At 37.2% G+C, this 72,089-nt stretch overlaps 1 protein-coding gene, 1 long non-coding RNA gene and 1 pseudogene across 11 annotated transcripts; 2 read left to right on the forward strand and 1 right to left on the reverse strand.

Annotated features, from left to right (window-relative positions):
- Window positions 1-21,425: 21,425 nt before the first annotated feature.
- On the forward strand, window positions 21,426-27,997 carry LOC121253649 (soluble inorganic pyrophosphatase 3-like). Of its 10 annotated transcripts, XR_005938420.1 has the most exons (5): window positions 21,426-21,467; window positions 21,559-21,672; window positions 22,985-23,225; window positions 26,867-27,004; window positions 27,084-27,257. XR_005938420.1 is itself a non-coding variant. In XM_041153642.1 (4 exons), exons 1-4 carry the CDS (start codon window positions 22,633-22,635, stop codon window positions 27,751-27,753), a joined length of 351 nt encoding a protein of 116 aa, XP_041009576.1. In that variant the 5' UTR covers window positions 22,213-22,632; the 3' UTR covers window positions 27,754-27,997. The 10 variants fall into 10 exon arrangements, 1 of the variants encoding a protein (XP_041009576.1); XR_005938419.1 differs by lacking the exon at window positions 21,426-21,467 and having other exon boundaries at window positions 21,488-21,672; XR_005938422.1 differs by lacking the exon at window positions 21,426-21,467 and having other exon boundaries at window positions 21,488-21,672; window positions 23,107-23,225.
- A 2,425-nt stretch (window positions 27,998-30,422) lies between these two features.
- LOC121252864 lies at window positions 30,423-38,500 on the forward strand. The gene is made up of 3 exons (XR_005938294.1): window positions 30,423-30,467; window positions 30,576-30,645; window positions 38,466-38,500. It is a non-coding gene; the product is annotated as an uncharacterized LOC121252864 (long non-coding RNA).
- Window positions 38,501-46,258: 7,758 nt separating this feature from the next.
- On the reverse strand, window positions 46,259-47,863 carry LOC121251407 (annotated as a pseudogene).
- Window positions 47,864-72,089: the final 24,226 nt, after the last annotated feature.

Raw genomic sequence — 72,089 nt, forward strand, 5'->3', positions numbered from 1 at the left:
ATTGGGTGAAGTCGGAGGTGCTCAAATCTGGAAAATTTCCAAATTTGCTTGCATGAGCTTAGGTCACTTGTGCAGAATGAAATAGCCCCCTAAACCACAATCATTTCCTTTCCATAGTAGCTACAAGGGTCCTGTAGTTGAATCCAAGTTGTGGGGCATCATTTGGATGGCAGAAGATCCCTCAAACCACCCTTGAAAACAGGTGGATGAAGGTGGTTTTGTGGTGGCAGAAAATCAGTTCGGTTTTGGATCTATTTGGGCAGCAAAAATGAGTGAAAATCCTTCATGATGGTCATGGGACTTCTTGATGATTGGGTGGAGAAGGAGGTGGTGTGGGGTGGTGCTGCAAACCATGGTAGGAGGCTGGTTCAAATTTAATCCAAATGGTTCCTACACAAACTAGACCAAGGTGCACCCGGTTTGGGTCTTTGAGTTGGTTGATGCAACCAATTTCGTCCAAAGGTCAAACTAAGTTTGGGAGGGTCTCATGAGATGTTTAAGGACCACATTACCCTTGAGAATAAATCACAAAAATGTTGGGGCCAAAGGCAAAATAGTCCAAGCATTACAATGGGCAATGCACAAAACCGATTGAAGCATGGTTTGGACTTGTTATGTCATTTTTCTTAATGACATATGGATTGGTTTAGCTAGGGTATTAACATAGTATAATCATGTTTTACGGGAGTATTAATTCAAGAAAATTTGAATTTAAAAGTTTAAGAAAATATTAAGCATGATTAAGCTTCAAAGCATAGCTTAAAGTGCACTAACCTCAATTATGATGGTTAATGGCCTTAGCCAATTTTCAAAACTTAATTTGGGTACTTTGAGTGTAATTTGGGCTTAAAGAAACCAATGGTATGGTGTATTGGGCCTTTGGTCTCTGAATGGTAAAATGAGTCCAAACATGGTTTTGGGCCATATGAGCTTGAAAAAGGCCAAGGGTCCAATCTACACCAAAAGCCTTATGCCTTCCTATACTTGGGCCAAGACTAGCCTTGATTTCCTAAGGGCTTCGTTCAAGATTTTTCTTGAGTTAGGCCCATGAATGTACTTGGGTCCTAAAAAGCCTCAATAAAATTACTAATGGGTTGCCTCTCTAATCCTTAGCTCATTAACACTAAGTACCAACTTTAATGCTAATCTCATTATCAACCTTAATGAAAGTGATTAACCCAAAAATAAAAGCCTAATCTAAAGTACTTAAGGGTTAATCAAGAGTTAATTAAGCTGGGTGTTTCATCCTCCCCCCTTAAATTAAGATTTCGTCCTCAAAATCGGGGTCAAATAAAACATGCAATGGGTAAGGGTTTGAGTGTTGACTCACCAATCGCGCTATAGCTCGTGGCTCGATAGGGGTCTCCCATTGCTATCCTCGGATACCTCGTCCTGGGTGTGGTAGTAGTATTCATCCTCCTCTGAATCATAAAAGGCGTTAACCCTCTCTTGGTGTTGTCTCCACTACCTAAACTCCTTGTCCTCAAGCCAGGGGTCTCCCTCGTCTCGAAAGCGAGTGCGACTCGGAGAAGAGTCAGATGTATCTGATGTGTCAAGGGGAGTAGGGTCAGGAATGAGTGACTCCTGCTCATACTGTCACTGTTATGCTGCCTTGCTCGACTCTGGCTGGTCTAAACCTACTGAGAGATCCAATCTCATATGTCGTCTGAGCCATCTAGCCCTATTCTCTCCCATCCAACGAATGGGGTCATAAGGCTGACGCTCCTTGTGTGGTCGTGCTCTCCTCAGATGGATGCATCCTCTCCTATCATAGTCGAGGATATGAGTCCTGTGATGCTCTAAGCTCTCTTGCTAAGCCCAGAATGTGTCAGCCATGCGGTCTAAGCGTCTCTGTCTCTGCTCCGCTCTCAGCCTCAGAAAGTTAGCTACGAGTCATATAAATCTTACGGGTGGTCCTATTGTCATCAACCATGTCCAAACTGAAAATGATGTGAAAGAATGTGGATCATATAGGTGAAATGCCAGAGGATGCCATGCATGAATGCGAATGCCATGATGCAATGCTAAACAAGTCACATGCTAAATAAATAAGGGTATTTGCTTCTCATGTCAGCTTCCTTTTCCCATGTGGCTTCTTCAACATCATGATTTCGCCACAAAACCTTAACTAAGGGAATTTTACGATTTCGTAGTTCCTTATCCTTCCAATCAGTGATCTGAATTGGAACTTCCTCATAGGTTAGGTTGGGCTGATATGAAATATCCCTCGTGTCAACAATAGTTGGAATTTGCTTTTTGAAACTCTTCTTGAGAGAAGATACATGGAAAACATTATGGATTCCTTGCAATTCAGTGGGAAGATCCAGCCTGTAAGCGACTGCTCCTACTTTCTCCAAAATCTCATATGGTCCCAAATATCTTGGATTTAACTTCCCTTTCTTTCCAAACCGAAAGACTCCTTTCATGGGCGATACTTTATAATAGACCCAGTCGCCAACTTCAAACTCAAGGGCCCTTCTTTGACAATCAACATGACTCTTTTGCCTATCCTGAGCAACCTTCATCCTTTCCCTTATTTGGCAGATCTGATCCTTCATCTCTTGAAGAATCTCCGTACCATGGATCTTTCCTTCTCCTACTTTGTCCCAGTACAAGGGAGATCTACACTTCCTTCCATATAACGCTTCGTAGGGTGCCATTTGGATGGTTGCTTGGAAGCTACTATTATAGGCAAATTCTATTAATGGCAAGAGCTTCTCCCATTCATCCTTCTCTTGTAAAACACAAGCTCTTAGCATGTCCTCTAGGGTCTGAATAGTCCGTTCAGTCTGTCCATCAGTCTGAGGGTGATAGGCACTACTAAATTTCAACTTTGTGCCTAGAGCGTCTTGAAGGCTTTGCCAAAAACGAGAAGTGAAACGTGTATCCCTATCAAATACAATCGTCCTTGGGACTCCACGTAGCTGTACTATTTTAGCAACAAATAGCCGAGTCAACTTCTCCATGGGATCAATATTCTTAATTGCCACAAAGTGGGCACTTTCAAACGATCGACCACGACCCAAATAGAGTTGTTTCCCTTTGAGGTCCTTGGTAATCTAATTACAAAATCTATGGATATGTCCTCCCATTTCCATTCTGGGATTGGGAGTGGTTGTAAACTCCAGTGGGTCTCTAATGTTCTGCCTTGACCTTTCTACAAATCGAGCATTTATTAACATAATCCGTTACATCCTTTTTTAATCCTTCCCACCAAAAGTGTTGCTTTAAATTTTGATACATTTTGGTGCTCCTTGGGTGGGCTATGTATGGAGTTTGATGTGCTTCCCTTAGTATCTTATCCCTGATCTCTTGATCAACTGGGATAACTTTCCGGTCTTTATAGTATAACAACCCATCATTTTTTAGGGTGAAGCCTTCGGGTCCTTCCTTCTTCTCTATCTTCCATCGAATTTCTACCCATTTGGGATCCTCCATCTTACGCTTCTTCACTTCTTCTCATTCCGTTGGTACAATTTCTTGTATTGTGGTTAGAGATACTTCGGCAGGAAGATCCTTGATCAACAACCTTTTCATACTATGCAGAAGGGACTTTACTTCCCAGGCAAGACCTGTGGAATTATCCCTTCGCATCTTTCAACTTAACGCATCCACCACTATATTAGCCTTGTCAGGGTGATACTTAATCTCACACTGGTAGTCGCTAATAGTTTCTAACCACCTTATCTGCCTCATATTCAAATTCTGCTGACTAAACAAGTACTTGAGGCTCTGGTGATCGGTGTAAATTTCACACTTTGCACCATATAAATAATGCCTCTATATCTTTAAGGCGAAAACTACGATAGCTAACTCCAGGTCATGAGTGGGGTAGTTCTGCTCATGGTTCTTCAGTTGTCACGAAGCCTAGGCGACAACTCATTCCTCTTGCATGAGCACACATCCAAGTCCCGATTTGGATGCATCACTAAATACCACATAAGGTTTATGAGGTTCAGATAGGGCTAGTACCGGCGCAGCTGTGAGCCTTTCCTTGAGTTCCACAAAACTCTACTCACACTTCTCTGTCCAACCTAGCATTCTTCTTAGTTAGGGCTGTGAGGGGTCCTGACAACTTAGAGAATCCCTCCACAAATCGCCGATAGTAACCAGCTAATCCGAAAAAACTCTGAATTTTGTGCACATTCGTCGGTTGCTTTCAGCTTACTATAGCTTCAATTTTGCTGGGATCGACCAATACTCCTTGACTTGAAATCACATGCCTTAAAATTTTTACGTCTTTAAGCCAAAACTCGCACTTACTAAATTTGCCATACAGATGGTTTTCGTTCAGCTTTTCCAATGCTAAACGGAGATGCTGCTTGTGATCTTCTTCGCTGCTCGAATAAATCAATATATCGTCAATGAATACAACAACAAAGCTATCCAGATAGGGTCTGAATACTTTGTTCATCATATCCATGAAGGCGGCCGGGGCATTAGTTAGACCAAAGGACATTACTAAGAATTTGTAATGTCCGTATCTGGTTCGAAACGCCGTCTTGGGGATATCCTTCACCTTACTCTTGAGCAACCAGACCTTAAGTCTATCTTAGAGAACACCGATGCTCCTTGCAATTGATCTAGTAGGTCATCGATACGTGGTAACGGGTACTTGTTCTTCACTGTTACTTTGTCCAATTCCCTATAGTCAATGCACATCCTCAATGATCCATCCTTCTTCTTAACAAATAGAACTGGCGCTCCCCAAGGTGATGAACTAGGTCAAATGAAGCCTTTCTCCAGTAGCTCTTCTATTTGATCTTTTAGCTCTTTAAGTTCTAGAGTGGCCATACGGTAAGGAGTTTTATGGATAAAGGTCGCTATGGGTTCTAGTTCTATAGTGAACTCGATTTCTCTATCGGGGGTAGTCTGGGTAGATCGTCAGTGAAAACCTCAAGGTATTCCTCAACTACTGGTATCCCTCGTATCTCCTTATCATCACCATAACTCTCCATTATGAGGGCTAAGTAGGTCGTGGCACCATTATGCACTTCCTTGCCTGCAAAGCTGAAATCAGAGAGGGAGTAGCCTTCACCATCGCTCTTGTATGACGAATATGTCTACCCTCAGTCGAATCGAATATTATCTCCTTATTTTGACAATCTATCCTAGCGCAGTGTTTGGACAGCCAATCCATCCCTAATATAATGTCGAACCCTAGTTGATCGAAGACGATCAGGTCAGCTTCCATCAATCTTCCCGTTAGGGTCAGAGGACATTTCTTCAACACACAGGTGCAGGTGATTGTGCTTCCATCAGAAATCGACACTACTACCGCTTGAGGCAGTGTCTGAGTCGACAGATTACACGTACGAGCAAACGTCACGGATACAAACCATTTTGTGGCGCCGGAGTCAAATAAAGCGCAAGCCGTATATTCATATAACGCGATTTTTCCTAAGGTGTAATCAACTACTGAGTACTAAGCAACTATTTAAAAAACTAATTTCTAAAGAAGGGTATTGAAGAAAAATACCAGTGATAACGTTTGTTTCCTTGTCCTCAGGGATTTCCTTGCTGATATCACCAGGGGTGATGGCATAAACGCGGGCTTGAGCAAGTGGCCTCTGATTGGGTCATTTGTTAGGAATTGTCTTTCCTCCTTGAACATTTTGTGGGCATTCCCGAATCATATGCCCTGACTATCCACATCAGTAGCACACTCCTAGACCCACACGACATTCACCACTATGGTTCTTTCCAAATTTCTTGCATGTGACAGGTGGAGCTATTATAATGCATTTTCCCTTGTTAGCTCCTTGAATAATCCTCCTCTTAGCATTATTCCAGCCAACAGTGAAGGTAGAAGCCCTCTTTCTCTCGAGGTTGATCTGAGCTACTACATTTCACTGTTCTGCATTCGCTATTGCAGCCACATAACTGGGAATTCTAGGATTCAACCCTGCTTGAAACTTCTGGGCTTGCATTTTCTCAGTAGCAATCAAGTGTGGGGCAAACCTTCCAAGCTCCATAAACTTCACAGCGTACTGCTCGACAGTGAGATTGCCTTGTACCAACATGGCAAACTCCTGGGCCTTCTGGGTCTTCATTGATTTTGGGAAGAAACGATTATCAAATTCCTCCTTAAACCTCTCCCAGGTCAAAATGGTGATATTTCCCAATTCTCTAATCAGAAGTTGCCTCTTGGTGTCCCACCAAATTCCAACTTCACCCTGCAGTAGGTGCCCCACGTACTATACCTTCTGTTCCTCAGTACAACCATTGATCTCGAAGGTCTTGTCGAGATCTAATAGCCACTTGTTAGCTTTCATGGGTCCCTCAGTTCCCATGAAATTGGGGTATCTATATATTAGGAACTTCTCGTGGGAACACCCTCGGTTCTCAATCAGCGGGCGTTGCTAGTTCTGCCTCAAGATTACTTCCAGCTGCAGCTTCATGGTCTCCGTCATTTGACGAATCGCGTCCGCCAAATCACGTCCTCCATCGAAACAATGATCCCGATCTCTGTGGATGTTAGATCCATCAGCATTCCTCTCTTGTCTACCACGTGTCATCTCGTCTTAATCCTTCTGACTCATGTGATATATGCGTATCAGACTAAACTCTAACTGCAAGATTCAAGCCTATGCAAGACTAATGATTCAAACCTATATTCTCGCATAAGTTTCCTAAGGATATGTGGGTTTACCCAGAGACGAGCTGCTCTGACACCACTGCTGTTACGGCCCCAATCCTCGCTTGAGATGGAACTGAGACTTAGATCGTCTGGACATGCAACACATGGTTACATATCCCCATTCATGACAGTTAATATGTAATGCATCCTAGTATGCAACTAGCAGTATGCAATAATCGAAGCGGAAATAAAAGATTAAGGTGAAAAAATATGTCAGAATAACTAAAACATCCCAACTTCATTAGATAATCATCATGTTCGAAATACTAAAGTAGCATAGACTTATATACAAAGTCATAACATTCTTTTAATGCGATCTAAAGCATAAAAGACTTGGGCTATGAACATCAAAATTAAGTCCAGCTTCCTTTCCAAATCCAACTCCTCCTCAATCATGGAAATCTAATGCTCCATCAATCTCGTCCTGGTCGATTCCTAATACAATTTCTATCATGCTGAGTAGAATGATAATGGTCCCATAAAAGGGTGAGATTCACTTGAAATCTTAGTAAGTTAAACAACTAACAAGCACAAAGATAAATCAATCATGAAAAATGATAAATATGCACTGTATGAGATGCAGAAAATTAGTATACATGTCTCCCATCCAGATTCCTCAACATTTCGTCATCATTTTTTAAAAGAAATAACTTCTTCATAAAAATTTCATCATAAACTTCCATCATCACAGACTTACATAATTATCTTAATTAATAACATAACATATGGTAACGTCACAGTTTCTTATATGCACTGTGAGTACCTGCCGGTGACTGTAATATAATTTACGTTGAAACTACGTTGTCTATAGATTTGTTCTCAATGCATTGGTAAATAACTTAACATCATAAAAATCATAAAGTGTACACCCACCAGCGTTAGGTATCATAACATGTTAACTTCGCTTTAGTATTCTTTAAAGAGAACTCATTCGAAGCCTATTGACTATTCTTCGTCAACCCAGAGGTTACCACTCCATTATTAAACACTCCAGAGTAGATAGAGGAGTTACACTAGGATAATTCCCCATCCTAGCCTTTGGGGTCATGATAAAATTATTTTCATACAATATTTTAGAAAATATTTTTCATGACATGTGCAAATGTAATAAATTTCATGCAAAAGGAATGACTTTTATAAATGTAATATGCAAAAATGCTGAAAATTTCATATGTTATATAAGTATGCACTCAATGTGTCATATAACATGATAAATTATGCTCAAAATGATAATTGAAGAATAAATGAAGCATTTATCAATAATTCATAAGAAAATTATCAAGGTGTAAGTTAGAGGCCAACTTACAAACTTCTTGGGAGAATCGAAATTAGCATCGTAGCTGCGTAAATCATGTGTATACTAAGTTAGGGTTAATATTCTTATGGATAGGTTCAAAATCAAAAGCTTAAAAAAAATTAGGTATTTACGAAAATACCCGTTGACTTTCAAAAATTGTCATTTAGGTCCTAAATTTTCACTAATTGTAAACGAACTCCAAATTTAACCAAATTTCGTGGACTTCATATTTTTGGCATTATAAAACCATCCATACCCTTAAATTTTAAAAATCCAAAGTGGAACATGTCCAATTAGTCCCAACCCGTGACATGCATCCTAGTTGATGCCAAAGTCTATTTCAACTATTGATCCCTATGAATGCATGCATATGAGATTTTCTTTAATTATTAATGATCACTAACATCTGTAGGGACATTATGAAGTCTAATCCTTGAGTAATCAAGTTCATCCCAACACTTAATCAAGGCTCAGAAAGCTTTAATCACCAATATGCTTAAAATTGATTCATGCTTGATGATCAAAACAAGATAGATTTAAAACCTATCATGACACGCTTCTAATCACAAATTTAATCTTCCATAATCATGTTAGGACAATGATAGATCATATAAAATCATGCTTAGGACATGCCATAGCTAAATTTCAATTAAAAACATTCAATCATTCAAACCTTCCTTTAATTGACCCGGTTTTGCATTAAGCATCATAACCTTCTCTAAACTCAACTAAATTTTGTACCAACACTTGGAAAAAAAGCTTGAAATGTTAGCTAAGATCAAAAGGAAGAAAACTTACAAATTTCGTGGCCTTCCAAGCACTCTAGACTACCTTACACAAGAACACTCAAAAACTCACTGGGTTTGCATTCTTTTGATCTCTAAGAGGGGGGAAATGCTCTCAAGGCTCAAGATGATGCTTGGAGCTGTGATGTGGGTGAAATGAGAAGGGGAGGAAATTATTATAGGTGGCCAAGGGGTGAGGGACGTTGGCTTGGGTGCTTGGTGATTGGGTGAAGTGGGAGGTGCTCAAATCTAGAAAATTTCCATATTTGCTTGCATGAGGTTACGTCACTTGTGCAGAATGAAATAGTGCCCTAAACCACCATCATTTCCTCTCCACAGTAGCTGCGAGGGTCCTGTAGATGAATCCAGGTCGTGAGGCATCATTTGGATGGCAGAAGATCCCTCAAACGACCCTTGAAAACAGGTGGATGAAGGTGGTTTTATAGTGGCAGAAAATTAGTTCGGTTTTGGATCTATTTGGGCAGCAAAAATGAGTGAAAATCCTTCATGATGGTCATGGGACATCTTGGTGATTGGGTGGAGAAGGAGGTAGTGTGGGTTGGTGGTGCAAACCATGGTAGGAGGCTGGTTCAAATTCAATCCAAATGGTTCCTACACAAACTAGACTAAGGTGCACCCAGTTCGGTTCTTTGAGTTGGTTGATTCAACCAATTTTGTCCAAGGCTCAAACTGAGTTTGGGAGGATCTCATGAGGTGTTTAAGGACCGTATTACCCTTCAGGATAAACCACAAAAATGTTGGGTCCAAGGGCAAAATAGTCCAAGCATTACAAAGGGCAATGCACAAAACTGATTGAAGCAAGGTTTGAGCTTGTTATGTCATTTTTCTTAATGACATGTAGAATAGTTTAGCTAGGGTATTAACATGGTCTAATCATGGTTTAAGGGAGTATTAATTCAAGGAAATTTGAATTAAAAAGTTTAAGAAAATATTAAGGATGATTAAGCTTCAAAGCATAGCTTAAAGTGCACTAACCTCAAGTATGATGGTTAATGCCCTTAGCCAATTTTCAAAACTTAATTTGGGTACTTTGAGTGTGATTTGGGCTTAAGGAAACCAACGGTATGATGTATTGGGCCTTTGGTCTTTGAATGGTAAAATGAGTCCAAACATGACTTTGGGCCATATGAGCTTGAAAAGCGCCAAGGGATCTACACCAAAAGCCTTATGACTTCCTATATTTGGGCCAAGACTAGCCTTGATTTTCTAAGGGCTTGGTTCAAGATTTTTCTTGGGCTAGGCCCATGAATGTACTTGGGTCCTAAGAAGCCTCAACAAAATTATTAATGGGCTTGCCTCTCTAATCATTAGCTCATTAACACTAAGTACCAACTTTAATGCTAATCCCATTATCAACCTTAATGAAAGTGATTAACCCAAAAATAAAAGCCTAATTTAGAGTACTTAAGGGTTAATCAAGAATTAATTATGTGGGGTGTTACACCATGGCAACCTAGAACAATTCTAAGGGACAAGCCTAGACAAAAACTCGGGCCATCACATCCTCCCCTCCTAAAAAAAAGATTTCGTCCTCGAAATCAACACCACAATCATTAATCAAAACACTTATAAGAAGAGATACCAGACTACTTCCTCCTTCACAAGTAACTGTAGATTTTTCAGACGATGTTGAGGATGAAGGCATATCATCGGCCTCCACAGTCGTAGAGTCCTAAGAAAAGTAGAATATAGCTTCGAAATCGTAATCAAAATACATATTAACCCACATTTCATTCAACCTATGTTCTATTTCAAGCTCAGTGTCCTCGATTGGTTGACCTTCTTCACGAAAACGAATACGATCTGCAGACGTATCCGAAGTCTCAAAAGGTACAAACCGACTTGCCCGTACTTCCACTGTGCGACTTAATTCTGCTTATGGATCAAAATTACATAGATTTCTTCTTTCTGCTTCCTTCAAGCTACTCCATGACTGTTGTTCCTCATGTGGTATTGCTTCTCGAAAGCGAAGTCTTCCTCGGCCTTCCGCATCCCTCACATGAGTGCGATGATGCTCAAATACTTCCATCTATCTTACCTACTCTGCTAACGCTTGCTATTTTCTTCTAAGGCGCTATCTGATACAACGTTCTCTTTGTTCTCTCAACTGAGCCATTGAAGAAACAGACATACGTGGGGTCCTTCTAGTTATTGTCATTCCCTGTTTCAAGGATTCAAGAGTTGTACACATGATTACCATACTTAAACTAGCAAGCATGAAACAAACAATTTATCATAGAACAAAACATTCGCGGCATATATATATATATATACACATCCATATCACATAATTCATACATACATCAAAGGTTTTTAAGCTACAAACAAATGGGGATATTCGCTTCTCATTGAATCCTCTCGTTCCCAATTTGCTTCTTTGAATTCTGAGTTGTTCCAGAGCACTTTCACTAAAGGTATCTTCTGATTCCTTGACTCTTGTTGTTTACGATCCACGATCTGTACTGGCCATTCTATATAAGACAAATTGGATTGAAGCTGAATCTCATAGGACTTCATAATTATTGGTCGTTTTTCTCCGAAACTCTTCAAAGTTGATACATGAAACACATTGTGTATTCCCTGCATCTCTATTGGCAGATTTAATCTACAAGCTACTAGACATACTCTTTCGACTATTTCGTAGGGTCCTACATATTGGGGGTTTAATTTTCCCTTCTTGCTAAAACGTACAACTCCTTTCATGGGCGATACTTTGAGGTATACCCAATTTCCTACTGCAAACTCCAAATTCCTACATCAGTCATCGACATACCTCTTGTGTCTACTCTGAGTTGCCATCTGAATGGTAGCTTGAAAACTATTATTGTAGGTGAATTCCACCAAAGGTAGGTGACTTTCCCAGTCACCACTTAGTTCTATAATGCATGCTCGCAGCATATCTTCCAGGGTCTAGATTGTACGTTCTGTTTGTCCGTCCGTCTGAGGATGATAAGCACTGCTAAAGTTCAGACGGGTGCCTAACATCTTTTGCAATCACTGCCAAAATCGTGAAGTAAAACGGGTATCTCGTTCCAATACTATAGTCTTAGGTACTCCGTGCAACAGGACAATTTCCTTAACATAAAGTCGAGATAGTTTCTCCATATAATCCGTGTTAGCTATGGGTAGAAAATGTGCACCCTTAGTCAATCGGTCGACTATAACCCATATTGAGTTTTTTCCTGAAGATGTCCTTGGTAGACCAATTACAAAGTCCATAGACACATCATCCCATTTCCACTCTGGGATAGGCAATGATTGTAATTCACTTGCTGCTCTTTAATGTTCGGCTTTTACCATCTGGCAAATGGAGCATTTTGCCACAAACTCTGCTACGTCCTTCTTAATTCCATCCCACCAAAGCTGGCCTTTTAAATCTCGATACGTCTTTGTATTGCCAAGGTGGGCTGTGTAAGGGGTGCAATGAGCTTCCTTTAGTAACTTTTCCTTAAGTTCAGTGAGGTTAGGAATTACCTTGCTCTCCTTATAAAAGAGCATCTCATTCATTCCAATAGAGAAATGTTGTAACCCTTCTAATTTCTTCTTCAGTCACAGATATGAACTTTTGTACTCCTGCATAAATAAAATCTTGAGACGGATCTCCAATCATTAGGTTCTTAATCTTGCTAAAACCGATGGTAAGTTTGTCTGAGCCTTACGACTAAGTGCATTAGCTACAACGTTAGCCTTACTAGGGTGATATTTAATCTCGCACTGATAATCACTAATGGTCTCCACTCATCTTCGTTGCCTCATATTCAGATTTTTCTGACTAAACATATACTCTAGACTTTTGTGATCCATGTATACTTCACATTTTTCTCCATATAAATAGTGCCTCCAGATTTTTAGTGCAAAAACTACCGCTGCTAATTCCAATTCATGGGTATGATAATTTCGTTCATGGTCCTTGAGCTATCGTGACGCATATGCGACCACCCTTCATTCTTGCATTAGAACGCATCCCAAACCCATCTTAGAGGTGTAATTATAGGGTACGTAGGGCTTATGAGGTTCTGGTAATGCTAACACTGAGGCCAAACTCAACCTCTTCTTCAATTCCTAGAAACTCCTCCCGCACTGGTCAGTCCATACATATCAAGCATTATTTCTTTTCAATATTGTTAAAGGGCTAGAAAGTTTGGAAAATCCTTCCACAAACCTTCGGTAAATCCTACCAAACCAAGGAAACTACGTACTTCATGAGCATTAGTTGGCCTTTGCCATTCCTTTACAACATCAATTTTAGCAAGATCCATAACCACTCGTTTGCTAGAATCACATGTCCCAAAAATTTCACTTCACTAAGCCAGAACTTGCACTTACTAAGTTTGTCATACAATTGATGTTCCTGCAATGTTTCCAGTACAATCCTCAAGTGCGTCTTATGCTCTTCCTCATCATGAGAGTAAATCAATATGCCATCTAAGAATACCACTACGAAACTATCTAAATATTGATGAAAAATTCGATTCATCAATTCCATAAATGCGGCAGGGGCATTCGTCAGCTCAAAAGGCATGACTAGAAACTCGAAGTGCCCATAACGAGTTCGGAAATCAATCATAGAGACATCTTGCTTCCTAATTCTGAGTTGATGATATCCGGATCGTAGATCAATTTACGAGAAAATTGCAGCTCCTTGCAATTGATCCAATAGATCATCTATCCTTGGCAAGGGATATTTATTCTTAATAGTGACATTATTCAAATCCCTATAATCAATGCACATCTGAAGAGTCTCGTCCTTCTTCTTAACGAATAAGACTAGTGCTCTCCATGGCGATGAGCTAGGTCGAATAAAACCCTTTGCTAGAAGTTCTTCAATATGCACTTTAAGCTCTTTTAATTCTGCTAGGGCCATCCGATAGGGTGCCTTAGGCACTGAGACTAGGGCCGATTCAAGCTCAATTACAAATTCTGTCTATTGATCTGGAGGTAATCCGAGTAGTTCATCGGCAAAAACTTTAGAAAAATCCTCAATCATAGGGATTCCTTCAGGTCCTTCCTTTACGTCCCTTATCATCACTAGATAGACATTATCCTCATTCACCAAACTATTCTTGACTTGTTTGGCCGTTACTGTGAACAGATCAAGCCGAACAAACTCACCCATATAACAAATCCTTTCATGTGCAGGTAAGTTAAACACTACCTCCCGCCTCCAACAGTCTATTTGGGTATAATGCCTTGACAACCAGTTCATTCCTAAGATTAGATCGAATTCCATCATATGAAAAGAATCAAATCTACGATCAAGACCAAATTCACGATTTCCAATGGGCAATTGGTAACTATACTTGTACAACCGACTACCTTCCTGTCGGGGATAGCTACAAAAACTTTCGAGACATTGGCTCATCATTGAGCTCACATCGTTGTACGCATCTACTAGAGATAAAAGACCTCGATGCTCCAGAATCAAACAAAGCACATACCTCGTACTACTTCAATCTAACTCAACCTAAAGAGATAACTATGATTACTTAAGATTTCCCAAACACAAGCTATCTACAATTAAGGCAAAGTTGGAAATGTTACCAGTAATCACTCCCATGTCTGTCGTCTCATTAGCTTCTGGGTCCACTTCTCTTGGCGTAATAGCAAAAACCTTGGCCTTTGCTATAGTCTTGGGTTTAGCATTTGGCGTCGACACTCCTCCAGGTGTAATCTGCGGACAATCCAGAATCATATGGCTGGTTTGACCACATCTAAAACACGCTCCCAAGGCCCTTCGACATTCTCCACTGTGCCTCTTCCCGCATTGGCGACAAGGTGGTGGAGTAATGGGTGCTGCCTTCCCAACTACCATGCCCTTTCCCTTGCTTGGGGTTACCGGGGCCTTTCGCTTCCCCATATTACTTCCTAACAAGTAAGAAAATCTCATTTACCTATCCGCTTGAGCCTATGTGTTTAGTCTTCGTTGCTCCGCCTCTACTATTGAAGCCACATTAACCAATTCGTGGAAATTTCCTATCTATAGACATGCTACTTGGTTTTGAATACGAGGTTGCAAACCATCCTGGAACTTTCTTGCATATTCTCGGTACTGATCAGATGAGATGTAAACCTTCCCATTGCCATAAAACGAGCGGCGTACTGATCGACCATTTTACTCCCTTGAATCAAACTTGCAAATTCCAAAGCATTCTACTGCTTAGCCTTCTCTGGAAAGAAACAGTTGTCAAACTATGTCTTGAATCGTTCCCAAGTGAGTGCGGTTAGACTTCCCAATTCTTGGGCCAAAAGCTGTCGTTTGGTTTGCCACCAAATTCCTGCTTCTCCCTGGAGTATATGTCCCGCGTACTGGACCTTCTGCCCCTCAGTTCATCCACTAATTTTGAATGTTATTTCTAAATCCATAGGCCACTTGTTAGCCTTCAAAGGTCCTTCTATTCCAACGAAATTCGGGTATCTATACACCATAAACTTCTCGTAAGTACATCATTGTTCTCCTCTAAGTGGTGCCTATCTAGCATTCTGTCCTTGTTCCACCTGAGTATGCACCACCTCAGTCTTCTGGCGAATAGCTACAGCTATAGCCTGTCCCCCTTCCATTGGAGGATCCCCAGCCTCTTGATCCCTACCTCTAGGAGATGTATTCTCACTCCAGTTTCGGACCATAATTTCCTTCTTCCTAAAAATGCATAAACCAGCGTGGTCAGTCCTTTCCTCAAGGAGGATAACCTTTCTTCCCTTGATCTAGCGATCTTCTGACATATCTCCTTCTTCCTCCGCATTCAAGCCTAAAGCTATAAGATTCAAGCCTAAGACTACAGATCTCAAGCCTAGTTAAAGGTACCATGCATTCCTAGGACAACGTGTGGATTTACCCATAGACATAATTACTCTGATACCATGCTCTGTGGCCCCCAGCCCCCGCTTGGGATTGGACGGTAATTGAGATGCCGGGACATGTAACACAAAGCTACACACCCCTCGTACATGACAGATAATATGCTATGACCTAAGTACACTAGCAATATACAATAACGATACATTGCAAAATTTAATAAAAGTCGGATAAGCTAAGCAACGCGATAAGCAATTGGAAAGCACATGGCACCATAAACTAATATCATAACTCAAGACATTGTCCAAAACATAAACATAGGCCTTAAAGGCAAAATATCCCAAAAGAATGAAGCATAATTTTAAAATTTCCAAAACACGAGATTCCCACAAAAGAAACATAAGTCCACAAAAGTTAGTCATAAATGTTGATGCCTTCCTTCTCCCCCCCCCCCCCCTTTTCTTCTTTCCACAAAATACTTAAACTCCAGTACTTCAAAAAGATTCGGGCTTCACACGCTTCTCTAAAACCCTATCCTTGTCTCGGTTGTGATACCACTTGAATTCTACAATGAATTCAAGTATACCCGTGATCTCTCGATCAATGGCCTCGAGTACCTGTCAGAGGGAAGGCTCAGGCCGATTCATGGCCATTTTAGGGACAATCCTCTCCAGAGGAGAAGGTCTCGTTCCCTTCCTCTTGGTCATGGGTGTCATCTTCAACTAAACCTGTTATAACTTCTACCATTCTGGTTGGGGAATGGCAATAGAAACTACCACAACGAGATTTCGAGAAATCTCAGCAAGTAATCACACTACATACCACAGTTAATACCAGCATACAAAAAGTATATCATGATATGAGTGCATGGGCATGTACTTGACTTATACCTTAACCAGAACTTGACTTATGTACTTGACCATTTACAAAAGACATGTAACAGAGACTTAAACTTTTCATAAAAACTTATTAACTTTCTTATTCACGTGATCTTATTCAGAACTTGCCTTATCAAAACATATCACAAGATTTTCGTTGAGTGATCCTTATCATATGAGCTCTTATACTTGTTCAGAGGGTGAACACAACATGGCTCCTCTCATTGCACAGCGTGTTCCTGCTAGTTACCGCACCATCAACGGTTTGTACATCGTGATGAATACGCCATAAATAAAGAATCATATTAACTCAACCTTACTTCGTCGGGTTACATGTCTTCTGCACCACTAGTGTTGGGTGCTTCCTCGCTCTAGCATTCTTTAAAAAGAATCCATTCGAGGCTCGTCGACTATTCTTTGTCAACCCAAAGATTACCACTCCATTCTTAAGTACTCCAAAGTGGATGAAGGAGTTCCATTAGAACATGTGACATATGGAATGTAATGTATAAAATAGCTAAACATAACATGTTCAATTCATGGCATGATAACATAAAACACATGAAACATTCAAACACATTCATGGAACCATAAGAACTTGCTTAGGCCAAAACATATAGGGGTAAAAATCATGAAATTCATCACTTAAACATGATCTCATCTTCAAGCAAATAACATAGGATCAAAGCATAGTAAAACAATGTATGAAATCGTAACATTTGGCTAAGGTCTAAATCATTCAAGACATGGTATGGCCGAAATATCATGATACATATTCCATCATTCTTAAATATGTGAAAACCGAAACATATACAAGTATTTCATGGCATATTCATCCCAATTTCAAAGTACATAATTTCTTCCATTAATTGATATAAGATCACATTAACATAATCAAACAAGCAATCAATAAATAGCAACCAAAACAAACATGGTAATGAAAAGATTTACACATTCATATACAAATAATAACCAAGATTAGGTTGAGTGTATACCTACAAAATCCTTGTAAAGAAACACTGGCAAGCTGTAAGTCCAAACATACCATATTAGAAAGAACATCTAAAACCCCATCTCATGTTCTTGAGTGCGTGTGTGTGTTTCTAGAGCATCACTTGGTCTTAAGCCATTCGGCTTCTAGGGTTATTAGGTTAAAACCCTCTTCATTTCACTCATAAGATAAAACAAAACCTAAGGTAGCCAAGAATACATGTAACGGTCAAAGCATGGAGGGTAAATTCCCCCTTCACTATTCGGTCTCTAGGGTTTCCCTAGGTTATTTCCAAGAAAATAGTAGAAAGTGTGTGTTCTATCATTTCGCAAAGTGTAATGAGATTTGAATCACATTTTCGGATTGAGAAAAGACTTGTGTATGAGTAAGACTTAGGAAAAACTGAACATTACCTTGCAAATCCTTGAGTAGTGCCGAAATCATTCTCTTGCAAGGATCCTTCTGGTTTGGTTGGAGAGGAAACACAAGAAAATGAAAGTGCTTTCAAACAAACTTGAGAAAATTGTGTGGAGAGAATGGAAACTCATGCGAAATCTGAAAAATGGCAAGGGAAGAGCCTCCTAGGCAAGAACCCTTCTCTTTATATAGAGACCCTTCACTTCCCTCCTTGTTTGAACCAAAACCCTTGCATGTGAGACAAGTGTCAAGGTTTCTTCTTCTTCCTCTCTCAAAAATTGAAAACCTCTTGGAGTTCTCCACTTAGATTGCACTGGGAAGGGGCATTCTTGGAGGTGGTGCATTGGGCTTCCCTCCTTGGCCGAAAATCTCATTTCCCTCTTATACCTTCCTTTCCTTTAACAAGTCCATGTCTTCTCAAGGGGTAACTTGGTAAAACCATGCATGCCTTTTCCTATTCCCAACAAGGACCTCTTGGCATGGAGGACAAGTGGCATTGGGTCTGTGCCATAGCCCTAGCCGTCCCTTTCACTTTCCATTCCCAAGGTGTTGCTTCATCTTCCCAATATTCATTCTCTAGGTGATCCTTCACATTTCATTGGTCCAAAATACACTAAATGACAAGTGGCAAGCAAATGAAATGCTTGTGAGATATGCTAGCCGAAAACCCTAGGGGCAAACTTATTCTTGATATAAAAGTTTCATCCCAAGAGTTTTCTAGAAACTTGGTGCATACTTGGCACATGCAAAACCTAACAAAATTCGAAATCCCAAAGGTCTCCCTTCAGTTTCCTGTGCAAAAATTTTAGAAAGACACAATTTCACTTCCCTAGTCTTCCATTTCCAATAAACCTACCTTGGAACTTGAATTCTGGACAAAAAGCAATGGACTAGGCGTGTAAGCCTATCTTGGTGCTTTCCTACACCTCTTTTTCCCCCTTAGCCCACTTTTAAGACTATGTTCAAAGTATAACATTCTTCGGCCACATAACACTTAGCAAATTTAGAATTGGATCATGGGCCTAAACCATTGGACCTAAATTGTCAATAAGGCTGAAATTCCAAAGTAAACTAGAGTCACTCTTCTCTTGGGCTTAAGTTACTATATCAAAGGCTTCTAAGGCCTTTCAAAGTTACTAAGGCTTCTAAAATACCATGGCAACCTATAACAATTCTAAAGGCCAAGCCTAGACAAAAACTCTGGCCATCACAGGCCATCACATTACATCTTGGCCATTGGGTGAGGAGACCAGTTATAGTCAGTGCACATGGCATCTACCTGGTGGGACCCTTCCAAGTTCTGCATTCAATCTGCTGACAACAAAATCCTCCCTAACTCCATAAATCAAGCCGCTTATTACTAAATCTTCTATTTTAGATAATTATGTTATTCTTGGGGTAATTTCTTTTATGTTAACATTTATCTTTAGAAACTAGTTTCTAGATCGTTAGGCTAGATTGTAGCAATATTTATCTTGTTTCCGGATTTGAGTTTTGACATCTATTTAATCTTGTCTTGTGGGATGAATAGATGGGAGAAGAGACGGAGTTTTAGATTTTAATAGTCCAGAGTTTATCATTTAAGTTTGTTTCAAGGAAGCGGATCTGGAGGGTAGAAGCAGGAGCCGCATGCTTAATCAACTGACTACAATGAATAACACTAGTTTTATTATTTTTCTTTTCAATTTCATTATGAACTAATTTTATTTTCTAAAGTTTTGATATAGTCTAGCATTGAACACACAATTTATATTCTTAGTTATTTTATTTTCAATATTTCCTTGATTGAGTGTTTATTCCTTGTTCTTAATGCTTAAAATTTTCTAGTTAATTATTATTTGATCTACTGAATCACGATGAGACCGAAAGTTGATTTATGATTAAAGCTATAGGATTAAACACCATTAGTTGAGTGAAAGTAGAGATATTTTATTGCGATTAGTATGATCTTCAAGAAAAATCTAAAGAACTTAATGAGTCTCCAATTAGTTAAATTCACATAGAGATATGAAATTATTAGTCGGGGATATGTTTAGTATTGTTCAAGAGAGCATATTGAATTGTTAAGAGATTTTTATCATCAACTTGAGATAATTGGAATTCTATAACAAGGAGGAATAAATTGTGTGGAATTTGCTAGGTGAAATCAAACGCTCTAAATCTATTCTTATTATCTTTAAAATCTTAATTTTAATAATATTTTCTTCAGTTTAATTTAAATAATCCATTTTTCAAATTTTGACTTTCCAAATAGTAATTAATTTAGTAAATTTTTAATACTCAATAGCATAATTATTACCTGTAGGTTCAACATTCGTTTTCTTTAAAACACTTTACTACTTGTTACGATTCTGTGCATTTGCAAATATTTTCAGCACGACAATTTTTGAGATTTACCTTTTTGCCATCAAGTACATTGAACATAGACAAATGAATAAGGGCAAAGAGGGTTTCGGTTGGGAGGCCATACTCCACTTGCAAGAAGGTGACTTTTGGTTTTCCAATGCAATCCCATCTTAGATAAAAGGAAGGGACATTTCGGCCAAGGAACCGAATGGCATCCATGTACCAAGGTTCTTGGTATTCCCAAAGGTTCTTAGGAAGTCCTTTGGTTATTTTCAAATTTCTCTTGAACAATCATGGCTACACCATTCTCTCCCACTTTCCATTCTCTTCCTCTAACCACCGTTTATAACTCACCAATTATAAGAAATCAGACTTTTTTCAGTGATTTTAAGATCATTGCAAAAAAATCGTGACAAATAGTCCTTATTTGCTTATTTGCTGTAGTTTTAAAGTCAATTTGAAAATTCTGATGGAGAATTTATTGTTTAATTTATTGTGGTGACTTTTATATCTATTGCAGCAATTTCGTCATTCAAGAAAATATTTTTTATGGTAGCATAATTTTCCATGCGTCGAATTTAGAAAATTGCCATAACAAATATTATTTACGACGAAAATTGTCGCCGTAAAAGTCATCTGGAACACTTAGGCTGCGTTTGAATGTTGAAATGAGTTGAATTGAATTGAGTTGAGATGATAAAATATTGTTAGAATATTATTTTTTAATATTATTATTATTATTTTAAAATTTTAAAAAGTTGAATTGTTTATTATATTTTATATTAAAATGTAAAAAATTATAATAATAAATTGAGATGAATTGATGATGCAAACAAACCCATAATCTTTATTAGCCGTGAATGAAAAATGTCGCAGAAAATAATAAAATTTAAACCGCGTATTTTTCCCTCAATTTAATTCCCTCCTGGCCTCTCCCCGCTCTCCCAAAACCCTCTTCTCCCTCAAGCCTCCACCGCGCACAGCTAGTCACCACCGACCCGACCACGCCATCGCTACCTCACCTCCTCGTCTCGATACATTTCCCCCATTTGTATATTAAACATCATCACCTCATTTGACGAGAAATCTCATTTCCCCTTCTCCTTTCCGAAACTCGCAATGTCTATATCGGTGGTTTCTTTTTCGTCTGAAAACATACTCTGGTGAAGGGACCCACCGAAGGCCACAACCATCATCTCTCTCGCGGAAACAACGGCTAGCTGTAGGTAATTTCATTTCCACCACTGCGCGGTTTAGGGTTTCTTCAATGACAATATGAAATTTGTTGGAGATTGGGGGGTGGTACACTTAATCTAGTCTATTCAAAACCTTTTTTTCAATTTATTTGATTTGCGGAAGAGTTGAGTTGGCGAAAGGGCTCTGTATTCAGGTGCGATGACCACAGTATTCTGGCGTCGATTTCCCTCTCAACGCTGAACAACGTCCATTGGCTTCCTTTGAAGTGAAGGCATTCCTCTTCTGAACGCTCGGATCCCCAATCAATGTAAGTATTTCTTGCACAAATGCTCTTTATCATTTTTCAGTCTCTCGGGGATGGAGAAGCCATTTGTCTGATCTTTGCCATATTATATAGGGGAATCTGATTTTCAAACCGAGATTATGTACGTAACTTCCTTTTTCAGAATCGTGCAGTATTGGAATTGGTTGTAGATCCATAGGATCAGTCAATTAAGGTTATGCATCTGTGATATATACAAATCATTGGTCATGTACATGATGCATGTTCACACACACACACACACACACACACAAACACACAAACACACACACACACACATTGGATTACACCAAATTATATTGACTCAGATTTTTCCCAAAATAAGCTGACATTAGTTTTTGTTCTTGTTTCTTGGCATACGCTGATCATGGCTTCAAATTGAAAAGCTTTTATTTGACTTGCCTTTCTGAAAATGAGAATAACTTTCCTCAAAGGAGGGTTTCAAAATGGTTAAAATGGTGGCAGTGCATCAGGTTTTAATTTTGGATCATGTATGTAAGAGGATATCAATGCTCTAGCTTCTAGCCAAGGAAACTTTTGTTTGACTAGTAGGGACATTTTAAGGGATTTTTATCAACTAGTACCCACTTTAAAGAAAAAAGGACTTGCCTTTTTGCGTTTTGCAAACTTATTATTGTTGAACTACTTTGAACACTCTCATGACTTTGCTTCGACTGTTTCTGCTAAAATGTATACTGAATGGTAAAAGCCTTGGATTTCCAAGCGTAATAAGAAGATTTTTATTCTTTTATCCAAAGGCATGCCATTTTAAAACTCTCATGTAATGTGGACAAAGAGAATAATGTATGAAGTGTTATTTTGCATTTCCAGAAAAATAATATTTAACAATGTATTCCTTGGTGCTTTATTTTCCTTTATGTAGAGTTCCAGAAATTGGGCAGGAGGTCACCAAGTGAATACTCCTTGGAAATTGAGGACTGTTGCATGTTTGTAAATGTTTTAAGCTGGCATCCTCTAAAGCTAACCATATGCTGGCTAGTACTCCTCATTTTGCTAACCATCAGTTACTCATCCAAAGAACCTGATGTGGAAGGTATAGTGTGGTTTAACCTTTGTCCTTTGTTCTGTTTGTAACTTAGTTTTGTACTCTATTGATAAACATATTTTCCCAGAACTTCTCTAAACACATTTAGAATTGGAGGGAGAAGACATAGAATCTTATGAAAACATGATAAACTGGTCTAATTTCCAATAGCCTCAAGACACTCTGTTAGTCACTAAAAATAACTTCTCTAAACACATTCTGTTACTGAGTTTCCCTTTATTTATTTTTTAGAAGTAAGAAGATTTTATTAATAAGTGCAATGGTGCAACCCCCATACACAAGTAGCATACATGAGAGACACCTAGCTAGAGTACTCATTACTTGGGGTGGTGTTATCATTTCATTCAATCAAGAGGAATCACTTGCTTCAAATTTGAGCATACTTGGAAGAACCGTTTGGTGCAGTTTATGCATGGATTTTGGTGCAGTTTATGGAATGCAGAGGGCATTTAGTGAAGGCGACATGCTAAAGGTTAGCCTTAATTAATTCACCGATTTTTCTGAAATGTTTATAATTTGAGGTTGAGGTTGATATATAGTTTATTATTTGCTTCCAACAATGAAACAGCATTTCATTTATTTGGAGAGATTAGGTTCAATAAGAGTTTATGCATGGATTTAAGAAAAGTGATAAGATAATTTGATGCAAAGAAGAAAAGAAGAATTGTAACACCCCGTTCTCATAGGATAGAGATGTTACTAACATTCATAACATAATGCCCGGTAAAGAGATTCATATCTTGAATATACCTCATTTATTTAAAAGCGATAAAATATTAAAAACTGATTTGAACATAATCGTCTCAAAAACTGAACGTAAAGTAAAAGAACATAAATTAATCCTAGGAATGACGTAAAAGACGTCTTATTCTTGTGTGAATTATCATCTATTCCTTCCTAATCCTTTGTACTAAATCTACTCCTGGCCATCCAGCTCTGCATCGTCATAAACATCATCTGTAACAATTAGACATGAAAGAAACAAGAAGACAAACAAGAATGAGTCGAATACTTAGTAAATAGCACATTATACTGTAAAACATAATCTGGCCTAGCATGGATTTAGTTTCTGAAGACTTTTAACAACATATATACATATATCGTCATATATTTACATAGCACATATCTATCCATCATCATGAGCTGAAGCATACATAATATGTAATGTGAATGTATAATAACTTGTTTATCTTGTTTAACATGGAGTGAAACACCGTGTTTCACTTAACTGGCATAACATGGAGTGAAACACACTTGGGTCCGTGTTTCACTTAACTGAGTAACATGAAGTGAAACACGCTTGGGTCCGTATTTCACTTAACTGAGTAACATGAAGTGAAACACGCTTGGGTCCGTGTTTCACTTAACTGAGTAACATGGAGTGAAACACGCTTGGGTCCGTGTTTCACTTGAGTAACATGGAGTGAACAAGGCTTGAGTCCGTGTTTCACTTAACTGAATAACGTGGAGTAAAACACGCTTGGGTCCGTGTTTCACTTTACTTGTGGTTAACCACGCTTGAGTCCGTGGTACTGTATTAAAATTTCTTATCTTTCTTAATGCATGGGAATTTACTAGGCTTCATGAACTTTCTTAACATGGCATAACATAACATGACTAGAACTGAACATTTTATGACATTCCATGACATACATGATCTAAGTATTACATGAACATGGCATACATGATTTGCGTGCTACATGAACATGGCATACATGATCTACGTGCTACATGAACATGGCGTACATGATCTAATTATTATATGAACATGGCTTGCATAATTTGACTATTCTATTACATGGCATATTTGACTTGAATTACTACATGAACATCTCATGGCTTTCATATGATTTTAGTAACATTCAATCAATCAAATAACAAATTCATTCATTCAAGCATAATCTCATATTTCATCAAAGATCATGAAAGGAATCTAATCTTGACTTGTCTTATAGCGTAGCATAGATAATCATCATAAGGACATCACATTTTCATACATAACAATAATATTCACAGTACGCATGCATTCATATGATCATACTATTTACCTCTTAGCGTTGCTTCCTGACTTCCAAGTGATAGCGCGTTACCTATTCGAGGTACACGATGTTACTAATCTTCTAGGAAAAATGTCCTACTATCTTTCCCACTTGAGCACATATCATAAACTTTAAATCTAATAAAATATCTAACTATATACTGAATTCATTGATTAATCTCACTATTTTATGGCTACTAAAACAATAATATCATATCTAGTCCTTAAATATAAAATAGTAGAAAATATCTACATATTATGTATTTTATAGAATAACAATGTAATGATTTTGCAACCCAGGTTTAATAATACTGTAGACCCACATTAGAAAACAGTCTTTTTAAATATTATACCAGTTTCTGTAAGATTGGGTCCAACTTAAAACATGGCCCGTGTAGAAATAGGTCCTCTTCGAGTTTATAAGGCTCTTGGCCAAAAAGCTTAAGGCTCGTGGCCCACTCTAACATCAGTAACGTAAAAGCCCTAAGGGCTGAGAAAGAAAAGCTCCTGAGAGGAGCATCGTGCGACGGAAGGCAACTAACCGAGGGGAAAAGTAAACTGTTGCGCAGCGACTCTGGGTGACTGGAAGTGACCGGCGGCGCAACTGAGGGAGTCCCGATGGTGGTGCGACACCGAGAGAGAGAGAGAGTTTAGAGAGAAAAATGAAAACTTAAAATATTGAGAGGGAGGAAGGTGGCGCGCGGCGGCAAGGCTTACCTAAGGGAGTGGGTGCGACGAAAATAGGTTGGCTGGCATTTTCTGTGGTGGTATGGCAGGTGGTCTTTCGAGATGGCTGTTGGTTGCTGGGAGGGATGCTGCGTGGTGCTTGCGGGTGAGTTTCTTTCTCTACGTGAAAGAGTCTTTTCTCTAGGGATTTTTGTGTGTACACTTCGGAGGCCTTGTGGGTTTCTTATAGGCGAAGGAGGGAAACAACGTACATCTTTAGGAGATTGTTTATAATTCGAAATTGCCTAAACTTTAGGAGCCTATTCTTACGAGGATACAGATTCTGAGAGGATTTGAAGAGTTTGAGTTGGAGTTAATCTCAAACTGGAAACCGAGTCTAACACAGGAACTTAATGGATAAAGTATACGAAGGTTTTGGATAGGGAAGGAATCACTAATTTAATCTATCTGTTAGCACATTTTCTAAAATGATAATAAAAATATAAAACAATAAAATAAATAAATAAATAAAATACTAGTTTTAAGCCCTAAATTTGGATCCGTATGCTACAAGAATATATGACATTGGATGCTAAAATATAGGAAGCACTTTTAGTTCTTTGCTGTGGAGTTAATAGGATACTCTTCTATGTGGTTTTAAGACTTATACATTTGGGATTAAAGCTTAGTTGAGTTGAGTATGTTGTATTTCAATTTACCAAGGACCATATTTTTTATTATTAGTATTTCATAATACTCATAAAACGCATGCAAATTTCATGTAAAGTGAGCTCTCGGTTACCAAATAAATTTGATGGACTTTCTTTTGGTTAGATACTACAATAGGACAGATTTTGTATTTGCAATATTTCAGCCAAAGTGACATGTTTTGTATTCTACTGTTAAGTTTGGAAATGGCATGTATAGTGGGTTGGATTTACGTTATCTATTGTTTTATATTTGCACTGAGTTTGAAAATGGCATGTATAAGTTTTGTATTTGCACTAAATTTGAAAATTACATGTTTTGTATTGTAATCTTAAGTTTTATTTTTGCACCAAGTTTGGAAATGGCTATTGTTTATATTTGAGTACTCTTGAAACTTTGGAAGAAACACATTTTTTGTAATAGGCTCTTGATCCATGATATCACCTTACATTCTATTTTTACAAAAATTTCATGTATTTGATCTAAATGTCATTTACTTCTAGAGTGATTTGTATATAATCTTGGCTGCAACAATATCAGACTGCATAAGGATTATTGCATTGCCACCTCCTGCAACTGAAATAATTAATTCTCATATTTGTCATCCTAATTTAAGAACCAGAGTTTTTGAATCCACGGCTTCGTTAGTTTTAATATTTTGTCAAGCTTTCCATGTGACACTTTTTTCTGCATCTTATTAGAGATGAGTGACGAGGCACATGAAATTGAAGCTAAAGAAAGTCATGCTCAACGTTCAGTTCCCCAATTGAATGAGGGAATCCTTTCATCTTTGTCAAGGAGATCAGTTGCTGCACACCCTTGGCATGATCTCGGGATTGGTATGTATAAACCTACTATATTTAGTGTTCATATAAACTTAAAAGGTACTAATTCTGTTCCATAAAACTTTGTTTGCAGGACATGGAGCATCTCATATTTTCAACTGTGTATGTTTTCAAACTTGGCTTTACAATATGAAGTGGTTTGTTAGTGAAGGGAATAGACATGTTCTGAGGTTGAATTTTGTTTGCCTTATTTTTTTCTGTATTTCCTGTATTGATTGTAGGGCATCCAATAATGCAACCAAAATCTCCCTCAAGTGAGATTTCTAGCATGCAGTTAAAATCACCATCTTAGCACTAATTTCTGTTATGAATCTCTAACTCTTTCCCAGCATGCAAATATCACTTGTCCAATAAGAATTATCAAAGCAGTTACACCTTTATGGTCATTCCCATGCAACCCAATCCAGCAGCATTCCCTTTCATCCTGGTGGGTAAATAAAACATTAGTGCTGCAAGCTAATATTGTGACCATCATCCCCTTTCCTTGCAAATTATTCTCAACATCTATTAGACTCCATTTCCCAGTTTCCAACTTTTCTCAGCCTTCTTAAATTACCAGTACTTTCTCTTATCTAGCAAGAATTTTCAACTTTTAAATTGAAACTCGTTTTCTTCAGGCACATTTTCTAATGTATCTCTTTGTTGTATTACTAATTGGAATGATACAGGTTGTTGAGATCACAAAGGGAAGTAAGGTGAAATATGAGCTTGACAAGAAGATAGGACTAATTAAGGGGTATTGACCATTTCGTCCTTTTAAATGGAAGATTTTAGTGCTAGTCTGAAAAGTATATTGTTTTGGCTTTGCGTTGATGCATATTTAACTAGAACATGTTGGTTCAAAAGATTCAAGTATTTGTGTAGGTATAATGTACTAAAAGATTCAAGCTTTTTATAATTATCTGGACATATTGAATTTGGCCTGATTGGAGAATTGTTTTTTTTTTTTTTTTTTTTTTTCCATCTTGTAAAAGTGAATATTTGTAGTCCTGCTTTCATTATAGACTCTCAATATCCAGGCAAGGCAACTGGCTGATGTTACATACCTATTGATCAAATCTATTTAGGTATATATATTTAGGCTTACTATGCTGGCATATATGTTCATTGGAAGCACTTGCTTGCAGTTTTTTAAGTTAAATGTTTATTACCAGAAATAGAATGACTATACATGCAAATCACACTCAAAATGAATGCATATATGGAATTAATTAGGAAATTTTCTACCTCCTCGTTCCCACCTCAATCTCTTATCTATTGATCCAATTTAATAAAAACTTTCTTCCCACCAGCATCATATACAAGTGGTAAGTGTTTCCTCCAATTCTTTACTAAAATATGGACTATTAAATGCATGCTTAGTGTTGGATATTGCTATTTTCATCTGTCATCACTCTTTGATGGATACAATCATTTATACTCCTGTTAACATTTCCTTTGATGAATTAGTTATTATTTGGCTTGGTTTCTTACATATTATTTTTTACAACTCGGATATTTTACCTGCTTGGTGACACTTGTTATTGGTTTTTAGATCATTTGTAAGTCTGGTTTCGTGCATCCCACTTGTGCAATTGTTTTTTTAGCAAGAACATATAATTTGGATGTGTATTATGTTTTTTTGTGGATTTTGTTTTTGTGCCTTTTCTTATTTTCTGAAAAACCTTTTCTGGCGAGTAAAATTAGCCGCAAAAACTTTTTTCAGCGACACTTGCTGGAAATACATAATGGCGATGATAATATAAAATTGCTGGGAAAAATATGGAGTCATTTTCGGCGGTTTTCCAACCATTTGCAATATAGTATGTATCATCGCAATTGACTTTTCACAATGATTAAAGGGTGAACGGAAATATCATTTCTGTCTATTTTTGAGATATATGCGCAGGACATAAATCATCAAAAATAATAATTTTTTGTGACAATTTTTATATATCGCTGAAATTGAGCACCTTAATTTTGTAGAACATGTAATGACTTAGAAATCATCGAAAATGATCAAATGTAACGATTATTAAGGGTATTGGTGATATTTTGAGCGTTGGAAAAAATTTAATTTCTTGTACAAATGCCACCTATGGAGGAGAAGCACACAGGGTAAGAACCATTTGCTTGTTTCTTACACACGACCAAAGAAAGAGAGTTTTGCGCTTCAAGGGTGTTACATGCCTACGAATACACACACGCACTCACTCAGGAAAAGCTAGAGTTTCTCTTCAAAGGGGAGAAAGGGATCCTAACACTATTTGCCTTGAGCAAATTAAAGATGAAGCTTTGAAGAGGAATGTGAGCAACGACCATTATACTTAGAAATGGTGTTCGGGTCCCTTTCCTAGGAAAACTATTATATAAAATCCTAGGCCTGAAAAGCTCAAATTTTGGGAATTGGTAGCATCCACTCAGTTTGAGCCTTAAACGAAATTGGTTGCATCAACCAACTCAAAGAACCAAACTGAGTGCACCTTGGTCTAGTTTGTGTAGGAACTATTTAGATTGAATTTGAACCAGCCTCATGCCATGGTTTATACTACCACCCCATGTCACCTCATTCTCCACCTAATCACCAAGAAGTCCCATGACCATTGTGAAGATTTTGACTCATTTTTGCTGCCAAAAAACATCCGAAACCGAACTGATTTTTTGCCACCACAAAACGACCTCCATCCAATGGTTTTCAAATGTGGTCTAAGGGATCTACTACCACCCAAATGATGCCCCACGACCAGGAGTCAACTACACGCTTGCAGTTATTGTGGAGAAGAAATGATGGTAGTTTAGGGCACTATTTCTTTCTGCACAAGTGACCCAAGCTCATGCAAGTAAATCTGAAAATTTTACAGATTTGAGCACCTCTCACTTTACCCAATCACCAAGCACTCAAGCCAACACCCCTCATCCCTTGGCCACCTATAAATCCTTCCCACCACTTCTCATTTCACACACACCACAGCTCCAAGCATCCTTGTAACATACAGATCCAAATTTAGGGCTTAAACACTAGTATTTTATTTATTTGTTATTTATTTATTTATTTTATTTATATTCTTATTTTCATTTTAGAAAATGTGCTAACAGATAGATTTAAATTAGTGATTTTCCCTATCCAAAATCTTCGTATTCTTATCCATTAAGTTCCCGTACTAGATTCGGTTTCCAGTTTGAGTTTAACTCCAACTCCAACTTTTCAAATCCTCTCAAAATCTATATCCTCGTAAGAATAGGTTCTTAAAGCTTAGGCAATTTCGAATTTCAGCCAATCTCCTGAAGGTTTCCCTCCCATCGCCTATAAGAACCCACAAAGCCTCTGCTTTAAACATCGAAATACCTAGAGAACCAACAATTTCGCACAAGCCTTATTTCTGCCTAGCCACCGCCGACCACCCTAGGACGTCGGAGCACCACCCACGGTGCTAGAAAACGCAGGCCAACCCAACCCCGTTGAACCCAATCATTTCCGGTAAGTTCCCGATGAGATTTCTCTCTTCCCGTGATTTTCTCCGTCTCGGTCTAACTCTCTCTCTCTCTCCCCTTCTCTCTCTCTCTCTTGCATCGCACCACTGCCCAGAGGACCCAGTCGCGTCGCCGGTCACTTCCAACCACCCCAGAGCCGCCGTCGCCTCAGCCTTTTTCTCTCGGTGAGCATCGCACAACCACTTCTTTGTTTTAGTTCAGCCCTCTGTACACGATGAGAGTTCCCCCCCCCCCCCCCCCCTAAAGCCTATAGTTTTTCCTTATAATCAGTTTTCCCCATAATAACCATGACCTTTAAGATGAATTCCCAAAATACTCTTTATAACTCTTGTTCTAGGCCTCCGCATATCTCATTGATGAGATTTTCTTTTTAATTACAGTGTAGCTTACAATGTCTATGGGAAATTTCATGTTTTAAATTTGTGCATTACGTGGACTAATCTCCTATATGAGCTGGGTGAATTCAATTAAACATGTGATTTTAAATTGAATTTGCTCTAAGCGTGGGTTGTGTTGTAAGAGTTATTACTCTAAGAGTCCACATTTCGTTAATCAGGGAGAAGTTTATAAACTATTTTACAGCAGAAAGTCTGAAGGGATTTTAAAATATGTTTTTTTAAAAAAAAAGTATGCTATGAAGCTTATTATTTTAGTTAAGTTCCTTTATATGTATTTAATTACATGGAATAGTACGACACACTTTTCTAGGAAATTAGTAACGTCTAGTACCTCCTATAGGTAACGCGTTACAAGTTGGAAGTCAGGAAGCGACGCTAAGAGGTAAATAGTATGATCATATAAATGCATACGTACTGTGAATATTATTGTTATGTATGAAAATATGATGTCCTTATGATAATTATCTATGCTACGCTATAAGACAAGTCAAGGTTAAATTCCTTTCACGATCTTTGATGAAATATGAGATTATGCTTGAATGAATGAATTTGTCATTTGATTGATTGAATGTTACTAAAATCATATGAAAGCCATGAGATGTTCATGTAGTAATTCAAGTCAAATATGCCATGTAATAGAATAGTCAAATTATGCAAGCCATGTTCATGTGATAATTAGATCATGTATGCCATGTTCATGTAGCATGTAAATCATGTATGCCATGTTTATGTAGTACTTAGATAATGTATGCCATGGAATGTCATAAAATGTTCAGTTCTTGTTATGTTATGCTATGTCATGTTATGTTATGTCATGTACAAGAATATACCATGTTAAGAAAGTTCATGAAGCCTAATGAATTCTCATGCATTAAGAAACATAAGAAGTTTTAATACAGTACCACGGACTCAAGCGTGGTTAACCACAAGTAAAGTGAAACATGGACCCAAGCGTGTTTCACTCTATGTTATTCAGTTAAGTGAAACACGGACTCAAGCGTGTTTCACTCCATGTTAAACAAGATAAACAAGTTATTATACATTTACGTTATGTATTTGCCCTAATTATGTATGCTTCCGCTCATGATGATGGATAGATATGTGCTATGTGAATATATGACGATATATGTATATATGTTGTTAAGAGTCTTCAGAAACTAAATCCATGCTAGGCCAGATTATGTTTTACAGTATAATATGCTATTTACTGAGTATTCGACTCATTCTTGTTTGTCTTCTTGTTTCTTTCATGTCTAATTGGTACAAATGATGTTTATGATGATGCAGAGCTGGATGGCCAGGAGTAGATTTAGTACAAAGGATTAGGAAGGAATAGATGATAATTCAAACAAGAATAAGACGTCTTTTACGTCATTCCTAGGATTAATTTATGTTCTTTTACTTTACGTTTAGTTTTTGAGACGGTTATATTCAAATCAGTTTTTAACATTTTATAGCTTTTCAATAAATGAGGTATATTCAAGATATGAATCTCTTTACCGGGCATTATGTTATGAATGTTAGTGACATCTCTATCCTATAGGAATGATGTGTTACAATTTGGTATCAGAGCCAGGTTGAGAGATTCTGTAGAAAAAAGAAAAAAAAAAGAATTTGGGATAGCAAACACCTAGGATGACTCCTGGCCAGCTCAAAGTTCAAGAGAGACTATTGACTATTATGTTTGATATGTATTGTCATGATTAACTTGATTGCATGATTAAATTATTACTTACTCATTGCATGAATGGTGTTATTACATAATGGCACCAGGAACTAGGCGTAATACGCACCTGGAAGGTTCCTCGGAACCTCCACCGAACGAACCAGAGGTGTTAGCGGCTGCTGCTACCAGGCTTTTTCGGTGTTTTATTGATGAAGAAGGCTTGGTAGCCAGGAATCCCAAGGGCGGTTGTACCCTGAACCAGTTTACACAGCAGCATCCTCCGACTTTTGACGGTAGGGCAGAAGCACTCGATGCAGAAAGCTGGATCAAAAGAATGGAGAAGATTTTCAGGGCTCTATTCTGTACGGATGAGCAAAAAGTGGAGTTTGCCACTTATATGTTTGCAGACGAAGCGGCTGAGTGGTGGACCTCTACAAGGGAACTGCTACTGCTTGAGCTTAACGAGGGGGTGTCCATCACTTGGGACCATTTCAAATGGGCATTTTTGGACCGATATTTTTCCCCAACACTCCGTGAAGCAAAATCTAGGCAGTTTCTTGACCTGGTGCAGGGAACCATGACAGTGGAACGCTATACCGCGACGTTTGTGGCATTATCGTGGTTTGCAAGTTATCTAGTTCCAGACGAGGAAAAGAAATGTGAAAAGTTCGAGCGGGGCTTACATCCGAGAATTCGAAGTCGCCTGATACCCCTGAGGATCCGTAATTTCACCGACTTGGTCACACGAGCCACCTTGGTGGAAGAAGACATGAGGGTGAATACGAAACTTTTCAATCAAAGGAAACGCCAACAACCTCTACCTGAGTCCATTAGAAACAAGAAGCCTGCCCCCAACTACCGTCCACAACCACCTCCGGGTATTCCAATGTATCCGATTTGCCAAAATTGCGGAAAGAGGCATCAAGGAAGTTGTTTAGTGGGCCAAAATGTTTACTTCAAATGCGGGCAGCCAAACCATATGGCTCGAGATTGTCCAAGGAATGTGCCGCCTCCAGCTACAAAGAGTGGTCAGAGGATTACCACACCAGTTAGAGTTTTTGCTCTTACCCAAGGGACGCTGAGACATCTAATGATGTGGTCACAGGTACCTTTCGTTATCCTAAATTTAGATGTGTCTTTTGTACGATTGATAAACTATATGATCCTCATAGCTCTAAGTTGTGATGACATTCATATAGGCACATTATCGTTGTTTTCACGTCATGCCTCCATTTTATTCGACTCTGGTGCCACTCATTCTTTCATTTCAAATCATTATGTGCCTTTGACTGAGAAGATACCTGAACCACTAGAACCTAGCATGTCTGTTGCTACGCCCTCAGGAGAACATGTTAATTGTGATTATGTGCTAATTGGATGTCCGATTGAGATTCAAGGGAGAATTCTACTTGCGTACTTGATCATATTTAATATGTCCGGATTCGACGTGATTCTGGGAATGGACTGGTTATCTAGGAACCATGCCTGTGTGGATTGCTTTAATAAGAGGGTAGTCTTTAAATCCACAAATGGAGAGGAGTTTAGTTTTCAGTCAGTACAAGGAGGTTTCCCTCCGCGTGTAATCTCAGCTTTACAGGCCACCCGGCTTTTGAGACAAGGATGCATGGGATTTCTAGCGAGTTTGGTCTTACCACCAGAAGAATGACTCAAGATTGAAGACATAAGGGTAGTTAGAGATTTTAAAGACGTGTTTCCTGAAGATCTTCCAGGGTTACCCCAAGATAGAGAAGTTGAGTTCGGGAACGGCGCCTGTATCTAAAGCACCCTACTACATGGCTCCCGTTGAGTTAAGAGAACTCAAGGATCAATTGCAAGAGTTACTGGAAAAAGGGTTCATACGCCCCAGTGTCTCTCCATAGGGTACTCCAGTACTTTTCGTGAAGAAGAATGATGGGTCTATGCGTTCATGTATTGACTACATGGAGTTAAATAAAGTGACTGTCAAGAACAGATACCCCTACCTCGGACAGATGACTTATTTGATCAACTCTAGGGAGCCCAAGTCTTTTCTAAGATAGATTTGCGATCCGGTTACCACCAGTTGAAGGTTAAGGAGATAGATGTGCAGAAAACGTCCTTCCGGACACGGTATGGACACTATGAATTCCTTGTTATGCCGTTTGGTCTAACTAATGCCCCCGCAGCTTTCATGGATCTTATGAATAGGGTATTTAAGGATTATCTGGATCAGTTTGTGATAGTTTTTATCGACGATATTCTCATTTATTCTCGGAGTAGCGCAGAGCATGAAGAGCATTTGAGAATTGCCCTTCAAACACTAAGAGAAAAGAAGTATGCAAAATTTAAGAAATGCGAGTTCTAATTACAAAAGATTTCCTTTTTGGGACACATGGTGTCAGCAAAAGGAATTTCAGTGGACCCAGCAAAGGTTAAAGCAGTGGTAAAATGGGCCAAGCCTAGTAATGTCAATGAGGTACGAAGTTTCTTAGGCCTCGCTGGCTACAATAGAAGATTTATAGAAGGATTTTCAAGTATAGCAGCTCCGATGACAAAGTTGACAAGAAAGAATGAGAAGTTCCTATGGACAGATGAGTGTGAGGACAGCTTCCAGGAATTGAAGAAAAGATTAGTGACAACACCAGTTCTTACAGTTCCTTCGGGAGATGGAGGATTTGTTATATACAACAATGCTTCACTAAAGGGTTTAGGTTGTGTTTTAATGCAAAATGAGAAAGTTATTTCATACGCTTCCCGACAACTAAAGAGTTATGAGCAGAATTACCCAACCCATGATATGGAACTTGCAGCAATGGTTTTTGCCTTGAAGATATGGAGACATTATCTTTATGGCGAAAAGTGCGAGATTTATACCGATCATAAGAGTCTGAAATATTTCTTCACACAAAAAGAACTGAATATGAGACAACAGAGATGATTGGAACTTTTGAAGGACTATGACTGCAACATTAACTACCATCCCGGTAAAGCAAACGTTGTAGCAGATGCACTTAGTCGGAAGTCATCCTCTAGCACCCTAGCTATGATGTTTACTCCTCAGAAACATATTCTACTAGACATGGAGCGAGTTGACATTGAGGTAATTCAGGACACTCAAGCTAAGATGCATAGTTTGACACTAGGATCAACATTGATAGATCAAATTAAGGTTGCCCAAGCAAGTGATACATAATTGATGAAGATTAAAGAAGAAGTAGCAGAGGGTAAGAGACCTGATTTCCTAGTGTTTGATGATGGCACTTTGAGATTTAAGGGAAGATTTTGTGTACCCAATGATAGAGTAATTAGAGAATTGATCTTGAGAGAAGCTCATCGTTCACTCTACACAGTTCATCCGGGGAGTACCAAGATGTATCGAGATCTAAAACAACACTATTAGTGGAGTGGGATGAAGCAAGAGATAGTGACATAGGTAGCACAGTGTCTGACATGTCAACAAGTTAAGGCAGAGCATCAAAGGCCTTCGGGGTTATTACACCCACTCCCTATACCTGTTTGGACGTAGGTTGAAATTGGTATGGATTTTGTATCAGGTTTTCCTAAGGCACCAGGAGGTCAGGATGCAGCTTGGGTAATTGTTGACAGGTTGTCCAAGACAGCTCATTTCATTCTGATTCAGATGACGTATTCTACAGATAGGTTGGCAGAATTATATGTGCGTGAAATCGTTAGGCTGCACGGAATTCCCTCTAAGATTGTGTCAGATAGGGACACCCGTTTCACTTCAACATTTTGGAGGAATGTACAGAAAGAGTTGGGGACAGAGTTGACTTACAACACAGCCTTCCACCCTCAGACAGATGGACAGTCAAAAAGGACAATACAAATATTGGAGGATATGCTTAGAGCCTACGTAATGGATTTCAAGGGCAGCTGGATTAAGTACTTACCTTTGATCGAATTTGCATACAATAATAGTTACCAGGAGAGCATTCAAGCGGCACCATATGAAGTTCTCTACGGCCGCAAGTGCTGGTCACCCCTCTATTGGAACAAAGTGGGAGAACGTAGAATCCTTGGACAAGAGATTATTCAGGAGATGCATGAGAAAATAGTAGTCATCCGAAAGAAACTCGCCATTGCACAAGAGCGACAGAAAAAGTATGCGAATCAAAGGCGTCGAGAGTTACAATTTGAGGTAGGAAGCAAAGTATTCTTGAAAGTGGCGCCGAAAAGGGAATTATGCGATTCGGTAAGAAAGGCAAACTGAGTCCAAGATATGTAGGCCCTTTCGATGTACTAGAAAGAATTGGAGCAGCAGCATACAGGTTGGCCCTCCCACCACAATTGTCGGCTATTCACGATGTTTTCCATGTCTCTTTGCTTCGAGGGTATGTTTCGGACCCTACACATGTACTAGAGTACGAGCCTTTCCAAGTTCGCGAGGATCTGACTTATGAGGAATTTCCTCCCACCACAATTGTCGGCTATTCACGATGTTTTCCATGTCTCTTTGCTTCAAGGGTATGTTTCGAACCCTACACATGTACTAGAGTACGAGCCTTTCCAAGTTCGCGAGGATTTGACTTATGAGGAATTTCCAGTCGGAATCCTTGCACAAAAAGCTCAAGCACTCCGCAAGAAGACCATCCCGATGGTCAAGGTATTTTGGAGCAACCACACGGAAAAAGAGGCCACATGGGAGCTAGAAGAGGACATGAGGACCAAGTATCCATATTTATTCGATTGAGGTACGTTATCTCGAGGATGAGATTTCTTTTAAGGGGGGGACATTGTAACATACGGATCCAAATTTAGGGCTTAAGCACTAGTATTTTATTTATTTGTTATTTATTTATTTATTTTATTTATATTGTTATTTTCATCTTAGAAAATGTGCTAACAGATAGATTTAAATTAATGATTTTCCCTATCCAAAATCTTCGTATTCTCATCCATTAAGTTCCCGTACTAGATTCGGTTTCCAGTTTGAGTTTAACTCCAGCTCAAACTTTTCAAATCCTCTCAAAATCTATATCCTCGTAAGAATAGGTTCCTAAAGTCTAGGCAATTTTGAATTTCAGCCAATCTCCTGAAGGTTTCCCTCCCTACCCACAAAGCCTCTGCTTTAAACATTGAAATACCCAGAGAACCAACAATTTCGCACAAGCCTTATTTCTGCCCAGCCACTGCCGACCACCCTAGGATGTCAGAGCACCACCCACGGCGCCAGAAAACGCCGGCCAACCCTACCCCGTTGAACCCAATCATTTCCGGTAAGTTCCCGTCGAGATTTCTCTCTTCCCCTGATTTTCTCCGTCTCGGTCTAACTCTCTCTCTCTCTCCCCTTCTCTCTCTCTCTCTTGCATCGCACCACTGCCCAGAGGACCCAGTCGCGTCGCCGGTCACTTCCAACCACCCCAGAGCCGCCGTCGCCTCAGCCTTTTTTCTCTCGGTGAGCGCCCCCCCCCCCCCCCCCGGCGCGTAAGCCTATAGTTTTTCCTTATAATCAGTTTTCCCCATAATAACCATGGCCTTTAAGATGAATTCCCAAAATACCCTTTATAACTCTTGTTCTAGGCCTCCGTAAATCTCATTGATGAGATTTTCTTTTTAATTACAGTGTAGCTTACAGTGTCTATGGGAAATTTCATGTTTTAAATCTGTGCATTACGTGGACTGATTTCCTATATGGGCTGGGTGAATTCAATTAAACATGTGATTTTAAATTGAATTTGCTCTAAGCGTGGGTTGTGTTGTAAGAGTTATTGCTCTAAGAGTCCACATTTCGTTAATCAGGGAGAAGTTTATAAACTATTTTACAGCAGAAAGTCTGAAGGGATTTTAAAATATGTTTTTTAAAAAAAAAGTATGCTATGAAGCCTATTATTTTAGTTAAGTTCCTTTATATGTATTTAATTACATGGAATAGTACGACACACTTTTCTAGGAAATTAGTAACGTCTAGTACCTCCTATAGGTAACGCGCTACAAGTTGGAAGTCAGGAAGCAACGCTAAGAGGTAAATAGTATGATCATATAAATGTATGCGTACTGTGAATATTATTGTTATGTATGAAAATATGATGTCCTTATGATGATTATCTATGCTACGTTATAAGACAAGTCAAGGTTAAATTCCTTTCACGATCTTTGATGAAATATGAGATAATGCTTGAATGAATGAATTTGTCATTTGATTGATTGAATGTTACTAAAATCATATGAAAGCCATGAGATGTTCATGTAGTAATTCAAGTCAAATATGCCATGTAATAGAATAGTCAAATTATGCAAGCCATGTTCATGTGATAATTAGATCATGTATGCCATGTTCATGTAGCACGTAAATCATGTATGCCATGTTTATATAGTACTTAGATCATGTATGCCATGGAATGTCATAAAATGTTCAGTTCTTGTTATGTTATGCTATGTCATATTATGTTATGCCATGTACTGGAATATGCCATGTTAAGAAAGTTCATGAAGCCTAATGAATTCTCATGCATTAAGAAAGATAAGAAGTTTTAATATAGTACCACGGACTCAAGCGTGGTTAACCACAAGTAAAGTGAAACACGGACCCAAGCGTGTTTCACTCCATCTTATTCAGTTAAGTGAAACACGGACTCAAGCGTGTTTCACTCCATGTTACTCAAGTAAAGTGAAACACGGACCTAACCGTGTTTCACTCCATGATATTCAGTTAAGTGAAACACGGACCCAAGCGTGTTTCACTCCATGTTACTCAGTTAAGTGAAACACGGACCCAAGCGTATTTCACTCCATGACTCAGTTAAGAGAAACACAGACTCAAGCGTGTTTCACTCCATGTTAAACAAGATAAACAAGTTATTATACATTCACGTTACATATTTGCCCTAATTATGTATGCTTCTGCTCATGATGATGGATAGATATGTGCTATGTGAATATATGACGATATATGTATATATGTTGTTAAGAGTCTTCAGAAACTAAATCCATGCTAGGCCAGATTATATTTTACAATATAATATGCTATTTACTGAGTATTCGAGTCATTTTTGTTTGTCTTCTTGTTTCTTTCATGTCTAATTGTTGCAGATGATGTTTATGACGATGCAGAGCTGGATGGCCAGGAGTAGATTTAGTACAAAGGATTAGGAAGGAATAGATGATAATTCACACAAGAATAAGACGTCTTTTATGTCGTTCCTAGGATTAATTTATGTTCTTTTGCTTTACGTTCAGTTTTTGAGACGATTATGTTCAAATCAGTTTTTAACATTTTATCGCTTTTCAATAAATGAGGTATATTCAAGATATGAATCTCTTTACCGGGCATTATGTTATGAATGTTAGTGACATCTCTATCCTATAGGAACGGGGTGTTACAATCCTCTTGAGCCTTAAGAGTATTTCCCCTCTTAGAGATCAAAAGAGTGCAAATCAAGTGAGTTTTGGTGAGTTCTTAAGTGTTCTTATGTAAGGTAGTCTAGAGTTCTTGTAAGGTCACAAAATTTGTAAGTTTTCTTACTTTTGATTTTAGCTAGCATGTCAAGTTTTATTTTTAAGTGTTGGTACAAAATTTGGTTGAGTTTCTAGAAGGTTATGATGCTTAATGCAAAATCGGGTCAATTAAATGAAGGTTTGAATGATTGAATGTTTTTAATTGAAAATTTAGCTATGGCATGTCCTAAGAATGATTTCGTATGATCTAACAATGTCCTAACATGATTATGGAAGGTTAAATTTGTGATTACATGTTACACCCCGACCTCGAGAGGTTCGGAGAGTTAACTCATGTCAACTAAAATCATCTTGAATAATACTTTTAAGATAAACCAGAGTTTCCATAACATAATAACTTATTTGTCCAACACAATATTCATGTTCCTATATAAGGACATATTAGAAGTATCTTAATAATATAAATAAACATTTTCACAAGGATTAAGAATATCCATTACTCAAAATACCCAAGTAACATAAAATATCAACACTACCAAAAGACTCTAACAGTAATTGTACCCTAAAGCACTTAGTCTTCTATGACCAACAAAACTTGCAAGTACTCCCTATTCTTGACTTCCAGTTCTTGCATCAAAATTATCTGAAACATATTATGGAGATAAAGGGTGAGTTATCAACAATTCAATAAGCAAAAAACATATACTAGTATGAAACATGAGCATTTACAGAGTTCATAATGTAGAACAAAATATTTTTTTATTTTCAGAATACAGAATCAGAACATGTTATATAAAAAAATATTAGAGAGAAAGTTCAAAAAAAATTCTTATTCAAAATGTTTTTGCCACAGCATAACTGAAACATCAAATCAGAACATAATTCCATGTTTAACCTTCGTGATAGGGTTGTGCAAACCTGGTGGCCAATGGAGCAGAAATAGAATGTAAATTTTTCCCTTATAATTCTTGGAGACCCGAGTGTGCACATAAGAAAGATCATGCAGAAAATCACTTTATTTCTAAAGTGGGTGCACCAGAAACAGAAAAGTTAGTTGGTATCAACCCAAATAGAGGCCACAGTTTTACACCCGTAGTAATGTCAGAACAGAAACAGAATGTCATGTCAGAGGTTTCAGAAATCATGTCTTATCATATCAGAGTACATAACATTTTCAAAACAGAATAGAATCAAATCACAAAAATATAATTTAGGCACAAAATTTCATATTCGCTCTCTTTTACACAGTTCAGAAACAAAATGTCAAAATAAGCTCATGTCTACACCAGTTATGACAAAAAATATTTCCTTATACATAATTTTATGGGTAATGCAAAAAAAATAACTGAGATCGTTTTCAAAATTTCTCTTCATAACAAAACAGGCAAATTTTTCAAAATCAACCACAGATCATTTTGTTTTATGCAAAGTGTAGTATAGGAATCTTGCTTACTTGAATTCCTTAATCTTTCAAAAAATTTCCTTAAAAATGTTAAACAAATATTAATCATCGCCTATAAAAGTCACATAATTCACGTAAATTTCCAATCAACTACGTATTTAGATATTTAAACTTAAAAAATGCTAAAAGAACCTATTTTTAAAACCGCAAAATCTAAAATTCTCATAATTTCTAAAATACCATCATTTTCTAAAACCATCAATATCCACTTAATCGAATTCGTACCGAAGAAGAAATTTATTGAATAAGTATTATGATAATTACGGAACTTAATAAATATTAATGCTTAAAATATCTAAACTACCAACAACATATTATAAATTAATAGAATACTTTGGCTACTAAAAATTCCCATAAAATAAGTCATTAAAAACTCATCTCTAAAAAAAAAAAAAGGTTTACTTCCTTTTATTAATAATATTATCAAAAAGTTATCTACACAAATATAATATTTTTGAGACTTAAACAAAATCCATTTAAACTAAGCCTAAACAATAAATCTGGAGGCATGCACTAAGGAGTAAAATAGTAATAACACTTCCTTCTATTAGGTTAACAATAGTTACACACACATATATATATATATATATATATATATATATATAAAACTTTTAGGAACATGAAGACCAGACGAACCAATACACGGAGATAAAATAAGTATGCGGCAACAAGGGCTTACCCAAGGGAAACCAAGGCACGCATGAAGTGGTAAGGCCCTACGGGGCTGGCTAGAGGGGCTGTGGTGGCGTGGCTAAAGAGCAGGAGTGTGGCGGAGATGCCGTTGAGCTAGGCTGAGCACGAGAGAATGAGAGGGAGAGGTGAGCGCGAGAGAGGGCGGTGAGAAAGGAGGGAGTAACCGAGAGAGGTACTCATCGTGAGGGGTTGTTACTGGCTGAGGTGGCCTGTGGAGGTTTGACGACCTTTTCCGTGCAGGTGGCGATGGCTTGGAGTGGCTGGTGCAGTGCAGTGATTGGGTGGTTGGATCTCTGTTTTGGGTGGCTCAAAATAGGGGAGTTTCGTGGCTGGTGTTTCCGTGCGTGTGGGTCGCTCTCCCAAGGTGTGGAGGTGGCGGGCTCAAGATGTGGGATTTTTTCTGTTTTCAGAGAAGCAGAACAAAGTGTTTACGTTGGTGATTTTCATAGGCTGGGCATCAGTTGTGCTTGGTGCAGGCTGACAACGGTTTCGTGTGTGCTGGGTTGGTAATGAAGATGCAAAGAGAGCTGGCTCCGTGGTGGCTGGGTTGTGGTTTGACGGGGAGAAAACAGGTGCTCTGATTTAAGTTGCCGGAACCGAGTGATTTTTGGTTGTTTGTATCTCAGTTGAAGTGGTAGCCGTCACAGTGGAGAATGGATGCTCGGAAGAGTTTGGATGGCTGAGGGCGTGAAAAGAAGGCAACGACACTTATTCTAGGGTTGAGAATGCTTAACATATATAAGAGCTATAAGAGGAAACAGATAAAACCTAAAGAAGAAGAAGGGAGGGACGTGCATGAAAATGGAAACGGCTTGAAGCCGTCCGACGTGAAGTCTGGACCTGTTTTTCACAAGACTGGGCTCTTTAGCTTAAAAAAAATTTGGCCCACGACTAGATTAAGTCTGGGATTATTGCATGGGTTTTTGTTCCCCCTAAGTTGTGGGCCTTGACTCATCTTAAAAAAAAAAAAATACTTGTCCCATAAATTTTTTGGTGAAAATCTACTTAGTTTATTAAAATATTTTAAACCTAATTATCAAACCCACTGAAAAAATTTATTCTGCCTAAAATATCTTAAACCCAAACTCTCTTCCATATTTTTTTTTTTACTTGAAATCCCAAATAGTTTTTTCATAACTATAAACCCAAAAAATTTTGTAATGTGGCTTGGCTGGGCCCTGGTGTTACATTTGAAGCATGCCATGATAAGTTTTAAATTTATCTTGTTTCGATTATCAAGCATGAATTGGTTTTAAGCATATTGGTGATTAAGGATTTATTAGCTTTGATTAAGTGTTGGGATGAACTTGATTACTCAAGAATTAGACTTCATAATGTTCCTAAAGATGTTAGTAATCATTAGTGATTAAAGAAAATTTCATATGCTTGCATTCATAGGGATCAATAGTTGAAAATACACATAGGCATAAACTAGGATGCATGCCACGAGTTGGGACTAATTGGACAAGTTTCACTTTGAATTTTGAAAATCCAAGGGCATAGATGGTTTTAGAATGCCAAAAATATGAAGTCCATAAAATTTGGTTAAATTCGGAATTCGTTTACAATTAGTGAAAATTTAGAGCCAAAATGACAATTTTTGAAAGTCTAGTGATATTTTTATAAATACCCAATTTTTGAAGCCTTTGATTTTGAACCTATATATAAGAGTATTAACCCTAACTTGGTATACACATGATTTACGCAGCTACGATGCTAATTTCAAATTTGCCTAGAAGTTTGTAAGTTGGTTTCTGACTTACACCTTGATAAATTATTTATGAATTATTGATAAATGTTCATCCATATTTCAATTATCAGTTTGAGCATAAAATATCATATTATATGATACATTGAGTGTATACTTACAGGACGTGATATTTTCACCATTTTTAGTATATTGCATATAAATGTCATTTTTCATGAAACTTGCTATATATGCACATGTCATGATTAAAAAAATTTTTCAAAACATTTTACGAAAATCACTTTATCACAACCCCAAAGGCTAGGATGAGGAATTATCCTGGTGGAACCCATATGCCCATTCTAGAGTGTTTAATAATTGAGTGGTAACCTCTAGGTTGACGAAGAACAGTTAAAAAGCTTCGAATGGATTCTTTTTAAAAAACGCCGAAGCAAAGTCAACATGTTATGACATCTAACGCTGGTGGGTGTACACATTATGATTTTTATGATTTTTATTTATCAATGCATTGAGAACGAGTCTATAGACAACATAGTTTCAACATAAATTATACTATAGAGACCTATAACATTACCACATGTTATGTTATTAATTAAGATAATGATGTAAGTCTATGATGACGACAGTTTATGATGAGATTTTTATGAAGAAGTTATGTCTTTTCAAACATGATGACGAAATTACTTATTGAGTAAAAACCCGTGTCTCCATATTTTTAAAAGATGTTGACAAATTTGGATGAGAGACATGCATACTGATTTTCTGCATCTCATGCATTGCATATTTATCATTTTTCATGATTGATTTATCTTTCTGTTAATTAGTTGTTTAACTTACTGAGATTTCAAGTAACTCTCACCCTTTTATGGAGGCTAGGATGAATAATTATCCTGGTGGAACCCATATGCCCATTCTGGAGTGTTTAATAATGAAGTGGTAACCTTTAGGTTGATGCAGAACAGTCAACAAGTTTCGAATGAGTTCTTTTTAAAGAACATCGGAGCAAAGTCAACATGTTATGACATTTAATGCTGGTGGGTGTACACGTTATGATTTTTATGATATTTATTTACCAATGCATTGAGAATGAGTCTATAGACAATGTAGTTTCAACATAAATTATACTATAGAGAACTATAACATTACCACATGTTATGTTATTAATTAAAATAATGACGTAAGCCTATGATGATGAAAGTTTATGATAAGATTTTTATGAGTAAGTTGTCTTTTTAAACATGATGACGAAATTACTTAGTGAGTAAAATCCCGTGTCTCTATATTTTTAAAAGATTTTGATGAATTTGGATGGGAGACTTGCATACTGATTTTCTAATCTCATGCATTGCATATTTATCATTTTTCATGATTGATTTATCTTTTTGTTAATTAGTTGTTTAATTTACTAAGATTTCAAGTAAATTTCATCCTTTTATGGGACAACTATCATTCCACTCGGAATGATAGAAATTGTGTTAGGGATCAACTAGGACGAGATTGATGGAAGACTGAATTCGCATGATTGAGGAGGAGCTGGATCTGGAGAGGAAGCTGGACTTAATTTTGGATGTTTATAGCTCAAGTCCTTTATGTCTTAGATCGTATGAAGAGAATGTTATGACTTTGTATATAAGTCTTTGATACTTTAATATTTTGAACATGATTATCTAATGAAGTTGTGATATTTTAATTATTCTGGCATATTTTTCACCTCAATCTTTTATTTCTGCTGTAATTATTGTATACTGCTAGTTGCATACTAGGATGCATTGCAAATTAATTATCATGAACGGGGTTATGTAACCTTATGTTGCATGACTCAATACTCTAAGTCTCTGTTTCATCCTAAGCAGGGAATGGGGGCATCACACTAGCCTAAAAAAGTATTTGGCCCATTTATTGGATCTTGTATAGGATCAATGCATGGGATTTTTTCCTAAGTTTTAGGTTTCGACTCAACCTAAAAAATTACTTGTCCCAAAAGTTTTTCGGGTGAAAATACACTTGGTCCATTAAAAGATTTTAAAATCTAATTATCAAATCTCTTGAAAAAAAAAAAAACATATTCCACCAAAGTAAAAAAAAAAAAAAAAAAAAAAAAAAAGAAATCTGAGCTCGTAGTCTATAAAAAAAAGTACTTGTTAATTCAAAGTGGGCTTTTCTTATCTATAAACTTAAAAATTTTGTAAAGCGGGCTTGACTAGGCCTGGGTGTTACACTTACACACACGGCCAAAGAAAAAGAGAGTTTCGTACTTGACGGGTGTTACATGCCTACGAATACACACACGCACTCACTCAGTAAAAGCTTGGGTTTCTCTTCAAATGGGAGAAAGGGACCGGCACACCATTTGTCTTGAGCAGATAAAAGATAAGCTTTGAAGAGGAATGAGAGCAACGACAATTATACTTAGAAATGGTGTTCGGGTCCCTTTGGGAAAACTAATGCATAAAATCCTAGGCCAGAAAAGCTCAAATCTTGGGAACCGGGAGAATCCACTCGTTTCCTCCAATGAAAGTGTTACTCAAGAATGGCTTTGCTTCTTCGTCAGTAAGAATCTTTCCAAATGAACGTTTGGAGGAGCTTGACCCTGGTCCCGAGCATTTGTATTCTCCGTAAAACACGCTCCTAATTATTAACGTGTCAATATAATAATAGACCATATGCTTAAATCTATTAAAATTAAAAAGATAAAATAAAAATGGGAAAAAGACGAGTTAGAATTGGTTGCATACTCTTGGTCGTTATGCGACATCCAGCCGTCGTTATTGATGTGTTTACCCATGAATGTATAGGCAAAGATAACCCGAGAAGTCTCCTTCCATGCGCGACCAAGGTACATATCACCGGTCCCCGTTATCTTGCAATTGATGAAAACGAATCCGCTGTCCTCTGAGTTGCCGTCCATAGACTGTGCTGCTATCACACCCAAATTCTCTGCAACCGAGTTTATGGTGGTGTGCTGCATATTTTTACATGCATACATACATACATATACATAAATATATATATATATACACACACACACACACACACACACACACCGAGTTTTGGCTCTGCGTGCATTCTTAATTTAATTTTTAAAACTATCCAAAAATGGCAAAGATGGTTGGCAGCTTACCTTGTAGATGGATTTTCCATTTCCAAAGATGAAATCAACAGTGCCTTCGATGTAGCAGTTCTCAAAAAAGTGCCTGCCCTTGTCATCACATAAGGTGTCTTGGAACCCTATAAATCTGCAATTATGAAATGCTGCCTTGTTCCCTGATATCCTCATTGCAACTGCTTGTCCGTTTGATTTACTGGGATCTGGCTTTGGAGAAGAATTCTGTAAAAACCAACCATCCACAAAACGGATATTAGTACTATATTTTATTTCGAGTAAACAATTAGGTTATTATTAAGATTCATAAAATAGTTTTAAAAGAGTTATAAGTTTTTTTTTTTTTTTTTTTTTTTTTTTTTTAAGTTGAAGAAGAAAAGGAAAAGCAAAGACGCACCTCAAAGACAACATTGACGGCCATGAAGTTGTCAGACTCAACGACGACCGTGGCGCTGTTAAAGGTCCCATATTTCTTTGCTGAACCGTCAAACGATATGGTGGGCATATTGCCTGGTTGCCCATAGAACGTCACGAAAGGCTTCGACCTATCGACTAGAATTTTTTCCCTTTACTTACCCCCACGAATCGATATACTCACTCGATCTGTATTTCCTGACGGAATACTCTTCACCGCATCGTTAATCGTCTTGAAATCTCCAGAACCATCTGCTTCGACCTTAATGATTTTCAATGGAGCACTGCTAAGGCCCGCGAGGAGGGCATTGTCGAAAAGTCTGTGCTTTGAAGCCTCCACATACTGTTTCGTGTTCAGCGCAATCCATGCATCTAGTTTTGATGTTGGCTCCGATGCCACCGTCTGGTTGGCATGGCATACAACTGTTGGGAGTAGACGGAGAACGAGCACTGTGGCTAGAAACCACACCGGAGCAGCCAAAAGTGCAAGTCTCAAAGCCATTTCCGACTATAAATGTTCAAGGAATGTGACTACTCTCTCTGAGTGCTTCATGCGTATGTTTCTGTTATTTATATGAAAAAAGGAAAGAGAAACAGAGAGAAGACGAGTATATGAAGTTGAACGTGATTTCCGCGCCAAACTTCAATCTTAGGGTGGAGCGGCTGTTATTTTTGGAGTCTTAGAGAGCTTTTTTTTAGAACTATAAGGCCAGCCGTAGTTTCGGGGTATTTGTATTGTATCTATGGTTAAAAGTTAGATCTTGTTAGAGCACTCTCATTGGATTAGTTAAAGTTAAAAGATATTTTTTATGAATATAAGAGAAATTTAACTTTTAGCTATTCTATTAACATAAATCTCTATATTGGAATATCTATTTTTTCATTATATAATAATAAAATAATATAAGATAAATTTGGTTTTAATTATTCACATCAAATCTCCACATTAGATTATACATTTATTCATTATATAGTAATGAATAACTAATAATTTTAAAAATATTTAATTTTTTTAATTATTAATTTATTTTATTTTATCATATTTTACTATTCTACCTATTATATATTAATTAATAATCATATTCTTATTAAATTAATATATCACTAACTCAAATTAATATATAAATTGTGATAAAATATGTGATAGAAAGAAATGGAGAGATAAATAATTAATAAAATATGTATTTGATGAATGTATAGTAACCTTTAAATTTAGAAAATTTTTTGAAAGTCATTGTAGCTAAATTTTAAATATTTGAAATTTGGTTAATTTAATGTGAGTATATTATACTCTCTAATAGTTAAATATTCATTAAATTTAACTTTTAAGTAATTCAATAAAAATACTTTTTAGGGGGTTAAGTGTTCAGTTCACGTGTAATTTTTTGTTGGAATATTTCAGCACCTTTAATGCATGTGATGCAGATAAAGGGACACGTGTACACATTCATGTTTGGGACCTTTGTTTCACACCGTTCCCATTAATTTAGGATACTACGTACTTTCCTTTCCAATCTTCAGTTGTTAGATTTAACTTGGAATAAGCAGTACGAGTAACAGATGCATATAACAGTTGGGGGTAAAACGTGTTCAGTAATATATTTATTATTGTTGGTAAAATTTTTGGACGACCCAAACCGAAGCAAGATGCTCCTGTCACTACAAGAAATTATGTATTTTTTAGTGCTCAAAATCGTTGTAAATACTCCTATTAATCGTTGCATTTAAGTATTTACGGCGATTTTTAATTCGCTACATCTTTGACGAAATTAAAGTGTCTGTTTTGATCAATTTAAGTAGTGTCTTGAAAATAGCCGGAAATAAGATATATTTGTAGCAATTTTTTTTGTGACGATTTTAAAATCGCTGAAAAATGCCAAGTTTCTTGTAGTGTGTTTAGAGAGGAAAACACCCTCAACATGCGAATTAACAAGTAAGAGAAAGAAATCATGCTTACTTTTATCTCACTGCAATAGATTCACTACAACATATTACATATTTTACGGCAGATCATCACAAAAAAAAAAAAATTAACTATTACAGAATATATTGTGACAGTTAGACACTGTCAACATACTGACGCAACAGAGGCATCACAAACTATATATTGTGTCGGTATATTGTTCAACTATCATAAAAAAAAAAATACAAAAAGTCATTTTTTGTGATGGTCAAAATTCTATCATATGTTTTTTGATGTGAATGTGATGACCTCACTACAACAAATTTGAGATTTTGGGACGAAATTATTTAGGGACGAAATTTTTTTTATCCCTAAAAGTCATTTTTTGAGACGAAATTTAAATTTCGCTCCAAAAAATTGATGAATTTAGAAAATCATTCGAACGTCAAAATAACCGTCCGAACAGTATTTTCTGTGACGAATTAAATCGTCTCAAACAAAATTTTTCCGTTCGAAAGTGAAAAAATACGTTCGAACAGTAAAATTTGGTGGATAATTACTTTATTATGGCGGGGAAAGTTCAAAAACGTTCGAACGAGAATTTGTTGTATTTGAACGGAAAATTTTTGGTGGTAAATCCTGGCGGGAAGGTTTCTAAACCGTTCGAACGGAATATATTTAGTTAGAACATATTCAAGCACCACATTTATACATTCGAAGGTATAATATTAATCTCGGTACGAAACTCAAAATATAAAAAATATATATCATATATACAAATTCATTAATTAATTTTATGTAATTAATTTTAAAATATTTTAATAAATTCTTTTACGTTAAATAAGATTTTTAGTTAAATAAATATTATCAACCACATATATATTAATCAACCAAATAAAGCAAATTATCAAAATGCCATATATATTGTTCATAATTACAACAAAAGAAAATATAAATAAAAGATAAAAACTATTGTGATGCGAGGTCTCTACACACATCCTCGACTGCAGCTAATTGTGTCTCTACCTGTGTCAGTCGAGTACTAACTGTGACCTGAGTTGCATTATTGGCATTAATCACTGTACGTAACTCATTAACCTCTGTACGTAACCCAGAGACGGTAGCCATAATCTCTGTACGCAACTCAGACATGGCAGTATGGACTGCAGTATGCACTGCATCAATCATTGCTGATGTGTGTACGCTGATCTCAGCACGCAATATGTCAGCCATCTCCTCGCGAATATATGTGTGTGATGTCTCAGCCTGTGTAGATGTCTCACCAGCCGATACTCCAGTATCTCCCGGCTGCGCATCTCTCTGAATCTCAACCCTGTCAGGAACAGCCCCACGAAAACGAAATCTAGAGTGTCCTGTGCTCCGTGATAGGGTGGTGCTGTTGATCGGTGCCATCGGAAATCGAAAACGCTCGGCAGGTTCGGACACAACCCGGCATGTAGCAAAAATCGAGTGATGAGGATCCCAAACGGAAGTATATCTGTCGTAATGAACCGTGCCTCTGATCGGATTCTCTCAAATATATAACCAACGAGGTCGATCCGGATGCCACGAGCGACCCGTATCATAAATCTCGCTCGATCCATGCCGACCTCCGTCTTGTGCTGCCGTGGGTCAATATTATTGGCAATGATCAAATTCATAATCTTGAAGAATGAAGATAAATCTGCCTGCCTAATACTCTTGGAGCCATCGTACACTGGAGCATCTGGACCAACAATCAAGTCTCTGATCTCGTGATCAGCAAGTGTATCGATCTCATCTGTGTAATCTAGTCCCTCGTCCTGAGACATAGCTGCATCACCTGAAGGACCAGACTCTCTAGGCGGCAGGTTTGGATAGGCATCAAGAAGCTTAGGAATACCCAGATATACAGCGAGTCCGTCTGCTAAAAATATAACAGGAGCTCCTCGGACACAGATCCTATATGCCCCTCCATCGTCTGGGCTAGCAGCACCGAGCTCTTTATAGAACTTAGTAACGATCTCAATGAAGGAAACGAACTCCATTCCTTCTCCTCGCTGATCTAAGATTGGTGCCCAACCACGATCATTGATTACTGATGGGAGGGAATGACCCTCCCATATAAGAGCGACAAAATCAGACAGTTTTACCTGTCGCTCAAGTAAAACGGTCCGCTCTCGAACTGTTTGGATGGAAGGTTCTCCTGATCTACCACGTTTACGGCCCCGATAAGACATTATTATGATCCTGAAATTTTAAAAATAAAATATACATTCAAGATTAGTGATAAAATCTAATTACGACTAAAAGATTTACAAAATTATATACTAATAGCAATTTAATAAATTAATTGATAGAACATATAATCAATTAAACGATGAAAACAATTTAATAAGCTAATAAAATGTTAATGGAATGAATTTAATAATTAGCGTTCGAACGTCTAAATATATGGTCGAACGGACAATTAATAACGTTCGAACGTGTCGATCAAGTTCGAACGTACAGGTTAATACCGTTCGAACGTAAAACAGATCTAACTCGGCCATGGCTGAGTCAACTCAGTGGCTATGAAAATACTCAAAAATTAATCGATTCCGTGGTTTCTTCGACTAAAAACAAAGTACTCTTCATTTCCAAACATCCTACGATAGATTTATGATGTTCTACGGTAATTATTGATGAAAAAATGCAATTTAAAAAAAAAAACACATAAAACCATAAAATTATAAAATAAACGGTAAAATGAGTTTGAAAATACATAGCTTTACTTGGGAGGAAAAGTGATTGACGTATGTGCTGATCACGACGGCAGACGGCAGTGAATGTAGTGCGTTCAAACGTTTTCTCGCTTTTTCAAACGGTGGGGACGGCGGCGTGAGAGAAGGAGCTGCCTGCGATAACTTATACGTGCATAACCGTTCGAATGTTAATAGTTAAAGTTCGAACGTTAATATAAAACCGTTCGACCGTTACTATTTCACGTTCGAACAGAAGTTTGTAAGTTTATTAAAAAATATATTAAATGTATACTATATTTATATTCCTATAAATTGTTATAATATATATACTATTATAGTAGATTATATATACTGTAATATATATGTAATATTATAATATATATTATGATAGTAGAATACTTTAAATGAAAGCATAATAACTTATAAAATATTTTTTTATAGTATAATAGTAATATATCATAATACTTTACTATCAAAGTGTTATATATGAGATATTAATATGTATATAGTACCACATAATAGCATGTAGTGCTATATGGTATGAGTTTATACTTAACTAATATATGTTATATTATATATTCCATTATACTTTACCTACTAAAGTTATATATGACATTATACAACATATATATATAGAGTATAGCTTACTAATATACTATCATCTTATAAATTTCTCTACACTTTATTATGTGACCTTAGTATATTTGAGGCTATATATATGTGAGTATATATTACTAATACATATGATCTTAATAATATATATGATAGTATAGGTCACTACATATATGATAGTATATATTACTATATATATATACTATATATTTAGTATAGATTACTATATATATGATAGTATATATTACATTATATATGATAGTATATATAACTAATACATATGATGTTATAGTACTTTTCATTTAATGATGAAAAAAGTTATATTTAAACATAAAGGATGTGTTCGAACGGTACTCGTAAACCGTTCAAACACATATGTTAACGTTTGAACGTAAAAAAATATTCGAACGGACAAGGCAAATGGCGGGAAAACATCCCCTCCAAAAACAAGACAGCTGGATTACCGTTCGAACGTAATTTGTTATAGTTCGAACAGATTATTGCAGTGGTGGGAAAATATCCCGCCAATTAAACTATCGTATCATCTAATATGTCTATATATATTAATGTTGTTCTTTTATTCAAAAGGTGTAATGAAAAAAAATATAAATAAACATTTACAATACCGTTTGAATAGTTAGAAATTAAAGTTTGAACTGTTAATTTTTGAGCGGTAATAAATCAATAACGTTCGAACACATATGTTAACGTTCGAACGTGAAAATTAGGAGGGAATTTTCTCCCGCTTAATATTTTCACGTTCGAACGGTTAGTAAATAACCGTTCGAACATGAAATGTTCTTCAAAAACACGACAGAACCTCATAATTCTGTTTCTCTCCTCCTGCTGTCGCTCCGTGTGGTCGCCCGAAGCTTACCCCTTCGCATATCAGAGGTATTCTTTCTCAAACTAGCCCTTAAGCTCAAAAAAATTGTTCATCTCACTCCATTATTCTCGGATTATTACTTGTAGGATAGTTTGTGATTATTCTCGGATTATTTCCTTTTCATCTTAAAAAATTCAGGTATTTCTTTTAAAATAGAAATGTATGGTTTGAACTTTATATTTTACAATGTTAGAAAGTTGTATGCTTTGAGATTGTTGTTTGTGTTTGTTAGAGTTTGGGATTAATGGAGTTTTCGGCGTTGTTGAAGGCGACTGGAATCTGGAATGAATACGTTCGAACCGGTTCGGATTACTGTTCGAACGTATTCATTTTGTTCGAACATAGGTTCTCATAGTTCGAACGGATAATGACATTACATCAATAACGTATACAGAATACGTTAGGTTTGGTATGGTTATAAATTATATGTACTACTAAATCACAAATAATTAGGACCAACTACCATTTAATATTGTTAATTCTAAATAAATAAAATTAATATTCAAATTAAAATACTACTAAATCTTTAAATTAAAATAGAAATAGTTAAGATTTAATAATACTTAAATACTTAAAGATAAATTAATAAGTTTAATATTCAAATTAAAATACTACTAAATCTTTAAATTAAAATAGAAATAGTTAAGATTTAATAATACTTAAATACTTAAAGATAAATTAATAAAATTAATATTCAAATTAAAATACTACTAAATCTTTAAATTAAAATAGAAATAGTTAAGATTTAATAATACTTAAATACTTAAAGATAAATTAATAAAATTAATATTCAAATTAAAATACTACTAAATCTTTAAATTAAAATAGAAATAGTTAAGATTTAATAATACTTAAATACTTAAAGATAAATTAATAAAATTAATATTCAAATTAACATACTACTAAATCTTTAAATTAAAATAGAAATAGTTAAGATTTAATAATACTTAAATACTTAAAGATAAATTAATAAAATTAATATTCAAATTAAAATACTACTAAATCTTTAAATTAAAATATAAATAGTTAAGATTTAATAATACGTAAATACTTAAATATAAATTAATAAAATTAATATTCAAATTAAAATACTACTAAATCTTTAAATTAAAATATAAATAGTTAAGATTTAATAATACTTAAATACTTAAATATAAATTAATAAAATTAATATTCAAATTAAAATACTACTAAATCTTTAAATTAAAATATAAATAGTTAAGATTGAATAATACCTACTAATTAAGTTTTTGTTGTATTGTTGTATAAATAATATGTTGTTATTGTTGACATATATTAGCATATTTTGCATTGTTTGTTCATCAAAATAAACCTTAGACCCGTTCGAGAATTATCAATCCGGATGAATGCTTGATTGATAACTCTTGAATTGTCCAGAGTGGACAGTTTGGGATTGTAAGATCATTCTCGCAAACTATAGAACTATATCTGTTGTCGTCCAACATTATGATTTTGGTAGATTCATCCATTGTTCTCTGGATATGCAGTTTCGGTGATGGTGCAATGACGTGTTAACCGTCAGTGCACACAACCAAACGAGCATATTTGGAGAACTATGGGGAGATGCTGCCGAAATTTTGTTGGACGTGACAGATAATAGATCATAGGTTGGCGACTATGATCTTACAATACCGAACGGGATAGGACCAACTACCCGGTGAAAGGTGACATACTCATTAATTGGTACATGATACATAGTTGTTTGCTGATGCATTACAATATTGTTTGTAATGAATATAGTTAGGCATGGATAAGAGTTGGATGAGAGTTAGCGATCGATTGGGTCAGAATTACAATGTATATTCTGAAGGTGTTAAAAAATTCTTGGAGTTTGCATTGGGTACATGTGATAGTGATGGGCGTATCAGATGCCCATGCAGAGAATGCAGGAATTTGCATTCTCATAAGATAGACTTGGTGAGAGAGCATCTGTTTGTCAAAGGTATTGATAAGGGTTATACTGATTGGGTCTTACACGGTGAACCATATCCAACTTCATTTGAAGCTTCACATGAAGAAGAAGAGATCGATGAAGATGTACAACCAGAGATTGTTGGAGATGATTACGATGAGGATATGGAGGAAATGTTAGGTGACATCGGTGTGGGAATGTTTATGAATGAAGGTGACAGGGACACATCAAGCTCAAATGATGGGGGCCATAACACTTTTGCACGCTTGTGGAATGATTCACAGCGTGAGCTATATCCAGGATGCAGAAGACATAGTAAGTTGTCGTTTACCGTAAGATTGCTTCACATAAAATCAATGTGTCGATTATCTATTAAGGCAGTCAATATGTTACTTGAGCTGTTTAAAGAGGCACTGCCGACAGACAATACTTTACCTCGTAACTTCTATGAAGCAAAAAAGTTGAAACGAGGACTCGGATTTGATTACAACGTAATACATGCATGTAAGAATGACTGCATATTATTTTGGCGAGAGAATGAGCAGTTGAACGAGTGTCCTATATGCCACGAGTCAAGATGGACATCTGACAAGGCAAATGTTCCGCAAAAGGTCATACGCCACTTTCCATTGATACCTAGATTACAACGATTATTTATGTCACGTGCAACGACTGTAGATATGACATGCACTCATCAGACAGAGTAAGGAACGATAATATTTTGTCACATCCTGCTGACTCCCAGGTGTGGAAGGAATTTGATCAAGAACACCTATGGTTTGCTGAAGAACCGCGTAACGTAAGACTTGGGTTGGCAACAGATAGATTTAATCCTTTTGGGAACATGAGTACTAGTCATAGTACATGGCCAGTTGTATTTATGCCGTATAATCTACCACCGTAGAAGTGTATGAAAGATCCATATTTCATGATGAGTTTGCTCATCCCAGGTCCGAGGTCATCGAGAAATGATATAGACATACACTTACAGCCATTGATTGCAGAATTGAAAGATTTGTGGGAGAATGGGGTTGTCACATTTGATTCGTCAACAGGCAAGTCGTTCAAGATGCATGCTGCGGTGTTGTGGACAATAAATAATTTTCCAGCTTATGGGAATTTGTCAGGTTGGAGTACTAAGGGGAAAATGGCATGTCCAACTTGTAACAAATATACCAAATCTGAATGGCTTACGTACGGGAGGAAATTATGTTTCATGGGTCATCGTCGATTTTTACCTGGTGACCATAGATGGCGTGGAAATTCTGGAATGTTTGATGGAACTGTTGAATAGGGCCAACCTCCACCATATTTGTCTGGCGAAGATGTACTTGCACAATTTATAAATGTTGGTTGTAATGAATTTGGTAAAAAACAACGAAAGAGAAAACGAGCTACGAATGAGTTGAATTGGACAAAGAAGAGTATATTTTTCGAACTCCCGTACTGGTCGAAGTTAAAATTGTGACATAGCCTTGATGTTATGCATATTGAAAAAAATATTTGCGAATCCGTATTGGGAACATTGATGTCAATTGAAGGAAAAACAAAAGATACGATAAACTCAAGGAAGGATTTGAAGCGGTTGGGAATAGGACGGGAAATGCAGTTGCAAGAAAATGATTCGTCTGTCTACATGCCGATTGGGTGGTATACATTGTCAAGGAATGAAAGGGTTACATTTTGTGAGTGGCTAATGAAGATCAAATTACCGGACGGTTATGCCTCGAATCTAACAAGGTGTGTGAGAACAAATGATTGGAAAATAACTGGATTAAAAAGTCATGATTGTCATGTTTTCTTACAGCATATCTTGCCTATTGATATCCGTGGGTACTTGACCAGAGATGTGCGTGTGGCTTTGACTGAGTTGGGTGCATTTTTTAAAGACTTATGTGCTAGGACGTTAAATGTAGAAGCTTTGGATCGAATGGAACGAGAAATTGTCATAATATTGTGTAAGCTAGAAAATATTTATCCACCGTCATTCTTTGATGTCATGGTTCACCTAGCCGTTCATTTGCCACGTGAGGCTCGACTTGCAGGACCAGTTCAATATAGATGGATGTATCCCATTGAACGATTTCTTGGAAAGTTGAAACGTACAGTGGGTAACAAGGCCCGTCCAGAAGGATCAATTGCAGAAGCATATATTGAAGATGAGTGGCATACCTTCTGTTCCAAATATTTCCATGGAGTTGACACTCGGTTTGATCGGCCAGAAAGAAACTTTGACGTTGACCGAGCAAGACAACAGAATATATTTTCTGTGTTTTCCCAACAAGTTCGTCCAATTGGTGCAGTGCGTGGTTATGACTTGTGTGGAAGAGAGTTCGAGAAAGCTCAATGGTACGTGCTGAACAATTGTCCTGAGATAGAGAACTACTTGAAGTAAGTTATAACTTTTTCTTAATTTAAATTGCCTCATTAATTTTAAAAAAATACAAAATATAAAATATTTGTGGTAATCATCAATTTCAGTGATCATATTAACGTGCTCAAGGAACTAGGAGTAAATGATATAAACCAAAAACATGAAGAGGAGTTCCTAAGATGGTTTAAAGAACGGGTAATGAAATTACATATGCGTTACTCAATAACAAATGAAAAATTATTAATTTCAACTTTGATATAGTATACGCTTTACTCAATATGTAGGTTGTACAATTGCATGCGAATAATCCAAATGATATATCTGATGAACTGTATGCATTGGCGCGTGGCCCATCGAGACGCGCTGCTCGATTTTCTGCATGTATTTCTCGGGGAAGTAGGTATCACACACTGGATCGAGATTGTTATAGGAAAACCCAAAATAGTGGTGTCCTAGTCGAAAGAAGTCATGATGGAGAAAATATTGATTTCTATGGGGTTATTGTCGATATAATTTGAATGAAATATTTGGGAGAGCTTGCGGTGTATTTGTTTAAGTGTGATTGGTGGGATTTAAGCAATCCTCATACTGGAGTCCGTGATGATGAATATTTTTTGAGTGTTAATACATCAAAAAAAATGGTATGAAGATGATCCTTGTATTTTGGCTTCTCAAGCATCTCAAGTATTCTACTTAGATGACCCGAAGTTAGGAAATCAATGGCGAGTAGTTCAAAAATATTCTCCAAGAAATATATATGATGTTATCCCTCAGGCGGAAGGACAAGATGAAGAAGAAGATGACTCTTCTACTCAAGAAGCATACCAAGAGAGTCAACCCGCCTTAAATTTGTTTGTGGATTTGAGCCAGTATGAGATGATTCCATTAAATAGAGAAGATATTGAGGCTGAAATTGTTGATGCGACAGTTGAGGAAAATGTTGAATCATCTGAAGTATCTACAGATGATTAGAGCGAATTGTCAAATGAAACTGATACAGATTCTGATTGACCAATTATGTGTTAACATTACACTTGATGACAAATATTTTACTTATTGAATGTATCAGTAGTTTGAAATTATGCCGCCAAAGAGGAAGGAAGTTCGCAACCCATCTCCACCTGTTCCTAGCTCTCCTTCATTGTCACCATTAGAGATTGATTTTACAGAACAAGGTAAAAATCTAATACTCATAAAAGTTATTAATTAAGGTCCTATAATAGAGATATAAATGAAATTGATTACAATGTTATATTTTATAGAATCTACAGTACAATCTCGTCAAGGTCGAGGCACCACTAGAGGGGTGACGTTGGAAAAATATCGGAAGGTGGGTAAGATCAAGGTTAACATTCTTGACGAACATACTGGGGGCGAAGGACAACCAGCAGCTTGGCATGCATCACATGTGGGTGCTCTTACACGAACTTACGCACCTTTGGCAACGACTTCATGGAAGAAAGTCCCCCAAGATGTTAAAGAGCTTATCAAGAAGCGTTGTTTGGTAATGTTTAAAACATTGATTTAGTAGAATAAATTTATGTATTTTACTTAAATTTAGAATATTATAAATGATAATGTGTTTGTGACTATTTTTTTAAGGATGATTTCGAATTAAATTTTGGTCGGAGAGAGGAGCGTAAGACTGTGGAAGAGCTTATGGGTAATGCATTCCGTAAATATAAGGCGAGGTGTCATGAGTATTATAATAAGTTTGAGAAGAAGGAAGATGCACGCCAACATCCTTTCCAGGATGTTCGACCTTCTGAGTGGGAAAAACTTTGTGACATGTTTGAGGATCCATCATATCAGGTATAATGAAATTTAATTATTTTACTTGTCCTATCTCGCATTTCGCTTCATCATATTTTCAATTTCTTTGCAGGAGCGAAGTTCTATAAACAAAACAAATAGATCAAAATTGAAGATTAATCATCATGTAGACTCAAGATCTTTCCATCGCCTTTCTAAGAAATTGGTATTGCTATTTTTTTTATTGGATATAGTTAATTATTTGGATGAATCATAATGACTTTATATCTTAACACATTTATTGTAGCAAGATTCAGATACTAACTATGATCTGACAAAATTATATGCTGTATCGCACACTGATCGTAATGGAGAGTGGACTCATCCTGATGCCCATGAAAATTATGTAAGTTTTATAACCTGTTTTAATTAAATATATTAGAATATTTATGAAGATATTAATTCTTTATCTTATATATGGCTAGGATAAAATGATTGCCCTACGTGCTGAATCTGCGTCAGATCAAAATTCCTCAACAAGTGATATTGAGATTTTTACACAAGTCCTGGGTCAACGTTCAGGATATTTGAGGGGTTTGGGTCGTTGTGTAAAGCCTGGTCCCTCTTCCTCTTCTTCTGGGAATGCATCTATGACTTCTATAGTGCTAGAGAATGCGAATTCCAGAATCGAAGAATTGACTGCAAGACAGCATGAGTTAGAGGCTCAATTGGCAAAACAAGCAGATATGGAGATGCGCCTCAAACAACATGAAGAACAACAAGAAGAGTTCAGAAGACAGATGCAACTCCAAATGCAGCAGCTTATGCAACAGTACAGGCCTCCAAGCAACTGATGGATTTTGGGATTATCTATTTATGTACGAACAATGCCCGTCTCGACTGTTATTTATTTAGTTTCCGCTTATTTTAACACTTTTGTGAGTGTTAAATAGTTTCTAATGTATTTTTTTAAATAGTATGAATGTCTATTTGGTTTTCTATTATTGATTTAAATTAAAGAGATATCGTTCGAACGAACGTAAAACGTTCGAACTCTATGTAACGACAGTAGCGTTCGAACGTAAACGTAATGTTCGAACGAAATTTATGTTCGTAGAGTTCGAACGATCACACAACGTTCGAACGTAAATAATTTCAGTCGTGTTCGAACATAGCCTATACCGTTCGAACCCATATACCGTTCGACCTGACCATTTAACGTTCGAACACAAAGACAATTCATAACGTTTGAACGAATTCATGTGTGTTCGAACATATTTCGAAATCGTTCAAACACGTCACTACTGTTCGAACTTAAAATTTTTTCCGTTTGAACCATTTTCTAGGACGAATTTAAACCGTGACAAAAAAAATTTTCGTTCGAACGGTTTCCTTCAATTTCGTCCCAAAAGAAATTTTTTGGGACGAAATGGTGATTTTCGTCTCAAAATACCTTTTGGCACACTGATATTGGAACGACTTTGGGACGAATTTTTTTCGTCCCAAAAATTTTTTTGGGACGAAATTGGGGTCTTTTGGGACGAAAATTTTCGTCCCAAAAGACCCTTTCTGTTGTAGTGCCTATATGTGGCAATCAATTTCCATCACGGAAAGTACATTCAAACATATATATTAACATTTGACCATGAACCCAACTGACTAACATACAAACATTATTTTTTCTAGCATTCGATGTTCGAATGGTTAATAAATACGTTTGCACGTATACTTTGTTCAAATGTTTGAAATATGACGAAAGAATGATACAACATTCTATGTTCGAACACTAGTTTATCATTACTTTGTTTGGACGGTTAATAAATACGTTCAAACATATACTTTGTTTGAATGTTTCAAATATGACGTTAGAATGATACAGTACTTTAAGCTCGAACGTCAGTTTATCATTAGTTGATGCATGAAGAGATAGACGTTCGGATATGCAAGAATATGTTTGCACGTTGTACAACTTTACATATTTGAAGGTGATATGGTACGTTCGAATGTTTACAATTGCACCTATCCTAATTTATGTTCGGACATTGTTTCGAACTTGAAGACACGTTCGTACGTGTGTTGTTTACATTTGAACGTAAATTCAATCAGAATTAATAAATAGATAAAATTATATATCACAAGAAACAAATTATATATCCAAATTGTATCATGCACAAAAAACAGACATAGTTTATATATGTCATACTATAGCATAGTATATAGTATTACAATATGATACTATATATACTATAGCAAAATTATATACTAATTTATAGATTGTGTTTATATATAATGATTTATATATGCTGATTTATAGCATATGTCATATTATATATAGGCATTCTATAGTATAGTGACTTTAATAGTATAAATCTATATTAAAATAAATTACTAACTTATGAGTAATAATATGTTCGAATGATTTTACTAGACATTTGAACAATTAGCTCAGTGTTTGAATGTTCCCAATATAGAAAAATACACGTTCGAATGTCAATTTTTGTATTAGTCCTATCACAAATATGACGGTATTAATTCGCACCATTAACGAAATAAATAGTCTGCATTCAAACGGTATCTACGCAAACACCCCGTCTCGGAGGGTCTGGTGAGTTAGCTCATGTCATCTAAAATCATCTCCAATAACACTTTTAAAATAAACTAGAGTCTCCATAACATATTAACCTATTTGTTCAACACAAATATCTATGTTCCTATATAAGGGCACATCAGGAGTGTCTCAATTATATACACAAACATTTCTACAAGGACTAGGAATATCCATTACTCAAAATACCAAAGCCACATAAAATATCAACACTATATAAAAAAAAAAAACTTTCCAAAAAGTCCTTGTACCCTAAGGAACTTAGTCTTCTATGATCAACAAAACTTGCAATTACTCCCTATTCCTGACTTTCAGCTGTTGCATCAAAATTATATGAAACATATTATGGTGATAGGGGGAGTTATCAATTTTTTCGACGGCCCTTGATCCATACCCGAGGATCCTTGTAGAGTAGCTCTCTTTCTCGATTCTTGCAATTCCGCACCTCTCTTAATATTTTGCTCCACCAAAATTGCCTTGTGCACTAACTCTAAAAAACTCTGAATTTGCAAGACCATTACCCGTTCATATATCTGGAAATTCAGTCCTTCAAACTTCCTGGCCTTCTTATTTTCATCCTTAATCAAATATGAGGCGAAACATGATAACTTTGCAAATTTTGCAGCATATTGGCATACCGGCATGGTCCCTTGTACCAAGTTAGTAAACTCCCGGGCTCTAGCTTCCCGATCTGCTTTCAGAAAGAAACGGTCGAAGAAGTTTTGCTTAAAGTGAGGTCAGCTCACTACTCCAGTTCCATCAGCTTCTCTGATGGCTTTATCAGAGTTCCACCATCTCTTTGCTTCTCTGATCAATTTAAAAGTTGCAAATCAAACTTTTTGTTGATCGGTGCACTCCAAAACACTGAATATCTTTTCAATGTCCTGAATCCAATCCTCAGTTGCATTGGAATCTCTTCTTCCATCAAAAGTGGGGGGATGGGTATGATTAAATTGTTCAAAAGTGCATCCACCTTCACTATTGTTACGTTGACGACCCAAAGGATTCTGCGCGAGATCATCTATTAGTTGATGCGCCGCTTCTCATAATACTTCAGAAGAACTCGTATTTGCTTCCCTCTCGTTATTGGTTGCATTTAGATCCGTTACATTTCGTTCCTAATGACAAGGTGGCATCCTGAAAATTTTAAAACTTTACTAATTGTTTTAAAAACAAAATTATAGAGTTCATAAATAAAAAGTGATACTCGTAAAACAAACATATAGTCTAAACCTTAAGGAGTATGAATTCAGCTCATTAACCTGTATAAATCCTATACATCGAAATCCTTCCCAAAATCTGCAACTCCAAAAACCTTATCTACTATACTTTGTAGAATTTCAAACCTTAACTATCCACATCATCAACTCTTAATCCTCAACTTCCTATGTCTTAAATCTAGAATTACTTCCTAAAACTACAGATATCTAAAAACTTCATAAGTTATAGCCTATAGAATCTCAAACCTGACTCTGATATCAACTGTAAATGCCCCATCTCCGAGGGTCCGGAGAGTTAACTCATGTCACCGAAAATTATCTCCAATAACACTTTTAAAAAAAACCAGAGTCTCCATAACATATTAACCTATTTGTTCAACACAAATATCTATGTTCCTACATAAGGATACATCAGAAGTGTCTCAATAATATACATAAACATTTCCACAAAGACTAGGAATATTCATTACTCAAAATACCAAAGCCACATACACATCTTTTACACCCGTAGTAAGGTCATAACGGAACAAAAATAGAAACAAAATGTTATGCTAGAGGTTTTCAGAAATCACATCATATCATATTAGAGTATGAAACATCTTTAGAATATAATAGAGTCAAATCACAAGAACATAATTTATGCACAAAATTTCATATTTGTTCTCTTTTGCACAGTTCAGAAACAAAATGCCAAAATAGCTCATGTCTACACCAGTGATGCTAGAAAATACTTTATTCTTAAAAAAATCTCATGAATGAAGCAAAACAAATAACTGAAGTAGTTCAAATTTCTTTTCATAACAAAAAATACATATTTTTCAGAAATCAACCTCAGCCCATTTTATTTATTTTCTTTGCAAAGCATAAGAACCCCGCTTACCTGAAATCCTTAGTCTTTCAAAAAAATTCTCCAAAAATATCGAACAAATATTAATCGTTCACCTATAAAAGTCACGTAATTCTCGTAAATTTCCAATCAACCACGTATTTACATATTTAAGCTTAAAATGCTAAAGAACCTATTTTTAAAACCTCAAAACCTATATTTTTCATAATTCCTAAAATATCATCATTTTCTAAAACCATCAATATCCACTTAATCAAATTTTAACCGAAGAAGAAATTTATCAAATAAGTATTATGATAATTACGAACTAAATAAATACTAATATTTAAAATATCTAAAATACCAACAATGTATTATAGATTAATAGAATAATTTGGCTACTAAAAATTCCCATAAAATAAGTCATGAAAAACTCCTCTCTAAAAAATAGGTTTACTTCCTTTAATTAACAATATTATCAAAATATTATCTACACAAATATAATATTTTTGTGACTTAAAACAAAACCCATTTAAACTAAGCCCTAAACAATAAATCTGAAGGCATACACTAAGGGGTAAAAAAGTAATAGCACTTCCTTCTATTAGGTTGACATAGTTACATATATATATATATATATAACTTAGAAGAACGTGGAAACTAGACGAACAAATACATGGAGATAAAAACAAGTATGCGGCGACAAGGGCTTACCCAAGGGAAACCGACGCATGCGTGGAGAGGTAAGGCGCAATGGGCTGGCTGGAGAGACTGTGGTGGCGCGGCTAAAGAGCAGGAGTACTGCAGAGATGCCATTGAGCTGGGCTGAGCACGAGAGAAAGAGAGGGAGAGGTGAGGGCAAGAGAGGGTGGAGAGAAATGAGGGAGTAGCCGAGAGAGATACTCACCGTGAGGGGTTGCTACAAGCTGAGGTGGTGTGTGGGTGTCTGACGGCCCCTTTTTCATGCAGGTGGTGATAGCTTGGAGCAGCTGGGAAGGTACGGTTGTCCGGTGGTAAGAAATCTCTATTTTGAGTAAGAAAAACAGAGGTATGGTGTTCTGCTTTTCGGTAGTGCAAATAGATGTGGAGTTTTACGCGTAGAGTGTGGTGGCGCACGGTTGGAGTGGTGGACTTTGAGTGGCTGACGCTCCATTCGTGGACTGAGTTCGGTGGAGTAGCGACGTTTTGGCTTGGTTGTGAGGGTGGCAGGACTGCTAAACGCAACCGAGGCTTGCAGTTTGGTACTTTACGAAAGAGTGAGGACTGGGCTGTGGTGGCAACGGTTTCGTGTGTGCTGGGTTGGTAATGAAGACGCAAAGAGAGCTGGCTCCGGGGGTGGCTGGGTTGCGGTTTGACATGGAGGAAGCAGGTGCTCTGATTTGAGCTGCAAGAACAGGGTGGTTTTTGGTTGTTTGTCTCTCGGTTGAGGTGGTAGCTGTGGTTCACAATGGAGGGTGGAGGCTTAGAGGAGTTTGGATCACTGAGGGTGTGAAACAAGGGCAGTGACACTTATTCTCGGGTTGAGAATTCTTAACATAAATATGAGCAATAAGTTGGAAACAGATAAAACCTAAAGAAAAGGAAGAGAGGGATGTGCATGAAAATGGAAACAGCTTGACACCGTGCAGCTTGAAGTTTGACTCGTTCTCATGGGCCTGGGCTCAAAAATACACTTGGTCCATTAAAAGATTTTAAACCTAATTATCAAACCTATTGAAAAGAATATATTCTACCAAAAATTTTACTCATAATCCCAAATGATTTTTTTTTTTACTCATAATCCCAATTGATTTTTTTTACTCGTAATCCCAAATGTTTTTTTTTTTAACTATAAGCCCAAAAATTTTGTAAAGCTGCTTGACTGGGCTCGGGTGTTACAATCTATGTCCATTCGGACATACTGATTCTAAAGTTGTGCTTGCAAATGTCTTTGTGCACAATGGGAAATGCAATACTGCATACGTTCGAATGTTCATAACAACACATTCAAATGTTATGTAACAATAAGTACATAATCCGTATGTTTCAAACTCATTTTCACATAAATTCAAAACCCTAGTGTCGCGATGTCGCCATCCAACTCCTGCAATGTTGCTATCAAACACCACCAAACCCTCACGACAAGGTTAGTGCCTCTCTCCTACGCTTTTTATAGTGTTTTTCATTCATTGTAAGTGGGTTTTGGTGTGGACCGAAACCCATTTTGATCTTAGATCATTTGGCCATTTTTTGGCCACCATGGCCGGCCTTGGCCAATGGCCACCATAGGATGGTAACACTGAGTGTATCCATCATATTACAATGATCATTTATGCAATAGTGGTGTGATTGGGAAAAACCCCCTGATTGTACTTTCAAATGAAGTCCACTTGAAATGAACATTTGAACGTAGATATATATGTTTGGACATATCTTATACGTGCAAAATTTATAAGTATTTTATGTTCGAACATAGATATAGTTCGAACTATACGTCGGAGTATAGTTCGAACGTTATATTTGCCTTTTTTAACATAACCATGATGTGCAAACGTGATTCACTTTAGGAATCATTGTTTGAAAGGTTAATACTATTAGCATTCAAACAGTGACCTTATTTATGTTCAAATGTTACTTGTTATGTGCACAAGTGATTTTTTACATTCGCATATAACCTTGTATTTCGAACGTGAGTCACTCATGTTTGAATGTATATGTGTACGTTTGAACATGCCCATATACATTCAAACTGTTATATGACATAGTTCGAACATACATTCAAACGTGTTTGGAATTTTACCAATCATGTTCTTCCTTAGTACAAAATATTTAAATTTAATGAAATGAGTAAAGAGCAAGACTATTTTTTTCGCAGCATATGTCTCATCAATTCACAAGAAGGAAACGAAGTAGGGAAGGAACCCTAGGCACATCAAGGGTTGTCGTTCGAATAGTTAGGGCCGAACGCGAGAGCGATGAGTTCGATTGCATGACCTAAGAGGGGAGGAGTTTGAGGTCCCTCTTCGTCTCCAGAAGATGGACCATCATATGCGCACTGAGGGGGAAAATATACCCGTCCATGGTCCGCAAGTTCTACATGCATATGTGCGACATGCCACAAGATGCATATACTCACACTGTATCTGTAAGGGGTGTTGAGTTCAAGGTATTGACAGACGTCTAGATTTGTTGGTCCTACCGAGCCGATCCGACAGGTAGAGATGTAGACCCGTCAGATGGCAATGGCACTCAGCCTTAGGATGATGACCATGATGAGGATTTATTTAGTCTCACGGGGAGATACCGCACTCATTTGAGGGGAATAACTCATTCCAACAGAAAATGCTACTACCATTTTTTCGGATGTTGCAACTCATAGTTGCAACAGATGTAGATCCAGTGGCACATAATGCCACCTTTAGTTGGACTTGTGGGTGGTACATTCTACGCTTGGCATGTGGAGAACCTATTGACTTGCCCTTGTCAATATTTACGAGGACTCGCTGCACGATCAACGTCATCTCCACCAACAACCTTCCATATGAGGGGATCATTACTCGATTGCTACTATAGCGAGGAGTGGTATCTCGAGCTAAGGAGTGGTTGGCTGAGTAGATGAGTCCATTCGACATCAACTAGATGTGTCTCTTCAGATGGAGCATGGGCCTCTGCATACGTTACTGCCTCCTTATGAGCACTTTCGTGTATTCTCAAAAAGCTCGTACGTTAGCAAGGGCCTTGTCCCTAACTGTTGCTCACCTTAAACTGGTTCTTCACCTAAGCATGTTGGGCAACTTTTCTAGCTCGCCTACTGTACGATGAAAAGTCTTTTATCACCTTGTGTCAGGAGGTGTCAACCAGGCTTTCTACACAGTGTTGCTCGCCCATATGCTAGACTAGCTACACATCTGTCATTTCAAACAGTTATATTTGGCAAGTTAATGCCAATTTTTGTATATATAAATATGATATTTCCAGCTTCCTCTTACCTATTCAATTACTAGCTCACGGAGACATCTAAAACATAATGTGTATGGTCTTTCTAATTCATTAAATATTATGAAAATGTATTGATTGTACGTAAAATTAAATTTTCAACTACATTGGAAATATTCAAATAACTAAAATGAAATGCACGAGAGGAATTAAACCCATAACCATGAGACCATACATCCACATATGTTAAAACTCAAGTCCAACTTTAGCCAAAAAAAGCTCATTAGTATCAAATATATATAACCAACACCTAACTTGTTAAGCTTCAAATACACAAACAAATATTTTCAAGGCGTTATTTAGCAAAAGGTTACATCTCAATCTAATTTCAACAATATTTTACTTTTTTTTTTTTTTTATAACTAGTCTCTAGGTTTTGTGGTCAACCTTAGAGCAAAACATTTAAACCATGTACCCGACCCAACCCGATTTAATCTACCCGAAACAAAAAAGGGTAATAGAATTCCGCTTCTGAATTGGTTCCACTAAAAATGATTCAACATCGAGTAATTACTCGATACCAAAAAATGGTTATTTAACCAATTTGAACGGCGTCGTTTTATCATATTTGTTGAATGTAGCCTTCCACTTTCAAGAATTGGGTCTTCCATCTTCGATTCTTCACTCTCTTAACTTTCCAAGTCATGACTATCAACTCCTCTCTCATACTCGATTCGACCTATCGTAGCGCCAGCATCCTTTGCTCTCCCAATCGCATCTTCACTCTCAGTCGCATCTCCACTCTCTCATGTAAGAATTATCTGAAATATTAAGGTTAAGGTTTGTGTCAAGCCCAGCCCAAAGCCTAGGCCCATAAGCCCAGCCCATAGAGCCCTAGGGTTAGGCCTTCTTCCTTTCTCCCCTTTTCTTCTATTGTCCCTCTCTTTGGAAGACCAACTGCCACACCCCTTCTTCTCTGTCCCTCATGCCATCGTCGTGCAGCTCACTACACATCTAGTCGCACCGTGCACGGCCAACTTAGTCCTTCCACCGTTGGCAAGCTCTGCAGCACTGTCCCCTATAACACCCCACTCCTTCCTTCTCATGTACGCTCCATCTTTCTGACGTGAGCAAATTCCGAGGATGAAAATTATGCAACAGTCAGCCGCCCCTTCTCTCTAACGACTGTGAGCCTCGTTATGTGTGTCAAACCTCAATAGCGTATTTTCAAAGATATTATGTGATTTCTAAACTACGCCCAGTATTTTAAATGTACTAAAAATATTTATATGGAGTATTTTCAAGGTTGTTGAACTAAGTTTGATTTTAAATAAGACAATTATAATATTTTTGAAGAGCTCCAAAAATATTATAATCATCGGAAATCATTTTAATATCATTTATTAAAATGATTCTAATTATTTCAAATATTATGTGATTTAAAATTATGTTTAAAACTCTAATTAAATTGAATGATTTTATTCTTTAAAGATATTAAATAAGACTTCATCATTTTATTAATGATGAATGAATATTATTTTATAAACTAAAGTTTAGTTTAAATAATATTCTACCTTAATTCCTCTTAGTGCTTTTAATTAAGTTAATATTTACATATTTTCAAATCAGTGTTTTAATTCCCTACTGTTAGATATTTTGTAGATCCCAAGATGAAGGGACTGGATTAAATACCCAGACCCCTCTCTCTTCTCCCTCACTTTTATCTCCCCACTCTCTCTCTCATTCCTCTCCCTCACGCGTACGACATACGCCTCTACCCCTCTCACCGATTCTTCCATATCCCAGCTCGGCGACGCCATGCGCAACCCAATCACACCTCCACCACCGGCAGCTTCCCCTCACGTCGGCGAGCTCCCACTAGCAAACTCAGCTCCCATCTCGCAACCGTCCTCCCCCACCCACTCAACATCTTGCACACTGTTTCACCATGCGTAGCCCCTTTTCACCGCCGTATGCGGCCACCCAAGCCACCGCACCGCCACCAACGGCCTCCCCTCTCACCGGTGAATCCCTCCCATGGAACCCAAGCCACGTCAGCCTTCCTCTCCCCCTTCGTCGCACTGCTTCAAGGCCACCAATGGCCCTAGCGCAGTCGTGTGCCGGTTCCAGCCCCACTAAGCACCACCATGAGCTCCCCCTTCCCTTCCCCTTCCTCCTCCCCTTGGCTCGAAGCCCATATCCCCTTCCTCAATAGCACGAAGCTCCTTTGACGCAAGGGTTCTCCATACCCACGACGGAGCTCTGCCTCCCACGGCCACTGCACCACGACCAAGAGCTTTCCCTTCCACCGACGACCTCCCCTAGCCACTCCCAAGTCCAGCAGAGCCACCTAGCTCCCTCATTCTCTCTCACTCGCCCATGGCTCCTCTCTACTTCACGGCTTAGATCTGCCGCTGTAGACCACCGTGGGGCCACCCTAGCGCCACCACAAGTTCCCCCGCAAGTCCTTCAGCTCCTCCATGGCCAGTCATGACCAGCCAAGCCTCCCTCTGGATTCCCATGTTGAGACCCACGTCCTTAGCTCCTCCATGAGCCATCGTGTCTCCGACGTGTACCACCTCGGCACCACTCCAGAACCACGACCCGACCATCCTACACTTAGACCCGCACCTCTAGCCACCTCTAATGGCCAAGACAACCATTGTACGTGGGTTAACTACCACGTACAACCCTTCCGACATCATCAATAGTGACGGTCAGCGAACAACGCACGAGTTATTCCAACAATGGTACAACCCTCTATCACTCGTTATTTATGTTAGATGTTAATTAGTTGATTAGGTTGTGGATTGTGCTGTTAGTATTGTAGAGTTCATTGTATTGTGATGTGCTGTGTAATGAAATGTTGGGCATTATGTGTAATGAAGTGTTAGGCATAAACGTAGTTACACGATGCTTAAGCCTCAGAGTTGGCTTAGAGCTGTGTGGCATGTATGGATGGGAATGAGGATATAGTGTGAGCAAATGTGCATGAAGTTAATGACGGGTGTATTGTCTAGGATTGGGATGTGTGATTCCATCGATCGGAATCATGCGTCGGAATGTCGTTGGTAAGAAGAGTAAGATGAAGGTCTTAGTGTCTTAATCTTAAGGTGAATCATAGGTTCACCATAAGGGATGAGCACTCGAAGTAGAACGTTGAGTTTGGAAGAGGTAGTGACCATGAATAGATCCCGAAGGTTTTAACATAGTAAAAGACACGTAAGAGCATGGGATAGAATCAAAGTGTTCCAAGGGAATTGTAGTTATGTCTTTTAAGTCTAGTTACTTATGCATTAGATAAAAAATGACGTCAAGGTTATGTGTATGCATGTAGGTTGCCATCTGACATGCACATGAATGGACTGCATGATATGAAAGTAGCATGGAGTCCAGATAAGTATTACGTTCATACTCTTCTAGAGTTTTCTAAAATACAAGAAACGAAAACAAAACGTTTTTCCTCATGAAAAGACACGAAAGATGTTTTATGAAAAACATGCTAAGTATAAGTGTTCAAATGTATACGTATGTACGACCCTCCATGGCAGCTCCTTTTTACGCACCCAAAAGTATTAATTGTACACATGTGAATGGATGACTATACGCAGTATCTATTGTATGTACTTTCTAAGAAAAGAAAAGAAATGTCAAGGCTTGTGCGCTGAGCTTTAACTGATGCTTTAAACGACACGAAGAAAGTACTGTAAAATGGTCCCTATGAACTGATGTTAAAATGCCCCTATGAAATGATACTTTATGGATGCCATGAAAGATGATGTTTAAGCCCATGTTTTAAATTATGTTTTCAACGATTGAATTGCTAAATGAAAAGGACTGAAAAGGAAATAAATGAACTGAATGAAAGGATTGAACTGAAAGAAAGGACTGAACGTTTAATGTATGAAAATACGTAATGGTCACATGAATGAATGAAAATGGTATCAATGAATGGGCAGATTGCAATGCCAGGTAAGTAGTACTGGTAGTGCACCCAGTGTTGCCTCCTGACTAAAAAGG

Source organism: Juglans microcarpa x Juglans regia, chromosome 2S (genome assembly GCF_004785595.1).
Source record: "Juglans microcarpa x Juglans regia isolate MS1-56 chromosome 2S, Jm3101_v1.0, whole genome shotgun sequence".
Taxonomy (NCBI): domain Eukaryota; kingdom Viridiplantae; phylum Streptophyta; class Magnoliopsida; order Fagales; family Juglandaceae; genus Juglans; species Juglans microcarpa x Juglans regia.

What these genes read in the sequence shown, in the direction of transcription:
- LOC121253649 (XM_041153642.1), top strand. Translation starts at nt 22,633, where the DNA reads ATGTTTGTAAATGTTTTAAGCTGGCATCCTCTAAAGCTAACCATATGC. An exon ending in CAAAGAACCTGATGTGGAAG is followed by an intron (nt 22,742 to 26,866) that starts GTATAGTGTGGT and finishes GCATCTTATTAG; the next exon opens with AGATGAGTGACGAGGCACAT. An exon ending in CATCTCATATTTTCAACTGT is followed by an intron (nt 27,113 to 27,678) that starts GTATGTTTTCAA and finishes GGAATGATACAG; the next exon opens with GTTGTTGAGATCACAAAGGG.